The sequence below is a fragment of the Pagrus major genome, chromosome 21, assembly GCF_040436345.1.
Source record: "Pagrus major chromosome 21, Pma_NU_1.0".
Lineage (NCBI taxonomy): Eukaryota > Metazoa > Chordata > Actinopteri > Spariformes > Sparidae > Pagrus > Pagrus major.
Genome location: NC_133235.1, coordinates 30,537,839 through 30,606,558, shown reverse-complemented (window position 1 = coordinate 30,606,558; position 68,720 = coordinate 30,537,839). Strand labels below are relative to the sequence as shown.

The window sequence follows — 68,720 nt, the reverse complement described above, 5'->3', positions numbered from 1 at the left end:
TTCATCAGTCTAAAAACCTTTAATATATTAATCCAGGAACTTTTTTTTGAGGACTTTTCAAGTGAAGAGACGAATTAAAGAACCTCTGTGATTTAATGATGAATGGATTCGGACCGGGTCAGTGAGTGCAGACTGTCGATCTGGTGACTGTTTCAAGATGTGAAGCTGTTCAGTTTGATTGATGAGGTGAATCTGTGATGAACTGGACGAGTTCAGGACGTCTGAATCAGAATGAATCTGATCAGATTAAAGGAACAGTCCCACATTTATCCTCGTCCAGCTGTTCAGTCTGTCCTGGTCATGTGTTGTTGAAGACAGAGTATAAACATTAATGTTATTTAAAGACTTGTTGTCCAGCTGCATGTTGTCTGCAGAGGCTGTCGTTTATTTATTCTGTATTTTATAACTCAACATAAATGATAAACAGCTGAACGATCAATCTGAGACATTTATTAAATCCTGATCATTAGCTAATGTTAGCAGACCGTAAAGAGGACACTGTGGGTCCGTTATTCAGAACTGGATACTGGATCCAAAGACTGCATCTGTTCGGTCCAGTGAGAACTGCTCGCTTAGCGCACACTCAGGTGTTGCCATGGAGACAGAGTTACTGCTTGCAAAAAACTAAAAACAAATGAAAATATGAAGTTATGGTCTCTTTTGTCTTTGTCTCCTGTGGGTGACCGCAGTGTAAGAAGGATAACGCTCAACGAGCACCATTATCAGGAAGTAATGGACGCCATGTTATGAAGGCTAACACGCTGCTAACTGTGAACAAATGCTGTCCAATCATACTAAGTTAAGCACGTTAGCTGCTTAGCATAGCATATTTAATTACAGGAGAAATTTATCTTAAGTTTTTATGTTGTTCAATTAAAACAACAAACATTTCTGAACATTCACACGTCTGAAAGAGCTTCAACATGCTACGCTAACCTCTAACATGCTAGGTTAACCTCTAACATGCTAGGCTAACCTCTAACATGCTAGGTTAACCTCTAACATGCTAGGTTAACCTCTAACATGCTAGGTTAACCTCTAACATGCTAGGCTAACATACCCTAATGTTGTCAGGAGGGACAGAATGAGCAGATATTAAACATGTTAAAACTGAACGACTGAAAGTTTCTGCTTTTGTTTTTATTCATTTTATTGTGAAATATGACCTGATAGAAGAGTCTGAGCTGAGTCTGAGCTGAGTCTGAGCCGGGTCTGAGCTGAGTCTGAGCTGAGTCTGAGCCGGGTCTGAGCTGAGTCTGAGCTGAGTCTGAGCTGAGTCTGAGCCAGGTCTGAGCTGAGTCTGAGCTGAGTCTGAGCTGAGTCTGAGCCAGGTCTGAGCTGAGTCTGAGCCGGGTCTGAGTCGGGTCTGAGCTGAGTCTGAGCCAGGTCTGAGCTGAGTCTGAGCCAGGTCTGAACTGAGTCTGAGCCAGGTCTGAGCCGGGTCTGAGCTGAGTCTGAGCCAGGTCTGAGCCAGGTCTGAGCTGAGTCTGAGCCAGGTCTGAGCTGAGTCTGAGCCGGGTCTGAGCTGAGTCTGAGCCAGGTCTGAGCTGAGTCTGAGCCGGGTCTGAGCTGAGTCTGAGCCAGGTCTGAGCTGAGTCTGAGCTGAGTCTGAGCCGGGTCTGAGCTGAGTCTGAGCCAGGTCTGAACTGAGTCTGAGCCGGGTCTGAGCTGAGTCTGAGCCAGGTCTGAGCTGAGTCTGAGCCGGGTCTGAGCCGGGTCTGAGCTGAGTCTGAGCCAGGTCTGAGCTGAGTCTGAGCCGGGTCTGAGTCGGGTCTGAGCTGAGTCTGAGCTGAGTCTGAGCCGGGTCTGAGCCGGGTCTGAGCTGAGTCTGAGCCAGGTCTGAGCTGAGTCTGAGCCGGGTCTGAGCCGGGTCTGAGCTGAGTCTGAGCCGGGTCTGAGTCGGGTCTGAGCCAGGTCTGAGCTGAGTCTGAGCCAGGCTCGGGCGGACCAGCACCGCCTCCAGTTGGGAGGAAACCACCATCAACAATAAACACCTGAGGAGAAACTCCCCGCTGGTCTTCTGTCTTTAATCCTTCATCCAATCAGATGAGTTTATACAGCAACATGATGTCACAGGACTACAGATGCATGATGGGAAATACTTTGAGGGCAGAAATAATATTCGAAGGTCTCATCGAGGTTTTTCCTCCCAAACTGACGGACTTGACTTTAAAGGTGCAGTTCGTCAGAATTACAGATGAAAACATGAAAAGAATAAAACATCTGATGGCGTCTGTGTTGTGTTGCCCAGGTGTCGACTCAGAGTGCTAACAGGCTAGCCCGGGCTCGTCCTGATCCAAAGCTCCTTTGCTAACTGAGCTAACTAGCTTACAGTGGCTACAGTTAGCAGCAGTTAGCGGTTACTATGGTGATGTGCTGCCCCGTTTGTTAGGAGTAGAATTCGACGGGCGGCACCTTTAATATTCAGAATATAACCTTTGAAACGATCTTCGTCTTTTACACATTTAACAACATCAGAAAATATGAACTACTATTATTATAGATTATAGATTCAGAGCTATAGAGGCCTGTCAATCATTTTACCAGTGTCCAATCCTGTGGTTTGAATGTGGCTGGTGGGCGGGACGTTTGAATCCTGCCTCTTAAATTCATGTTTGTGGCAGATAAACAAACACTTTTAGAAAAGTTTCATAAATGAGTTTTTCAATATATATTCCGTCCATCAATGCTTCCATTGATTCCTCCATTAAATCTGCTGACGCTGTTAATTATCTCTTCAAGTAGCAGCTGAAAACATTAACGAGAAGCTTAATGACACCTGAACTCATCATTCATGGTGACACACACACACGCACACGCACACACACACACACACACACACACACGGTTGATGAACTTCTTTCCTCTACTAATAAATAATTTAGTATCGATCATCCCGACCAGCAGGTGGCGGTGGTGAGGCGGACAGTAACACACACACACACACACACACACACACACACACACACACACACACACACACACACACACACACACACTCTGAGGGTCCTGACAGCTGATTTGGATCAAAGTTCGTGAACACACAGTTTGTGATAATCTGAAGAAATGTATTTAATTGATTTATTGATCGATTAAATATCAATAATTGTATCAATTACACACACACACACACACACACACACACACACACACACACACCTGTCCCGGGCCGGAGGACAGGTGTGTCAGGATGTCTGGGTGAGGGAGCGGTGAGTGGTGGAGGCCGGAGCCGGAGGCCGGAGCCGGAGGCCGGAGCCGGAGGCCGGAGCCGGAGGCCGGAGCCGGAGGCCGGAGCCGGAGGCCGGTGTGTCCTCAGCGGGCAGCGGCAGGATGCGGCTGCTGTCAGCGGCTCCTCCGCCGCCTCCTGCCGCTGATGAGCACCGCGACAGGCCGGCAGGAGCCCTGAGCAGCCGGCGGACCTGATGACTCCCTGCGCGCTTTGCTTCGTCCTGTCGGAGTCCGGAGCAGCCGGGCCGCCGCTCTCCGCCGCCTCCCCCCGGCCGCTGGCCGGCGGGTCCCCGGGCCCGCGCCCTCCGTCTCCCCGCCGGTTCGGCATCTGGACCCGGACCAGGTTGAAGGCAGGAGCCTGTCGCAGAATGTTCTGCTCGGCCTGAATGTGTCTGAATAAACAGTGTGAGTGCATGTGAGGAGGCTCGGGCGGGCTCGGCTGCCGCTGTAGCCGCTGTCTCTGGTTTCATCCTCCGCCTTTGTGCTCATGTTGTCCCGGAGTTCCTCCCCCTGCGGCGCTGGGCGGAGTTTCATACCGGACTAGACGCTCCTTTTGTCGGATTCGTTTCGACCTGACTCCCCGGGGTTTACGGCTGAAAAAAACACACTTTGAAAGTCCCGAAATAATCCAAAAGATCACAGCGGTGTTCGGTAGTGACCCGGGTCTCTGTCTGCACCTGAAGGTGAGTAGTTGGTTGTGATTTTAAACAGATTTCTGGGGTTTTCTGGTCGTTTGTCCCCGAGTCACCCGAACATTCATGGCGGCTTCGCAGTGGAGGCTTCTGGGGCAGCAGCCAGGCATCCAGCCCGCTCAGCACCGAAATCATCGGATTGGGCCGATTATCGGTGAAATGAGCGGCAGCAGACGGTCGTGTCGTTATTTTAACATCTTTATTTCCACAATCAAACACGCAGATGTCGAACAATTTCTCCATTTCAGCAGTTTTGCTAAATGAGAGGTGGTCCTGGCACGTGTGGACCGGAACCTGCTGCGAAGCTTCTCGGTTTATTTCTTCTTTTTATTTTCACACTTTTAATCGCAGATTTCACATTTAACCAAAAAAGGTGAGCGTGAGCGAGCAGCCCTGTGCGTGCCAGCGGAAGCTACGTGGTGACTCCTGCCGGAGGACGGACGCCATTACCGGGCAGCCGCAGCCCGACGGCCGCTGCTCGTCCCCGAAAACATTCGCGCTGTTCGGCTCCGTTCAGAACTCCATTTAGAAATCATACGACTGTCAGACACCGCGGCAGACAGTCATTAGTCTCACAGGTCAAATGTTTTGGTGATTTCGGCAAAAAATCACCGAGCGACTCTTCATTTGATTAAACTCCTGATTTACAGTCCGTCCAGGCTGCTGCCCGCCGCCCTGCGTGCTTTCTGTGCGCAGCAGCTTTTCTCATGTACTCTGTAAAACTCAAATCAGTGAGACTTGATGTGGTGGGTGTCAGCCGAACTGAGGACACAATCATACACACTCCGCAACCCGTCTTACATGAGCTTTGTGTGTACATACACGCACTTCTGATTAAAGTGACTGATTTATCAATGCAGTTTGGTGCAGGTTGTCTTTGGATCCAGCCTGTCCTCTGACTGACCTGTAACTGTTAAATACTGTGAGCTCAGTAACAGCAGCCGCCTGAATACTGCAGTACAAGTACTCAAATAAAACTGTAATCCTGAGTCAGAAGTACTCAGATACTGTAGTAAAACTAGAAATACCGCCGTGTAGAATTACTCAGTTACAAAGTCCTGCATTCAAAATGTACTTTATCTTGTGTCCATTACTTTAATGACTGTAAACTGCAGCAGTGAAATCTGTAATAACACAAAGTAACTAAAGCTGCCCCACAAATGTAACTGAGTAAAAGTACCACTGGAGTTTAAAGGGACAGAAAATACTCAAGTAAAGTAAAAGTACCTCAAAGCACAGTACTCTAATAAATGTACTTAGTTACTTTCCAGCACTGCTCATCAAACTGAACTGATCGTCTCCATGGCAACTGAGCTTACTCTAACCTGTGAAGACCATGTGACACAGCTCAGTGTGTGTGTGTGTGTGTGTGTGTGTGCGTGTGTGTGTGTGTGTGTGTGTGTGTGTGTGTCTGTGTGTGTGTGTGTGTGTGTGTGTGTGTGTGTGTGTGTGTGTGTGTCTGTCTGTGTGTGTGTGTGTCTGTGTGTGTGTGTCTGTCTGTGTGCAGAGGAGGAGGGGGCGGAGTCGTCTCCGTCAGCAGCTGCAGGATGAACGGCAGCAGCAGCGTCTCCAGAGCTCAGAGTGCCAGCAGGGTCAAGAGTGAGCCAGGTAACACACACCTGCTGTGACCTCATCGACACCTCACACACTCACCTGGCAGGTGTAGGTCTCCTCCCTCTGTGTGCCTTGTCTCAGATGGTTGGTTGGTTCGAGGTCCAATCAGCTGTTGACATTCAGACCAAATGTTGCTGCTGTGACCTGCAACTATGAACCAACCAATGAGAACACAGCAGGATGTGATGCAGACACAGTGTACATGTTTCCTGTTCTGATGTTCATGATGCCTGATTTACTTTCAAAATAAAAGCACGGTCAGGTCAATGTGTTTGCTCACTTCCTGTTTCATCACAGAGCTGCAGACAGTCTGATCTCTACCTGTCTGACTCTCTGATCTCTACCTGTCTGACCCTCTGATCTCTACCTGTCTGACCCTCTGATCTCTACCTGTCTGACCCTCTGATCTCTACCTGTCTGACCCTCTGATCTCTACCTGTCTGACTCTCTGATCTCTACCTGTCTGACCCTCTGATCTCTACCTGTCTGACTCTCTGATCTCTTGATCTCTACCTGTCTGACCCCCTGATCTCTACCTGTCTGACCCCCTGATCTCTACCTGTCTGACCCCCTGATCTCTACCTGTCTGACTCTCTGATCTCTTGATCTCTACCTGTCTGACCCTCTGATCTCTACCTGTCTGACCCCCTGATCTCTACCTGTCTGACCCCCTGATCTCTACCTGTCTGACCCTCTGATCTCTACCTGTCTGACCCCCTGATCTCTACCTGTCTGACCCCCTGATCTCTACCTGTCTGACCCTCTGATCTCTACCTGTCCGACCCTCTGATCTCTACCTGTCTGACCCTCTGAATCTACCTGTCTGACCCCCTGATCTCTACCTGTCTGACCCCCTGATCTCTACCTGTCTGACCCCCTGATCTCTACCTGTCTGACCCTCTGATCTCTACCTGTCTGACCCTCTGATCTCTACCTGTCTGACCCCCTGATCTCTACCTGTCCGACCCTCTGATCTCTACCTGTCCGACCCTCTGATCTCTACCTGTCTGACCCTCTGAATCTACCTGTCTGACCCTCAGACGAGTGGAGTAAGGAGGACTGTCTGACTCTGCTGGAGAGGATTCGCAGTCTGCTGCCGGACGGAGACGGGATGAAGTATAAAACCACGGAGTCGCACTTCGACTGGGACAAAATCTGTTTCGGCAGCTTCACTGGAGATATGTGCCGCCAGAAGTGGCAGAAAGTCTCGTCTGAGGTACGAACCGTTACCACGGTGACAGAGTTTTAGTTACTGTTACCAAATATCATGAAAGACATCCCATAATTCCCACTTATAGCAAGGCCTGAAGTTTGAAGTTGTAAAGTTGAGCTGAAGAGTTTGAATCACATGACTGACGTCAGGAAACGTCTTCGTGATCTGGTTCTCTTTGGTTCTCTTTGGTTCTGTTTGGTTCCGTTTGGTTCCGTTTGGTTCCGTTTGGTTCTGTTTGGTTCTGTTTAAACCTGTTAATTAATTAAAAAGGGCTTTTTTCCATGAATTAGCTGTAAATCTTAAAGGTCCCATATTATGAAAAACTCACTTTTTCTGGGATTTGGGTTATTTTGGGTCTATGGTGCTGCCACTCGCATAAACACTTTGAAAAAAGACCATCCGTGCTTTTTTGAGTGAGATACAGATTTCTGACGGTGTCTTGCCTGCAGTTTCCAGATGAGCGAGTCAAATTCGGCTTCGGTCACCGACGTCATTGACCGATCATTTGAATAATCCCACCCACCAGGTACAGCAGTACCGTCTCGGAGATCCACCATTACGCTATCGAAAGCACCACGTCAAAGCACAATGAGAAGTGTTCTGTTGTTGGTTCTGTCCCGGCTACAGAAGGACAGAAGAGACAGTGGTTGCGTTTCATTGTTAACGACAACGTGCCGGCTACGGTTCCTGTAAGTCTGTTTGTGTGTGCTAACCACTTCACATCGGACTGCTTCAGTAACGAGGGTCAGTACAAAGTGGGCTTTGCCTCGATACCGACCCTCGTAAAAGGATCAGTCCAAACCATACGGGACCCAGCAGCTGCACCCGAGCCACAGGTGAGTGTCGCCACGTGTTGACAGTATTTACAGTTGCCTACGAGTATGGCGAGGTCAGCTTGAAATTGGCTAACTAGTTAGCTCCGCTTCGGTCCGCTATGCAACGGCGTTTGGAGCGAGTTTAATGTTAATAATAAAAAGGGAGCTTGGTTGTCACAGTGAAAAGTCTGGAAACGTGCAGACTGGAGACAGAGACTATGCGAACAGTGTCCAAGAGTTTGGAGACTGTTGGAGACAAACGCAGCTTTCGCTAGCTGTTTTTAGATGCTACCTGTTGCAGGTCAGTGGGGGATGGGAGCCGGCTGGTTGTGTTGGGGATCCTGCTGCAGCCGCAGAGTCTGTTTCTTCAGGAGCCTCCTTCTGGGTCCGACTCTGGGTCAAACTGGTGCGGTTGAACGGCAGCGTCTCTGCGAGTCACAGCGGTACATCCACCGTAAACATTAGCGCATGCTACCGCTAGCATAGAGCCACGCCCCCTCCCTGAGAGGGGCGTGGCGCAGCACGGAGCTCATTAGCATTAAAGGCGCAGGCACAGAAACAGCTGCTCTCAGCAGAGCCACTTTCAGACAGAAAGTCCAGGACCAGGACGGGTTTGGGGCAATACACTTCCAATACAGTGATGTTGGACCTCTGACAGCTGTGTGAAATTGAAGAAAAACAGATAATATGGGACCTTTAATAACACCACAACTCATCATTCATTCTTAAATACTTCACATTCATGTGCAGGTCCAGGAGGAAGTCATGAAGCCTTCAACTTTACTCCAAATTAAGGTTCAGATTTTCAAATTAAAAGACAAGTGAAGCCTCTGTGACCACACACTGATGTAGACTGAGATGTTTAAGTGTTTTCAGGAGAGTTCAGACTTAATAAACTCTTAATAAAGATTTTCATCTAAATGAATATCTTACGGTTATTTTTGAAGGTTTAGTTTTGTTAAAACTAAAGTCACGATTTCGATTTTAAACCGAAATCGATCGAAATTAATTCACAATCTCGAACTTCGAATTAAAAAATGGATGGTCGATGCTGCCACGTCACGTCCGGTCGGCTTGCCGAGGGGAAACACGTGTTGAAGTGCTGCAGTCAGCCTCCTCTAGCTTAGCTGCTAGCTAAGCCAGTAGCTATTAGCTACAGCCAGTCAAAGATAGCATGGTGTTACACCACTCCGGTTCGGCTCCCGGACCGTGGTCGGGCAGCACAGGGGAGGTGATTTCCTCCAGGGCCGAAGTTTCTGTTTACCTTCGGGGTGAACCCGCTTTCACGTGTGAAGCTGGTGGGGAAATAACACCAGGGAGCTTTGCTGTATGTTGAGGAGCCGTCGCCTTTATTCAGCCAGGCTGCAGCCTGTACTGTTCACTTTGCTGCTGCTGCTGCTTTCCTTCTCCTTCCTCTCCCATTCATTCACTGTCCGCAGTACGCACGCTCCCTCTCTCGCCCACTCACACCTGACGCACCTTGTGTCCAGCTGTTGGAAATAGTTTAAGACACTTCATTGTTCAGAGGAGACTGTGGACATGGCTGTTTAATTTGTTTGTTTGTTTCGTTGTGAACTTGAATCATCTTCTGTGAAGAAGACTGCAGTTACAGAAGAGAAACTAGATGGCAGGTTATTTTGTTTAAGTTTCCAGTTGACTGAAGATATAAGTTATTGTTACATTATGTTGTTAATAAAGGTTTTAAATTTGACAATGTAGTGTGGTACATTGCTAACAAAGGTCAGATATTATATTACATAAAAGTCTAGTCTAAAAATGGCACAGCAACCTGCGCTTTAAAAAAAATACATGTAAAAATCGAGAATCGAATCGAATCGAGGATGTGGAGAATCGTGACACCCCTAGTTAAAACATGAAGTCATCTTACGACACAACCAACCATCTGAGCATCGTCTCTGTTATTGATCATCAATCACGTGTTTGTGTTTCAGGTCCGTAAGTACAGAACGATGACGGAGCTCATCGTAGACGCCACGGAGTTCGTAAAGAATCCGTACAAAGGCAAGAAACTGAAGGTGAGAACCACCGAGCTGAACCAGCTGCTGCCGGTCTGCCGGGCTGGTCCTATCGTGAAGTGTTTATAGAGAGCTGAAGCCCCGCCCCTTCCTGTTCCCTCATGGACCTTATTGATCAAAGCTTTGTCTGTAGTGATGAAGAGAGACAGATGATGTTGTCAGTTTGTTGTATTAAAGTTTGCTGTGACGTCACTAACGCCGCCGCCGGCTGTGACGTCACTAACGCCGCCGCCGGCTGTGACATCACTAACGCCGCCGCCGCCGGCTGTGACGTCACTAACGCCGCCGCCGCCGGCTGTGACGTCACTATCAGACTGTCTGATGACAAACTGACAATCGTGTGTGATTCAGACAGGATCAGTACATCACCTGTCTCTCTTCATCACTACAGACAAAGCTCTGATCAATAAGGTCCATGAGGGAACAGGAAGGGGCGGGGCTTCAGCTCTCTGTAGATGTAGACGCTGACTCGACCTCTCTTGTTCAGACTCATCCAGATTTCCCAAAGAAGCCTCTGACCCCATACTTCCGCTTCTTCATGGAGAAACGAGCCAAATACGCCAAAATCCACCCGGAGATGAGCAACCTGGACCTGACCAAGATCCTGTCCAAGAAGTACAAGGAGCTGCCCGACAAGAAGAAGGTTCGCCCAAACTCTGCAGCTGATTGGCTGAAAACAGAATGTTTGGATCACGATGTGACTCAGTGTTGCTGCTGACGACTCGTGTTGTTTTTTAAATGAACCCATTTGTTTTGAATAATAACAGAATATGACCTTTATTCAATTGATGCAGCAAAAGTACATCACAGAGTTTCAACGAGAGAAAGAAGAGTTTGAGAAGAACATGGCTCGATTCAAGTACGTCCACCTGACAACAGCTCACTGATACACTAAAGCTAAAGCTAATGTTAGCTAACTGACTGTCAGCTGTAACACTAGACCATATGCTGAAATTTACTGTGTTAGTCTTTAACATGTAGCGTTAGTCTTTAACACATAGCGTTAGCCTTAACATGTAGCATTAGTCTTTAGAACATGGTGTTAGCCTTAACATGTAGCGTTAGTCTTTAGAACGTGGTGTTAGCCTTAACATGTAGCGTTAGTCTTTAGAACGTGGTGTTAGCCTTAACATGTAGCGTTAGTCTTTAGAACGTGGTGTTAGCCTTAACATGTAGCGTTAGTCTTTAACACATAGCATTAATCTTTAACATGTAGCGTTAGTCTTTAGAACGTAGCGTTAATCTTTAACATGTAGCGTTAGTCTTTAGAACGTAGCGTTAGTCTTTAACATGTAGCGTTAGTCTTTAACATGTAGCGTTAGTCTTTAGAACGTAGCGTTAGTCTTTAGAACGTAGCGTTAATCTTTAACATGTAGCGTTAGTCTTTAGGAAGTAGCGTTAGTCTTTAGAACGTAGCGTTAGTCTTTAACATGTAGCGTTAGTCTTTAGAACGTAGCGTTAGTCTTTAGAACGTAGCATTAGTCTTTAGAACGTAGCGTTAATCTTTTACATGTAGCGTTAGTCTTTAGAACGTAGCGTTAGTCTTTAACATGTAGCGTTTATCTTTAACATGTAGCGTTAGTCTTTAGAACGTAGCGTTAGTCTTTAACATGTAGCGTTTATCTTTAACATGTAGCGTTAGTCTTTAGAACGTAGCGTTAGTCTTTAACATGTAGCGTTAGTCTTTAGAACGTAGCGTTAGTCTTTAGAACGTAGCGTTAATCTTTTACATGTAGCGTTAGTCTTTAGAACGTAGCGTTAGTCTTTAGAACGTAGCGTTAGTCTTTAACATGTAGCGTTAGTCTTTAGAACGTAGCGTTAGTCTTTAGAACGTAGCGTTAATCTTTTACATGTAGCGTTAGTCTTTAGAACGTAGCGTTAGCTTTTAACATGTAGCGTTAGTCTTTAACATGTAGCGTTAGTCTTTAGAACGTAGCGTTTATCTTTAACGTGTAGCGTTTATCTTTAACGTGTAGCGTTAGTCTTTAGAACGTAGCGTTAGTCTTTAACATGTAGCGTTAGTCTTAAGAACATAGCGTTAATCTTTAACATGTAGCGTTAGTCTTTAACATGTAGCGTTAGTCTTTAGAACGTAGCGTTAATCTTTAACGTGTAGCGTTTATCTTTAACGTGTAGCGTTAGTCTTTAGAACGTAGCGTTAGTCTTTAGAACGTAGCGTTAATCTTTTACATGTAGCGTTAGTCTTTAGAACGTAGCGTTAGTCTTTAGAACGTAGCGTTAGTCTTTAACATGTAGCGTTAGTCTTTAGAACGTAGCGTTAGTCTTTAGAACGTAGCGTTAATCTTTTACATGTAGCGTTAGTCTTTAGAACGTAGCGTTAGCTTTTAACATGTAGCGTTAGTCTTTAACATGTAGCGTTAGTCTTTAGAACGTAGCGTTTATCTTTAACGTGTAGCGTTTATCTTTAACGTGTAGCGTTAGTCTTTAGAACGTAGCGTTAGTCTTTAACATGTAGCGTTAGTCTTAAGAACATAGCGTTAATCTTTAACATGTAGCGTTAGTCTTTAGAACATAGCGTTAATCTTTAACATGTAGCGTTAGTCTTTTACATGTAGCGTTAGTCTTTAGAACGTAGCGTTAATCTTTTACATGTAGCGTTAGTCTTTAGAACGTAGCGTTAGTCTTTAACATGTAGCGTTTATCTTTAACGTGTAGCGTTAGTCTTTAGAACGTAGCGTTAGTCTTTAACATGTAGCGTTAGTCTTTAGAACATAGCGTTAATCTTTAACATGTAGCGTTAGTCTTTAACATGTAGCGTTAGCCTTTAGCACATGGTGTTAGCTTTTAACATGTAGCGTTAGTCTTTAGAACGTAGCGTTAGTCTTTAGAACGTAGCGTTAATCTTTAACATGTAGCGTTAGTCTTTAACATGTAGTGTTAGCCTTTAGCACATGGTGTTAGCTTTTAACATGTAGCGTTAGTCTTTAACATGTAGTGTTAGCCTTTAGCACATGGTGTTAGCCTTTAACATGTAGTATTAGCCTTTAGCACGTGGTGTTAGCGTGACTAACATCAGCTGACCTGCAGGGAGGATCATCCCGAGCTGATCGAAGAGAGGAAGAAGTCGGACCTGCCGGAGAAACCGAAGACTCCTCAACAGCTGTGGTACAACCACGAGAAGAAGGCCTACATGAAGCTTCACCCCGAGGTACACACACACACACACACACACACACACACACACACTGTATACTGTCTGTACAGGCTCAGTCATTTTGCTGTTTTGTGTCTCAGGTGAGTCAGAAGGAGCTGAAGGAGGCTCTGAGGAGACAGTGGTCCCAACTGTCAGACAAGAGGAGACTCAAGTGGATCAGCAAGGCCCTGGAGCTCCAGAAGGACTATGAGGTACCTGAACCTGACTGAACCAGACTCTGACAGTCCATATTCAGGACTGAGTGTTCATACTGTGTGTGTGTGTGTGTGTGTGTGTGTGCGTGCGTGCGTGTGCAGGGCAGTATGAGAGCGTATCATGAAGCTCATCCAGACGTGAACTCTGATGATCACGTCCGGTCCGTCCTCACCAAAGCAGAGAGACAGCTGAAGGACAAGTTTGACGGACGACCGACGAAACCTCCACCGTGAGTCCTAATGAGCACTCAGCTAACGAGGACCTGACAGCGCTAATGAGCTAAATGCTAACATACTTATAAAGTAGATACTAATCAGTTGATGTCCTAGATACTAGTGAGGTGCTGCACAACATACTAGCAAGATGATGAACAAGAACATGTGTGTGGCTAACAGCTGTGTTTCGTCTAGTAACGGCTACTCTCTGTACTGTGCGGAGCTGATGGTGAACATGAAGGACGTCCCCAGCACTGAGCGGATGGTTCTCTGCAGTAAACAGTGGAAGATGATGACGCAGAAGGAGAAGGACATGTTTCAGAAACGCTGCGAGCAGGTTGGTGCCGACACGCTGACATCACAGCAGGAAGCATCTCTTCTCAAAGCTGCTCTCAGCTCACCACTCTGTCTCCTGTGTGTCTCATCAGAGGAAGAAGCAGTACGACATCGACCTGCAGAGGTTCCTGGAGGTGCGTATACATCAGCTGACCCCCGCAACCAGAAACAGCTGTTTATCTTCTGTCACTTCACCTCACAGACCATCAGAACACACTTCGTTCAAACTCAGCAGGAACTGAAGCGTGTTCGTTTCTCTTCTGCTCCAACTTTAATTCACCCACAAGTTTGATGTGGACGTCAGTCCGGTGTCCGGCTGGACGTCAGTCAGGTGTCCGGCTGGACGTCAGTCAGGTGTCCGGCTGGACGTCAGTCAGGTGTCCGGCTGGACGTCAGTCAGGTGTCCGGCTGGACGTCAGTCAGGTGTCCGGCTGGACGTCAGTCAGGTGTCCGGCTGAACGTCAATGCTGAACCGCTGTCTTCATGAGGCTGGGTTGTGTTTCAGAGTCTTCCAGAGGAGGAACGAGACCGTGTCATGACGGAGGAGAAACTGGGCGGGGCCAGATCAGGAGGGGGTGTGGCCTCCAGCCCTCACAGAGCCAGGTCTCCTTCTGTCAAGGTGCGTGTGTGTCCTCAGCAGTGTGATCATCACAGATGCTCTCTGACTTCACCTTCACAGGTGTTCTGATGTTGGTTTGGTTCTGTCCCAGGAACAGTGTCGGGAGGCGGAGCCAGAGCAGTGGGTACCTGCCAGTCTGCCAAAAGAGAGACGGGACGGGAAGAAGACGGCGAAGCTTCCAGAGACGCCAAAAACAGCGGAGGAGATGTGGCAGCACAGCGTGATCGGAGACTACCTGGCCAAATACAGAGTGAGCTTCATGTCTTTATTTGCTGTTTATAGCTGTTGCTATGGCAATCAGGGAGGCCGTGAAGGATTGAAGTGTAATGTACTAAGAGAAAGTCTCGTCTCTGACGGGCTGTGGAGCTCACATGGAGACGTCAGGATTGTTTGACTTGAACGCTGCTGCATTGTCTCGTGTCCTCTGACCCTGCTGGTCATGTGACTCGTCCCTCAGAGCGACCGCAGGAAGGCTCAGGCCGGGATGGAGGCGGCCTGGAAGTCGATGGAGAAGAAGGAGAAGATTCCCTGGATCAAGAAGGCAGCGGAGGACCAGAAGCGTTACGAGGTTCAGTACCAGCCTGTGGTCAGTGAGCCACGCCCCCTCCAACTGACTCCGCCCACTACCTGCTGAGGCTGCAGCCACTCCAGAAAAAAACAAAGCTTTTCCCTCTTTAATCACTCATTACATATTAATGTTCTGTAACCACGTCCCTGTGGACATGTCCTCAGTGTCTCTGTGTGACTGTGGTGTGACAGTGGACATGTCCTCAGTGTCTGTGTGACTGGTGTGACAGTGGACATGTCCTCAGTGTCTCTGTGTGACTGTGGTGTGACAGTGGACATGTCCTCAGTGTCTCTGAGTACTGACAGTGGACATGTCCTCAGTGTCTCTGTGTGACTGTGGTGTGACAGTGGACATGTCCTCAGTGTCTCTGTGTGACTGTGGTGTGACAGTGGACATGTCCTCAGTGTCTCTGTGTGACTGTGGTGTGACAGTGGACATGTCCTCAGTGTCTCTGTGTCCTGCAGAGGGAGCTGTTGGAGATGAGGACTCCGCCTGCAGCTCAGAGTCACAGGAAGCCCAAGTTTGACGGAGAACCAAAGAAGCCTCCAGTGTGAGTCCTGGCCGCCGGAGCTGTTTTCTGAGGGGGTTGTTGGGGGGCGGGCGGTGATGATCTGAGTTGGTGTGTAACACGCAGTTATAAGAGAACCAGGATGGAGGAACACGGCATCTTTATTGTTAAGAAAATGAAACTTTGATAACTAATCAGGCCATTTAAGGAACATAACAGCATGGCTGTACCCTTGTGTCTGCGCTCCTGACTCCGCCCTTCTCTCAGTTGACCTACTGATGAAGATTTTAAGCAGGGTGGAGACGTCGCTTTCCTCCATAAGGTCACTGTGAGCGTTCATAGCGGTCAGTGTGTTAGTCTCTCCTGCGTGTTGCGCAGCCAGGTTTCAGCCTGCGCAAGGCTGAGAAAGAGCGCTCGGATGCCGCCACAGATATGGGCAGGGCCAGACAGCTTCGTGAGCTTCTCCACCTGCGACAGCATGGAGCGGGTTTGGAGCTGCAAGGTTTGCAGGATGGACACAACATCCTGGATGGTGCTAACTTCTCGTCCCCTACGCACATCCCTCAGTATGTCCGGCTCAAGGCTCAGCCGCTCTCGTGTAGACGGGGTCAGTTCCGGGGAACCCGCATCCACTCGCTTCCCCTCAGCCGCCTCAAGAACTGCCTGCTCTCGCCCTGCGGCTACGCGGAGTCCCTCCTGATCGAAACGCCGCTCCGCCGCGGAGCGCACCAGGTCCAGGTGCAGCCTGACTCCTATGCCAGATGCCCAGGCTACCGTATGTAGTCGGGCAGGCTGCGTATCACAGCAGAAGCAGGGATCTCTGCATGAATCTTATGACACAGATAAATGTAAGTCCGACAAGTTGAGTTTAAATTCAGATTCTTTATTTTTTAAAGCGTAGTGCAGCGGGTCGGGAGGCTGATGGGGCGCCCCTAGTTCCGACGTCTATGGTGTGAGTGTCGGACTGAGCAGCACCGTCCGCTGTGAGCGGGTCACGTGACTGTTGCCATGGTGATGGTGATACTGAAGTATTGATCAGGTTATCAATGTGTTGATCAGACCTGTACGTTCTGATTATTGGTCATTATTGATCTGCATATTAACTTGCTGATCAACCCTCACAGACTCAGGCAGCTGGTGGCTAAAATATCTGAGGTTCTTAAATGTTTGATAACAGATGATTTCATAACTGGTCAGCGGTGTCACACACGTCCCGCTTGGACCTTCAGGGCCTCCGTTGTGAATGTGATTACATCATCACATTCTGCAGCAGTGATCCTAGTTTCTTCCTCTGGTTGCAGCCGAGCTACTTTAGTTGTTGATGCTCGGTGGATGGGTTCTGTCTCTGTTCTGGTGGAACTGTTCGGACTCGTCTACACGGTCAGTAAATGAAACGCAGGCTGGAGGATAATATTCTAATAGATGTCTGTAAGTTGAGACAAACATTAATGTGGAAGTCTGAAACATCCGAGTTCATCTGTTAAAATCAAAAACTAAACTTCAGGTTCTGCTGAGTCAGATGATGTATGACACCTGATGCCTGACCGGTCCTGGTCTTTGAGGGTTCATTGATTGATTGATTGATTGGTTGTTTGGTTGACGATCAAAAGACTGCAGCCGATATTATCTTCACAGTTTAGAAACAGGAGCCAAAAAAAGACTTTGAAGACTTAAAAACCAAAGAAAACCTGAAAACCAGTCGAAATCCACACGCGCGAAGACTGAAGTGTAAAATTAAAATAAGAAAAAAGAAGGACAGAGGTCAAAGGTTAAAGTCTGTAACGTGACGGTCCAACAGGAGCGGCTATCAGATGTTCTCCCAGGAGCTGCTGACCAACGGAGAGCTGAACCACTTCAGCCTGAAGGAGCGCATGGTGGAGATCGGCAAGAGGTGGCACAAACTGAGCCAGAGTCAGAAAGACAAGTACAAGAAGCTGGTGGAGGAGCAGCAGGTGGAGTACAAGGCCGAGCTGGAGGCCTGGGTCAAGGTAACAAACAGCCTTCATCACAGTCACATCAGTCAAACTCATTTATTTCATTTTCTCATCAGTCAGTGATTTCATAATTCATGATTTCATAATTCATGATTTCGTATCTTAAATCTGTCTGATCAAGTCGTGTTTCTGTGTTGATGAGAATTCAGGAAAAAATCCAAATAAATGAATTTATTAAAGAAATAACATTTTAGATCCTTTTTCTTGTTAATTGATGTCAATGAACACACCGACTGTAAACTTGTTGTTAACGAGGAACATTAAAGAGTAACTAAACCCCCTCCAAATGTATTTGAGTATGAAGTAGTGTTGTTGATTGATTCTGGTCCAACTCTTGACATTTTAGTCAAAGTATTTCAGTTTGGCGTATTTTGTTGTAAAAATGTAAGAGTGACTGCCCTCTATGGGTTGAAACCCGGCTATTACAATCGAACTTTGCTATTGGCTGAGATGGAGGCGTGTCTTCACTGCTCCTGGAGCCCTGCTCAGAGTCCAGGCATTTTTTGAATTTCCAGCCTAGATGCACCTCAGCCAAAACCTAGGGGTTCAGTTACTCTTTAAATCACATTCTCTAAGCAGTTTTCTCTCTAAAACAGTTTGTTTAATGTGACTTTTGATCCAGTTTGATTTGCTGCTTCGGTCAGGACAGAAAAATGAACTGGAGCTGATAAATTGTCTGATTGTTTCTTCCCTGCAGTCCCTGTCTCCTCAGGATCGAGCCGTCTATAAAGAGTTCTCGTCCTCGGTGAGTCTCTGCAGTCTTTGTTTTAATTAACATCATTTATTATAAACATTTAGTCCTGATGTGTCTTTTTGGAACGCAGTGATCCGATTCATGAATTAAATTTAACAGCTGAACTGTCGCTAATCCGCCACAAACAAGCTAACATAACATTAACAGGCTAAGCTAACATGAAGGACATCGAGCTAACATTAGCAAGGTGAAACAACACCAGCTATCAGGACTCAAAACGGTAGTAGGGTCAAATTAGCTAATATGGCATAGCGTTAGCATAGCTAAGCTGTCGTTCATGAGTCATCAAAAATATTTGAATATAAACAAACACAAAATGATTTTTTGTCATGACCATGAGACCAACTTTTATTTCCTGTCTTTAAGCTAACGTAGCGTTAGCAGTGTGATTCAGCAGCGATGTTTCCGTGTGTTCACCTGTTTGTTTGTTTGTTGTGTTTTCCATCAGAAACGTCGCAGCACCACTAAAGTCCGCAGCAGTCCCGGAACTAAAGTCCGCGTGACGGCCAAGGGGAAGGCTGCTAGTTCAAGAGCCGCCGCGCAGACGGTCGGCGTGGCCAAGAGGGCCATGGCGTACCGAGCCAAGGTAACACAACAACAACACACAACAACACATAACGACAACACACAACAACACACGACAACAACAACACACAATGACAACACACAACAACAACACACAACGACAACACACAACAACACAGCCATAAGACAAGTTTTTACTGTGTTCAAATATAAACAAATCTGAGTAAAATATTATCAGCCAAGTTAAAAATTAAACATCAGAAATGAAACGTGAACAGTAAATATCATAAATATCAATATAGACGGGATCACAGCTGAACATTTATTTGTGTGTTAAAGGTTTTTGATGATGATATTTGACGTGATGTCCCTTTATTGAACTAGAGCTGTAGATGAGAGCTGTGGTGAAACAACAAACCGAACAATACACTTTATCAAACCTTATAGCAGAACTTGTGTATTAAGCCCTCAGTGAGGTCTGTCAGGCTATGTTGTGACGCAGCGTCCGTCCGTCTGTCTTTCAGCAGGACATGTCCGACTCAGACGAGGAGGAGGAGAAGAGCGACTCGTCTGACTCTGATGAAGACGATGAGACGTCAGGATCCACAGACAGCGACGACGAGGACGACGAGGTGAGAAACACTCTGTGATCAAATGTTTCATTTCAATCATTTTAAATCAGTCATTTGTTAAAGTAGTTTCATTATTGTCTCCGACGTTTGATTCATATTATCAGTTAATAAACTTTATAGATTATAATTGATTAAATTAAACTAATCTAAACTTGTTAAATTAAACAAATAGAAGAAATCGGAGCTGAACTGAAGCATTAACGTCTTTCAGCTATAAACGTGATGACATCGTTCATTATTCCATTAAAATCCTGTTGAATTTATCTGTAAGTATTATTATTATAAATGTTAACTTTAATGTTCAGGTTCGACCTGATTACATCATCTTACACAAGCCAGAATCACCATGGCAACCACTGAGCAACAAAATGTGTGTGACTTTCACTTCATGAAGCCACTTCCTGTTTTGTGATTTCGTCAGAACGACGATGACGAAGAGGATGACGAGGACGATGAAGATCAGAGCTCCTCTGAAGAATCCAGTGACTCAGACTCGGACTAGCTCCGCCCCCTCCACCTCATTGAAGAGGACAGGCTGTGCAGGCCACGCCTCCTCGCACGCTGATCATCCCGGCGGACCAATGAGAAGTGGTGACACCATACTGCGGTCGCGCTGGCCCCTCCCACCTCCCCTCTGAAGGGGGCGGAGCCTGACGGAGTGTTTTGTTACGTTTGTTTCCGTTTTTATCGAGTGTTTGTTGGTTTTTATCTGACGGACGTTTTAGACGGGCGGAGATGTTTGTTTTATTTTTTGGCGCGATGGCGGTGGGCGGGGTTTGTACAGAGTTGACAGGCAGGGGGAAGGGGTGGAGCCTATTGTTTGCTATTAGTTACCGCTGAGGGAGGGGTCAGTGTTCAGCCTCCAATCAGCTGCCTGCCTGAGAAAATTATTAACAAATAATAAATGCACTTTTTCTCATTTCTGTTGTCTGACTTGATTTGTCACTAAACACACCGTGACATCACAGCTACAGGCGACAGTGTGACATCACAGCTACAGCGACATCAGTGTGACATCACAGCTACAGGTGACATCAGTGACATCACAGCTACAGGTGACATCAGTGACATCACAGCTACAGGTGACATCAGTGACATCACAGCTACAGGCGACAGTGTGACATCACAGCTACAGTTGACATCAGTGTGACATCACAGCTACAGGCGACATCAGTGTGACATCACAGCTACAGGCGACATCAGTGTGACATCACAGCTACCGTTGACATCAGTGACATCACAGCTCCAGGTGACATCAGTGTGACATCACAGCTACAGTTGACATCAGTGTGACATCACAGCTACAGGCGACATCAGTGACATCACAGCTACAGGCGACATCAGTGTGACATCACAGCTACAGGCGACATCAGTGACATCACAGCTACAGGCGACATCAGTGTGACATCACTGCTACAGGTGACATCAGTGACATCACAGCTACAGGTGACATCAGTATGACATCACAGCTACAGGTGACATCAGTGACATCACAGCTACAGGCGACATCAGTGTGACATCACTGCTACAGGTGACATCAGTGACATCACAGCTACAGGTGACATCAGTGACATCACAGCTACAGGTGACATCAGTGACATCACAGCTACAGTTGACATCAGTGTGACATCACAGCTACAGGTGACATCAGTGTGACATCACAGCTACAGGCGACATCAGTGTGACATCACAGCTACAGTTGACATCAGTGTGACATCACAGCTACAGTTGACATCAGTGTGACATCACAGCTACAGGCGACATCAGTGTGACATCACAGCTACAGGCGACATCAGTGTGACATCACAGCTACAGGTGACATCAGTGACATCACAGCTACAGGCGACATCAGTGTGACATCACAGCTACAGGTGACATCAGTGTGACATCATGACTGACAGTTGTCTGTATTTACCCTGAGGACAGCCACAGGTCCTTCATGTGTTCTTTAATCTGAGTAATTGAACCCCTTCCATCAAAGTGCTTTAATTTGAAAAGCCCTTGTGAACACAGGAAGTAGTAAAAGGACCTGACTGGTTCTTACCTGTGACTGTCCACCTGTGGAGTGAAAATAAAAACGAGCGTCAGACGAGTGGAGTTTGGTTTCAGTTTTATAGACATTTGAATGAATAGATTTATATAAACAAGCTTCTCAGTCCGTCCGTCACCGATACACAAATAAATAATCTGACCTTTGACCCCAACATTTATCACCCACACATCATCATCGTCCTCCAGGCCTTTGGCACACACACCACGTTACTGTGGCAACAATCCTTTCACTCAGAACTACAGTACCCATCAACCCCTGCTCTCACCACAGAAAAACTCTTTAACTCCATCGTCCGGTTTTATAAAACATTGACGCCCAAAAGAACTAAGTCCACACATGCATCATCATCATCATCATTACCAAACGTTATAAAAAGATATGTTTGTTCATCCACACAGCGACCAATCAGATCACAGCAACATGATGACACATTAAAAGACCAGCTGGGTGTTCTCTCTGGCGACCACGTTCCAATATAAACCACTGTCACACCTGATGGTGCGTTCAAGGACACTCCAAACATTTTTAACATGGGGAACTTTAAATGTACATGTTTACAGATTGTTTGTGTTTATGTTTTTAGTTTTGAACAGCTCTGATTTACTGAAAGTACCTGAACAACACACGACGGAAGAATGAGATTCATTTATGAATTATGTTTTTCTTTAAATACACTGAAAATTGAACAGGGTTTGGTTGGTGACTGGTGGAGTTCTGCTAAGTGACTTTGGATTTATTTCTCTGCAGCAGGTTTAATATTTATTTTGTAGAAACAAACAGAAAAGAGATCAATCTGAAACATATTTATCTGATTTGGAAAATGGGCAGAAATCAGCGAACAGGTCCTTTAAAAGCTGATGAGTCTGAGTTGACCTCCTCGTTAATGTTTACAGCTGCAGCTACACTTTATTTTCATCCTTCATCTGTTGATGATGAACTGCTCACTCACTGCTTTATAAAAATGTTCATAAAAAGTGTCGTCTTGTTTTCAAACTGGCAGCAGACGAGTTATTGATTAGCTGATTAATTAACTGATTCAATGATTAAATAACTGGTCGCTGCAGCTGTGATCTGAATAAACAAGACATTAACGTGAGGAAGTCGTCGCTCTTTTCCTCACTCATGTTTGACTTCTGACCCCAATCCAACCCCAGAACCAGGACACACACACACACACACACACACACACACACACACACACACACACACACACAAACAAACACACAGTCTCTCTCTCTCTCACACTCACACTCACACTCACACACACACACACACACACACACAGAGCGTCATAGTGGGACGTCCAGCAGCTTCTTGTGCAGGTACTGCTTCACCTCCTCGATGCCGTTCAGCTTCTCCAGCTCGTGGTACGGCAGCTGAGAGGGGACAACAAGGACAACAGGTCACATGACGTGAACACACAGACAGACATTCTCCACTCTCTGATCTACATCACTGAACAGGTGTAGTAACTGTAGGAAGGAGACCCTGAACTCATCAGCCTCCACAGTCTTTCTGAAAGCAGGCGAGTCACCGCCTGCTGGTCATCAGACATAAAGTGTGTGTTGCAGCTCACCTGCAGGATGACGTATCCCAGCAGCCTCAGGTGTCGGTCCCTCATGGCTCGGGAACCAACCAGAACCTCACAGTTGTGGCAGTAGTGCCACTTATCATTGACGGACATGATGACCCTGCAGAGGACAGATCAACCAATAGTCATCAATATGTGATGTGACGTCACTGTGGTGACATCGTGACCAGGTTCTGTTAGTGGACCCTGTATGATCAGGTTCTGGACTCACCTCCTGATCTTCCTCTGGTCTGTAGGGGGGCTCTCTGCATCGGGTCTGTTGGGGGGATGGAGCTGTGGAGGTGACGCTGCCCCTCTGTCAGCCCCGCCCCCCTCAGAATACGTCACATCCTCGTAGAACCCAGGAAGCTCGCAGTCCGTCCCCTGGCCCCCCGCACTCCCCTCGTCCTCCAGGATCTTCCCGATGGAGAACTGGAAGAGTGAGTCTGAGGCGGTGGTCCCTGTGGGCCCTGGGGCCCCGGGCTGGGCCAGGCCGTCAGAGGGGGGGCTGCTGAGCGTGGAGCTGTCCTGGCTCTCCAGAGAGTGCTCCTTGGCCAGACTGGAGTAGTAGTCCGCCGCAGGGACGTAGTAGGGGCCGTAATCCAAGGGGCCGCCATTAGTCCCAGCCCGCGGGGGCCCAGAGGCCACTGTGGCCCCCACCGTGCTGCGGATGTGGTGGGGCAGGAAGGACCGGGGCTCCATGGACCCCCCCATGACCTCACCCACCTGACACGGCTGCTCCGCCCCCTCCTCCAGTGCCACAAATGGAGAGAACTTCTGGAACTCTGAGGTCACCACGGTTACCGCGGCGTCAGCTGGCTTGGTCGCAACGGCAACGCAGGACGGAGGAACAATGCTGAGAGCCAGACCAGATCCAGTCCTGATGGGAAGAACCCGACCAGAACTGTCCATCCACAGCACAAAGTCTGGAGACCAACAGATGGTAATCAGATTACAGCAGTCAGTGTGTAGTAGTCTGTGTGTAGTACTCTGCGTGTAGTACCTGTGTAGTACCCCGGGGGCAGTACTTCATCCTGTTTGTAGTTCTGCTCTCCCACCAGCTGTCTCAGAGCCTCGGCCACCAGACCTTTATAACTGACAGGACACAAACGGATCAGAACCAGTTTCAACAGGCCTGGCTCAAGTCCAGCACCGTCACTCACCTGAAGAACCAGTTCAAACAAATCAGAACTGGCTCGTAATAATAAAGAAGTGTCTCCAACTCAACAACTCACTAAACTGACACATTTGTTAAGGGAGTCTGGGGACAAAGAAGTCGCCTATACTGGTTACTGTTTAGTGTATCTGTAAAATGTGACATGTTTAGATCAATAAAATGTTTCTTCTTTCATAAATTGAGTGTAAATGGTGAAATCAGTGTAAACAGTGTGTTCAAACAGCTGCTAAATGTTGGCAGGTAAGACTTTAGCACTTTAGACACAGAAGCAGACAGGCTGGTGCAGCCATGCTGCCACAAACTGACACTTTTTACAAGGAAACACACAACTTACTGTTTTCATTTAATGCTGAATTTACAAGAAGGAGACAATGATTTAGAATTTGTCGTAGCCGTTTCACAAAGTTTGCTCAGTTTCTCCTCATGAAACAACTTTTAAAATCACTACATTTGATAAAGGAGTCTGGTGACTACCTGTACTTGCGGTTGACCTCATCAGCAGTCAGAGCGTGGTCAAACATCAGGACCTTGTGGGCGTCTTGCAGTCTTGGTCCGGTGTAGTCGCGGTATTCGAGTTCCACAGCAGCGTCGAGCAGAGAGAGGTACCGCCGGACGATCAGAGCGTACGGACTGTCTGTGGACAAAATACCAGAAACAGAATATTTCCTGCAGCCTCTGATAAAACCTGCGGTCTGTACTGGTGGAGCTGTGTTCACGTACTGGTGACGTTGCTGATGAAGGCGGAGGAGAAGACACGGTGCAGCACCAGCCCGGGGAAATGTCCCAGCTGGAACAGAGACATGAGGATGTTGACGGTGGCGAGCGGCGAGCTGAGTGCCTTCAGCTCCACCACCTCCTCCAACCGAGAGAAGAACTGCTGCTCATTGGAGGGACGGTAGCTCATCCTGCTGAACGGGAACACCAGCTTCTGGATCACCTGAGGACACACACACACACACCTGCAAAGTCCTGTACACACACACAGAAAACCACAAGAGCACCTGTAGACCCACACCTTACTGTCCAGGTACTCGGCCTTCTTCACCAGGAAGTCTGCGATGGTGTCGAGCAGCCGCGTCTCTCTGAGGCGATGGCGAGCGATGTATTTGGCGATAAGAGCCATCGTGTACGGAGTGATGCTGTCCACCTTCTTTGGCAGCTCCTCTGTCAGAGAGCAGGTCACATGATCAGCTGGTCACACGATGAGTACACCTGTGATTCTTCCTGTGTGTCATGTGATCAGACTGTACCTGCCAGGCTGCTGATGAACCTCTCCTGTCTGTTCTGGTAGAACAGGTGAGAACTGAAGATCAGCTCCAGACTCTTGTTGCTTGCCTCTCGAGCGCACGCCGCCAACATCTCATCCAGCAGAGCCATCTCCTGGTCACGAACACCACTGACACTCGCCAGGGTGTGTTTGACCAGACGGAGGATCTTCCTAAGAGATGATGAAGACACAAAGGTCCTAAATATGCAGAAACAAAACCTGTTTAACGAGTTTCACTCTGATAAACCAGCGAGGGCAGGGCTCTGCTCTGTGTGTGTGTTTGACTGAGGGCAGGGCTCTGCTCTGTGTGTGTGTTTGACTGAGGGCAGGGCTCTGCTCTGTGTGTGATTGACTGAGGGCAGGGCTCTGCTCTGTGTGTGATTGAGGACAAGACTGAGCTGCGCACACACACTTAAATACTGCACACAGACTGATCTCCTGTTTTTACACACCTGTTGGCGAGCAGCTGTTCAGGGTTTGAAGGTGTGTTGTTACTGTTGGTTGTGGCAGCATTAGTGCCCCCTGCAGCAGCAGCAGCTTCTTGCGGCTGCAGTGAGCGCCACTTGAGTCTGTAGTATGACAGCAGCAGGAAGAGCGTCTGAGGGTGGCGCTCTCTCTCCAGGTTCTTCTCCAGGCCAGCCAGGCAGGCCTCGGTCAAAGGGTGCTGACTGCCCGGGTGGAGTTTCATGCTGGAGCTGAACACCATGGACACATCCTTCTGGTTAAACTGGTTCAGTCTGGACTGAGACTCCGCCTCTAGCACCTGTACCACCTGAGAGTCACTGGCAAGACCTGCAGAGAGCAGACACATCATCACACCAGAACACCTGAGACCACTACAAAACGTTTCATACATGTCTGCTGACATCAGGATGACTCACCAAGCGCAGCTACGGCGTACAGACAGTTGACAATGCTGAAGTTGTCGAACTTGGCGCAGTCGTTGACAATGGCGTTACACAGCGTCTGAAAGTCCTGATGCTCCAGAATCTGACGAGCGTCTCCGCCTTCTGCTGCTGCTGCTGCTGCTCCTCCTCCCACGACGTCTGTGTCCGAGTCGCCCCCCCCTCCTCGCGGTGGGCCCGTGGCCTGTAGCAGCTGCCCGATTTTCTGCAGGGCGACGGGGTAGTGGTTGTGGGAGATCTTGGCAGGGTTCTGGGTGACCCAGCGCAGCACCTCGTCAGGACGCCGTGAGCGCTCGATCAGACGCTTCATAGTGAAGAACGTGTCGTAGCTCATCTTCTCGTGGATGAAGTTCCACGTCTTCTTCTTACTGCCAGCTGCAGATGCCCCTCCGGCTGCTGTCCCGCCTCCGTACACGTGGAAGTGGGAGTGGTGCTGGTAGTGTGGGGGGAGCGGGGGCGGGGCCAGGTGGGCGGGCTGCGGGTGGGGGTGAGGGTGGGGGTGGTAGTGGTGGTGGTGGTAGTGTGCTCCTCGGTGGGCGTCAGGGCGGCCCTGGTACAGGGGGTAGGCTGGGGGAGGCGGGGCTGGGTGAGGGTGGTGGGGGAGGTGAGGGTGGGGCGCCTCGAGCATGGCGAGACCCGCCCTCCGCCCCTGTTTGACCCCACCTCCTCCACCTCCACCTCCCCCTCCTCCTCCTCCTCCTCCTCCTCCTCCTGCAGTACTGTAGAGGCGGGTGGCGTACATGGCAACAGAGCGAGCAACGGGGTGGGGGGGGAAGGGAGGGCGGCTCAGGAGGCGCCACCCAGTGGACAAACACAGCATAGTCCAACAGCCGGGACGCCTGGAGGAGACAACATGACGCTCCTGCAGAAGGAGAGGAGAGGAGAGGAGAGGAGAGGAGAGGAGAGGAGAAAGGAGAAAGGAGAGGAGGGGAGAGGAGAGGAGAGGAGAGGAGAGGAGAGGAGAGGAGAGGAGAGGAGAAAGGAGAAAGAAGAAAGGAGAAAGGAGAAGAGGGGAGAGGAGGGGAGAGGAGAGGAGAAAGGAGAGGAGAGGAGAGGAGGGGAGAAAGGAGAGGAGAGGAGAGGAGGGGAGAGGAGAGGAGAGGAGAGGAGAGGAGAGGAGAGGAGAGGAGGAGAGGAGAGGAGGGGAGAGGAGGAGAGGAGAGGAGAGGAGGGGAGAGGAGTGTGATGAATAAAAAGATTCTGACCCACAATCCTTTGCTCCTTGAAGCTTGAAGTCCTTGGACTGAAGCTGTGATGATTCAGGAGCCACAGGGTCAAAGTTCACAGCTGTCATGATGCAGGAGTACTAAACATACTACATGCATCAGTCTGTACTGTAGGTCGGTCTGTAAGTCGGTCTGTAGGTCAGACTGTAATGTAGGTCAGACTGTACTGTAGGTCGGTCTGTAAGTCGGTCTGTAGGTCAGACTGTAATGTAGGTCAGACTGTACTGTAGGTCGGTCTGTAAGTCGGTCTGTAGGTCAGACTGTAATGTAGGTCAGACTACTGTAGGTCGGTCTGTACTGTAGGTCGGTCTGTACTGTAGGTCGGACTGTACTGTAGGTCGGTCTGTAGGTCAGACTACTGTAGGTCGGTCTGTAGGTCAAACTGTACTGTAGGTCGGTCTGTAAGTCGGTCTGTAGGTCAGACTGTACTGTAGGTCGGTCTGTAGGTCGGTCTGTAGGTCAAACTGTACTGTAGGTCGGTCTGTAAGTCGGTCTGTAGGTCAGACTGTAATGTAGGTCAGACTGTACTGTAGGTCGGTCTGTAATGTAGGTCGGTCTGTAAGTCGGTCTGTAGGTCAGACTGTAATGTAGGTCAGACTGTACTGTAGGTCAGACTGTACTGTAGGTCAGACTGTACTGTAGGTCAGTCTGTACTGTATGTCAGACTGTACTGTAGGTCGGACTGTACTGTCGGTCAGACTGTAGGTCAGACCGTAATGTAGGTCAGACTGTAGGTCAGACTACTGTAGGTTGGTCTGTACTGTAGGTTGGTCTGTACTGTAGGTCAGACTGTAGGTCAGACTACTGTAGGTTGGTCTGTACTGTAGGTCAGACTGTAGGTCGGTCTGTACTGTAGGTCAGACTGTAGGTCAGGCTGTACTGTAGGTTGGTCTGTACTGTAGGTCAGACTGTAGGTCAGGCTGTACTGTAGGTTGGTCTGTACTGTAGGTCAGACTACTGTAGGTCGGTCTGTACTGTAGGTTGGTCTATACTGTAGGTCAGACTGTAGGTCAGACTACTGTAGGTTGGTCTGTACTGTAGGTCAGACTGTAGGTCGGTCTGTACTGTAGGTCAGACTGTAGGTCAGACTACTGTAGGTTGGTCTGTACTGTAGGTCAGACTGTAGGTCGGTCTGTACTGTAGGTCAGACTGTAGGTCAGGCTGTACTGTAGGTTGGTCTGTACTGTAGGTCAGACTGTAGGTCAGACTACTGTAGGTTGGTCTGTACTGTAGGTCAGACTGTAGGTCAGACTACTGTAGGTTGGTCTATACTGTAGGTCAGACTGTAGGTCAGGCTGTACTGTAGGTTGGTCTGTACTGTAGGTCAGGCTGTACTGTAGGTTGGTCTGTAGGTCAGACCGTAATGTAGGTCGGTCTGTAGGTCAGACCGTAATGTAGGTCGGTCTGTACTGTAGATCAGTCTGTACTGCCGGTCAGACTGTAATGTAGGTCAGTCTGTACTGTAGGGTGGTCTGTACTGTAGGTCAGACTGTAGGTCAGACTACTGTAGGTTGGTCTGTACTGTAGGTCAGACTGTAGGTCAGTCTGTACTGTAGGTCAGACTGTAGGTCAGACTGTACTGTAGGTCAGTCTGTACTGTAGGTCGGTCTGTACTGTAGGGTGGTCTGTACTGTAGGTCAGTCATCATCATGACGCGTACCATCATCATGACGCGTACCATCATCATGACGCGTACCATCATCATGACGCGTACCGTCATCTTCATGACACGTACCGCCACGCCACTTTTGGATCCGCAGCGCTGCTTGGTTCAGTGTGAACAAACAAAGGTGGAGAAATGGCGAGCCTTGGCTGCGCTGATAATGCGGAGTCTCTGTGTGAAAAGGGCTATTGTCACACACCAGCAACTAGTCGGGTCCACTGGGACACCTTACTCACTGCTGCTGGGTTTACTGGTTTACTGGTTTATTGGTTTAACTGGTACACACTCTGCTGTCAGATGTGACTGAAAGCCCGGCCTCACTGTGAGGTCACCTGTATTCAGTTTAAATGACGTCAGAGTCATAGTGAGCAGCTGCACACCTGTTCACCTGTCAGCTGCACTCAGCTCAGGCCCACATGCTAACGGTAGCATCCAGCCGGCTAGTTGGCCGGTTCACCCTCCTGCTGTGGTGTCAGCGCCGTCACAGACACGTCACTACATAAGTCAACACCATGTGATGATGTCAAGAATCATTTGACGTATCTGACGTGTTTTTTTTTGGCTGTCAGAGGAGCTGACAGGCGACAGTTAGCCGGGCTATTAGCAGCCATGTCGGCTAATTCAATCAAACGGTTTAAAGACATGAAGCTAACTGAGGTTACTTACTACACAGGTACATTACATGACAGCATGCTAGCCGAGACTCCAAGCTAATCTGCGTTAAACTGTAAAATAAGATAAACTAGCTGTCAGCCAGCTGATCTGTTAGCATGTTAGCATCCGTCTGTCCTTAACCCGGTTATTAGCCGGGTATTTAGCCCGGTTGTATCCCGGGTTAGACGGGCTATCTGTGGCTGACAGTGACGCTGTGTTTACCTCATAGCTCAGAAACACCTGCAGCTCCGCTCCGCTGAGAAACCTGAGGCCGCAGACAGTGCGGGTTCACCGGGGAAACAGTCAGCGGTCAGCCGTCTCATTCCTCCACACAGCCCGCAGACGCCATCCTCATCTACCCGGCATGCATCTGGAGGAGAGGCACACAGCGCCCCCTGTCTGCTGCTCCACACCTGCGACCATCACATTAACATGATCTGATCAGGACTGCAGATCAATACTATCTTTATTATTGATCAGGAACTAAATAACACTTTGACTGCTGTGTTCCTGCACCTCCTGCTCCTCCTGCTCCTCCTGCACCTCCTGCTCCTCCTGCTCCTCCTGCTCCTCCTGCACCTCCTGCACCTCCTGCTCCTCCTGCACCTCCTGCACCTCCTGCTCCTCCTGCACCTCCTGCTCCTCCTGCTCCTCCTGCTCCTCCTGCTCCTTGTACTCCTACAGATCAAGTTGTTTTGGATCATGTGATGCTTGTGTTGCGTTTGTCCACAGGAGACACCAGAATTAACGAGAATGACAGCTCCTGCAGTAGCTGCAAGTAAAAGTACTGGTAGCACAGTGTAAACGTACTGCAGATGATCAGTGTTGTAGGTGAAAGTAGCCTGTGTGAGAATAATCAGGGCAGTCACACTGCAGGTCCTCAGCCCAGGCTCAGAGCTGAGCCTGGGGTAACTGGGTCAGCCCTGGGCCGGCTGTGAAAAGCCCTTTAAAGTCCGAAAAGTAAATGCGACTGTTTCACTGATGTCAGATAAATGTATAGGAGTAAAAAGTGCAGTATTTCCCTCTGAGATGGAGTAGAAGTAGATCATTTTATGGTTATAATGTTTATACTTTAAAATTTATTTTGTTTTTATAATAACCCTTTATTCTTTTTAATTTATATCTTATATAGATTTATATTTACATTTTACTGTTATTATTTTATATTATATTTTATTAGCACTTTTTAAAATCAACTTTTACGTGTAATATTTCATTTGATCTTTGTTGTTATTTGTTTTGCTTTTTTATCTTTAGTTATGTAAAATATTCATTTTAATACAATTGGTGTGCATTAGTCTCTGAACCCGTTTTTGTGAAATATCCCATGTTTTTTTCAATCACTTGGAAAGCACTCTGAATTGATTGAGAGGAGCTGTATAAATAAAGTTGATTGATTGAGAGGAGCTGTATAAATAAAGTTTGATTGATTGAGAGGAGCTGTATAAATAAAGTTTGATTGATTGAGAGGAGCTGTATAAATAAAGTTGGATTGATTGAGAGGAGCTGTATAAATAAAGTTTGATTGATTGAGAGGAGCTGTATAAATAAAGTTGGATTGATTGAGAGGAGCTGTATAAATAAAGTTGGATTGATTGAGAGGAGCTGTATAAATAAAGTTTGATTGATTGAGAGGAGCTGTATAAATAAAGTTTGATTGATTGAGAGGAGCTGTATAAATAAAGTTTGATTGATTGAGAGGAGCTGTATAAATAAAGTTTGATTGATTGAGAGGAGCTGTATAAATAAAGTTTGATTGATTGAGAGGAGCTGTATAAATAAAGTTGGATTGATTGAGAGGAGCTGTATAAATAAAGTTGGATTGATTGAGAGGAGCTGTATAAATAAAGTTTGATTGATTGAGAGGAGCTGTATAAATAAAGTTTGATTGATTGAGAGGAGCTGTATAAATAAAGTTGGATTGATTGAGAGGAGCTGTATAAATAAAGTTTGATTAGGCTCGTTCTAGTTGAGCCAGGCCTGCGCAGAATCGATCACCGGCGACCACCGCGCAATGCATGCCGGTTAGATTTGTGTCCGACTTGATCCCGACTTGCTCTGACGTCATGCACGCGCCGGCAACGATAACCTCACGAGATCAAGGCGGCCGCAGTCTTTAGATCAAGGCGCCGCAGTTGCTCTCCACCGACTGCAAGACCGCAGGGCATGATGGGAAACGCCTGGCTGTCGCCTGATCAGAGAGCTGATTGGCTCTTAGGACTACAAACACTACGTTTTGTCGAAAATCCTAATTTTGTGTGTAATTGTTATTAATGCTGGATTATATGAATCTCATGCTGTGCAATGAAGGTTTAATCTGTTAACAAACATATTTTGTGTGGTTGATAATAATAGTAATTATAATAATAAAGGTTATTTATATAACACTTAGTAAAACGAGCATGCATTGCGCGGTGGTCGCCGGTGATCGATTCTGCGCAGGCGCAGCTCATCTCGACCGAGCCTATAATAAACTGTGACCGAAGTAATTCAGCCTCCATCCTGCTGAGGGCGCTGCTGAGCCCAGTGACGTCTACCGTGCTGAACCACAGAAGAAGAGCTGGAGGAAAGATGGCGGAGCGGCGTGATTACGGAACAGAGATATTGAACTTGAGTTGCGTGTAGAGGCCGTTCCTGCTGTTTTCTGCCGGGCGTGTCGGTGTGGCTCCGCTGTGAGGATGGCTCACCGCTACCTGCGGCTGTCAGCCGGCTGCAGGAACATGTTCCGGCCGCTGCTGCCCTCCAGCGCTCCGGCCAAGCTGGTAGGTGCTCAACATGCTAATATGCTAATGGTGCTAACAGGGACAGCGGCCAAAACAAGCTTTGAGCACTGACCCCGCTGAGCCGCTGACGGGTCTGAGCGGCAGGCCCGTCCTTGTGTTTGACCACCTGTGTGTGACGTCAGCTACACTCACCTGTGTGACGCTGCTGCTGCTCTTGATGTCATTGACTGATATAACGTTTAGTACTCACTCATTAAGAAACTGTCTGACATCCTACAACTCCTCAGTCTTCAGTTAAAGACCCGACCAGGCCTCACGAGCCACCTCAGTCTCTAAAGTTCGTTTGTACGGAAACACTGTTGATCTCTTAATTTAACCGATAGACGAGGTGTCCTCCGGTGTGTGTGTGTGTGTGTGTGTGTGTGTGTGTGTGTGTGTGTGTGTGTGTTGTTAGTCTGTTCTGACACGTCACATTTTACAGATACACTAAACAGTAACCAGTATAGGCGACTTCTTTGTCCCCAGACTCCCTTAACAAATGTGTCAGTTTAGTGAGTTGTTGAGTTGGAGACACTTTATAAACTGTGTGAAACTCTGTCTCTGACTGATTCTGACTTATTTGTTCCTTCTTGTAAATTCAGCAAATGTTCTACATGAACTTCTTTCTGTCTTTGAGTAGAAACATGGAGTCTGTTTGTCTCAGTGATGGACGGGTTTGTTTCATACAGAGCAGGAAGTGACATCACTTCACAGCTGGTCACTCAGACGCAGGTTAATGCAGCTGTGAAGTGACGGACTGAGAGCTGAACACTGTGATCACATTAGAACCCTGATCGGGCCTCAGGGAGGCGTGAGGTCATGAGGAGAACCTCTTCAGCCACCAACCAAACTGTTTTATTTATTCATTTATTTTGTCTCCTCTGATGCAGGTCATGTCCTGCTGCTGGAGAACAATACTTGTCTTCATTCTGAAGAAGTATTTCAGTCGTAGTAAAAGCCGACATGTAATCAGCAGGTTCTTCTGATGTCATCATAAAGCCCACAGGTCCATAACTGTTGTAGCTGCAGTCGTGTTGGTCAGTCTTCTAGTTTAATCTCAGTGTCTGATTGAATAACTCGTTAGCTGCAGCTCTGATTTCACTGGACGCGTGATGATGTTTTATTAAATTGTAATTTTACTTTGTTGATCTACTTCCTGTCTGTCGATCACTCCTTCTGTGAATAAAGTTTTTTATTGAATCAAGTTTGCTGATTGGCTGATCACTGAAGACTTGTGTCTTGCCGGTCAGGTGATGTGTTCCAGCACGGTGGAACAGGTAGACAGTGGGCGGAGCCTGCTGAGTGACCTGCTGGGAGCATACAGGAGACTGAGCTCCAGGCCGCCTAAAGGTACACGTGTGTGTGTGTGTGTGTGTGTGCGTGCATGCGTGCATGCGTGTGTGTGTGTGTGATGGTTAACAAGTTAAAACATTTTGTTTTCTATTTTCAGGTTTTGAGAAATATTTTCCAGAAAATCAGAAAACTCCAAAAAACACTGAAGCTAAGGCAGCGAATAATGGTAAAAACTGCTGTCTCCTAACGTGCTGTCTTCTAACATCTACTGTCTTCTGACATCTACTGTCCTCTAACATCTACTGTCCTTTAACATCTACTGTCTCCTAATATCTACTGACTGAATCTGTTGAAGTCTTCTGTTATTTATCTGCTTGATGAATTATTTTCTGCTCTGTTCTCAGAAGCCAAACCTGCCAACACTCATAAAGCCTCTGGAGGAGGAGGAGGAGGAGGAGGAGGAGGAGGAGGAAAACGAGGAGGCCGTAGGGAGGAGTCACACTGGTACAGCCGTCTGCAGAAGGTCAGTGTGGGTGGGGAAGCAGATCAGTTCAGCTCTCACCTGTGCTCACCTGGTCTGACAGGTGTGGATCTGACCTCAGGTTGTGTTTGTTTCAGGGTGATGTTCCCTGGGATGATAAAGAGTTTCGGTTGTTAGTTCTGAGCGCAGCGACATTCTGGACAACCTGCACCTATTTCTTCTTCTTCAGGGATGTAGGACGAGAGGTCACCTGGAAGGACTTTGTCAACAACTACCTGTCCAAAGGAGTGGTGAGGACGGTACCTTTTTATTGTGATGTCATCAACCAGATCCTGTCATCACCTTGACACCATTAATCTGATCCTCATCATGTGTATCTCATAATGTGACTCTACTGTCTCATAGTGTGACTCTACTCTCTCATAGTGTGACTCTACTGTCTCATAGTGTGACTCTACTGTCTCATAGTGTGACTCTACTGTCTCATAGTGTGACTCTACTCTCTCATAGTGTGACTCTACTGTCTCATAGTGTGACTCTACTCTCTCATAGTGTGACTCTACTGTCTCATAGTGTGACTCTATTCTCTCATAGTGTGACTCTACTGTCTCCTGTGTGACTCTACTGTCTCATAGTGTGACTCTACTGTCTCATAGTGTGACTCTACTGTCTCATAGTGTGACTCTACTGTCTCATAGTGTGACTCTATTCTCTCATAGTGTGACTCTACTCTCTCATAATGTGACTCTACTCTCTCATAGTGTGACTCTACTGTCTCATAGTGTGACTCTACTGTCTCATAGTGTGACTCTACTGTCTCATAGTGTGACTCTACTGTCTCATAGTGTGACTCTACTCTCTCATAGTGTGACTCTACTGTCTCATAGTGTGACTCTACTCTCTCATAGTGTGACTCTACTGTCACCTGTGTGACTCTACTCTCTCATAGTGTGACTCTACTGTCTTATAGTGTGACTCTACTGTCTCATAGTGTGACTCTACTGTCTCATAGTGTGACTCTACTGTCTCCTGTGTGACTCTACTGTCTCATAGTGTGACTCTACTCTCTCCTGTGTGACTCTACTGTCTCCTGTGTGACTCTACTGTCTCATAGTGTGACTCTACTGTCTCATAGTGTGACTCTACTGTCTCATAATGTGACTCTACTCTCTCATAGTGTGACTCTACTCTCTCATAGTGTGACTCTACTCTCTCATAATGTGACTCTACTCTCTCATAGTGTGACTCTACTGTCTCCTGTGTGACTCTACTCTCTCATAGTGTGACTCTACTGTCTCATAATGTGACTCTACTCTCTCATAGTGTGACTCTACTCTCTCATAGTGTGACTCTACTGTCTCATAGTGTGACTCTATTCTCTCATAGTGTGACTCTACTCTCTCATAATGTGACTCTACTCTCTCATAGTGTGACTCTACTGTCTCATAGTGTGACTCTACTGTCTCATAGTGTGACTCTACTGTCTCATAGTGTGACTCTACTGTCTCATAGTGTGACTCTACTCTCTCATAGTGTGACTCTACTCTCTCATAGTGTGACTCTACTGTCTCATAGTGTGACTCTACTCTCTCATAGTGTGACTCTACTGTCACCTGTGTGACTCTACTCTCTCATAGTGTGACTCTACTGTCTTATAGTGTGACTCTACTGTCTCATAGTGTGACTCTACTGTCTCATAGTGTGACTCTACTGTCTCCTGTGTGACTCTACTGTCTCATAGTGTGACTCTACTCTCTCCTGTGTGACTCTACTGTCTCCTGTGTGACTCTACTGTCTCATAGTGTGACTCTACTGTCTCATAATGTGACTCTACTCTCTCATAGTGTGACTCTACTCTCTCATAGTGTGACTCTACTCTCTCATAATGTGACTCTACTCTCTCATAGTGTGACTCTACTGTCTCCTGTGTGACTCTACTCTCTCATAGTGTGACTCTACTCTCTCATAATGTGACTCTACTCTCTCATAGTGTGACTCTACTCTCTCATAGTGTGACTCTACTCTCTCATAGTGTGACTCTACTCTCTCATAGTGTGACTCTACTGTCTCCTGTGTGACTCTACTCTCTCATAGTGTGACTCTACTCTCTCATAGTGTGACTCTACTGTCTCATAGTGTGACTCTACTGTCTCATAGTGTGACTCTACTGTCTCCTGTGTGACTCTACTGTCTCATAGTGTGACTCTACTCTCTCATAGTGTGACTCTACTCTCTCATAATGTGACTCTACTCTCTCATAGTGTGACTCTACTCTCTCATAATGTGACTCTACTCTCTCATAGTGTGACTCTACTGTCTCCTGTGTGACTCTACTCTCTCATAGTGTGACTCTACTGTCTCATAATGTGACTCTACTCTCTCATAGTGTGACTCTACTCTCTCATAATGTGACTCTACTCTCTCATAGTGTGACTCTACTCTCTCATAGTGTGACTCTACTCTCTCATAGTGTGACTCTACTGTCTCATAGTGTGACTCTACTGTCTCATAGTGTGACTCTACTGTCTCATAGTGTGACTCTACTCTCTCATAGTGTGACTCTACTGTCTCATAGTGTGACTCTACTGTCTCATAGTGTGACTCTACTGTCTCCTGTGTGACTCTACTCTCTCATAGTGTGACTCTACTCTCTCATAGTGTGACTCTACTGTCTCATAGTGTGACTCTACTCTCTCATAGTGTGACTCTACTCTCTCATAGTGTGACTCTACTGTCTCATAATGTGACTCTACTGTCTTATAGTGTGACTCTACTGTCTCCTGTGTGACTCTACTGTCTCCTGTGTGACTCTACTGTCTCCTGTGTGACTCTACTCTCTCATAGTGTGACTCTACTGTCTCATAATGTGACTCTACTGTCTCATAATGTGACTCTACTCTCTCATAGTGTGACTCTACTCTCTCATAGTGTGACTCTACTCTCTCATAGTGTGACTCTACTCTCTCATAGTGTGACTCTACTCTCTCATAGTGTGACTCTACTCTCTCATAGTGTGACTCTACTCTCTCATAGTGTGACTCTACTGTCACCTGTGTGACTCTACTCTCTCATAGTGTGACTCTACTGTCTTATAGTGTGACTCTACTGTCTCATAGTGTGACTCTACTGTCTCATAGTGTGACTCTACTGTCTCCTGTGTGACTCTACTGTCTCATAGTGTGACTCTACTCTCTCCTGTGTGACTCTACTGTCTCCTGTGTGACTCTACTCTCTCCTGTGTGACTCTACTGTCTCCTGTGTGACTCTACTGTCTCATAGTGTGACTCTACTGTCTCATAATGTGACTCTACTCTCTCATAGTGTGACTCTACTGTCTCATAATGTGACTCTACTCTCTCATAGTGTGACTCTACTCTCTCATAGTGTGACTCTACTCTCTCATAATGTGACTCTACTCTCTCATAGTGTGACTCTACTGTCTCCTGTGTGACTCTACTCTCTCATAGTGTGACTCTACTGTCTCATAATGTGACTCTACTCTCTCATAGTGTGACTCTACTCTCTCATAGTGTGACTCTACTCTCTCATAGTGTGACTCTACTGTCTCATAGTGTGACTCTACTGTCTCCTGTGTGACTCTACTCTCTCATAGTGTGACTCTACTCTCTCATAGTGTGACTCTACTCTCTCATAGTGTGACTCTACTCTCTCATAGTGTGACTCTACTGTCTCCTGTGTGACTCTACTCTCTCATAGTGTGACTCTACTCTCTCATAGTGTGACTCTACTGTCTCATAGTGTGACTCTACTGTCTCATAGTGTGACTCTACTGTCTCCTGTGTGACTCTACTGTCTCATAGTGTGACTCTACTCTCTCATAGTGTGACTCTACTCTCTCATAATGTGACTCTACTCTCTCATAGTGTGACTCTACTCTCTCATAATGTGACTCTACTCTCTCATAGTGTGACTCTACTGTCTCCTGTGTGACTCTACTCTCTCATAGTGTGACTCTACTGTCTCATAATTGTGACTCTACTCTCTCATAGTGTGACTCTACTCTCTCATAATGTGACTCTACTCTCTCATAGTGTGACTCTACTCTCTCATAGTGTGACTCTACTCTCTCATAGTGTGACTCTACTGTCTCATAGTGTGACTCTACTGTCTCAAGTGTGACTCTACTGTCTCATAGTGTGACTCTACTCTCTCATAGTGTGACTCCACTGTCTCATAGTGTGACTCTACTGTCTCATAGTGTGACTCTACTGTCTCCTGTGTGACTCTACTGTCTCCTGTGTGACTCTACTGTCTCCTGTGTGACTCTACTCTCTCATAGTGTGACTCTACTCTCTCATAGTGTGACTCTACTCTCTCATAGTGTGACTCTACTGTCTTATAGTGTGACTCTACTGTCTCCTGTGTGACTCTACTCTCTCCTGTGTGACTCTACTGTCTCCTGTGTGACTCTACTCTCTCATAGTGTGACTCTACTGTCTCATAATGTGACTCTACTGTCTCATAATGTGACTCTACTCTCTCATAGTGTGACTCTACTCTCTCATAGTGTGACTCTACTCTCTCATAGTGTGACTCTACTCTCTCATAGTGTGACTCTACTCTCTCATAGTGTGACTCTACTGTCTCCTGTGTGACTCTACTGTCTCATAGTGTGACTCTACTCTCTCATAGTGTGACTCTACTGTCTCATAGTGTGACTCTACTCTCTCATAGTGTGACTCTACTGTCTCATAGTGTGACTCTACTGTCTCATAATGTGACTCTACTGTCTCATAGTGTGACTCTACTGTCTCCTGTGTGACTCTACTGTCTCATAGTGTGACTCTACTCTCTCATAGTGTGACTCTACTCTCTCATAGTGTGACTCTACTCTCTCATAGTGTGACTCTACTCTCTCATAGTGTGACTCTACTCTCTCATAGTGTGACTCTACTCTCTCATAGTGTGACTCTACTGTCACCTGTGTGACTCTACTCTCTCATAGTGTGACTCTACTGTCTTATAGTGTGACTCTACTGTCTCATAGTGTGACTCTACTGTCTCATAGTGTGACTCTACTGTCTCCTGTGTGACTCTACTGTCTCATAGTGTGACTCTACTCTCTCCTGTGTGACTCTACTGTCTCCTGTGTGACTCTACTGTCTCATAGTGTGACTCTACTGTCTCATAATGTGACTCTACTCTCTCATAGTGTGACTCTACTCTCTCATAGTGTGACTCTACTCTCTCATAATGTGACTCTACTCTCTCATAGTGTGACTCTACTGTCTCCTGTGTGACTCTACTCTCTCATAGTGTGACTCTACTGTCTCATAATGTGACTCTACTCTCTCATAGTGTGACTCTACTCTCTCATAGTGTGACTCTACTCTCTCATAGTGTGACTCTACTGTCTCATAGTGTGACTCTACTGTCTCCTGTGTGACTCTACTCTCTCATAGTTTGACTCTACTCTCTCATAGTGTGACTCTACTCTCTCATAGTGTGACTCTACTGTCTCCTGTGTGACTCTACTCTCTCATAGTGTGACTCTACTCTTTCATAGTGTGACTCTACTGTCTCATAGTGTGACTCTACTGTCTCATAGTGTGACTCTACTGTCTCCTGTGTGACTCTACTCTCTCATAGTGTGACTCTACTCTCTCATAGTGTGACTCTACTGTCTCATAGTGTGACTCTACTCTCTCATAGTGTGACTCTACTCTCTCATAATGTGACTCTACTCTCTCATAGTGTGACTCTACTCTCTCATAATGTGACTCTACTCTCTCATAGTGTGACTCTACTGTCTCCTGTGTGACTCTACTCTCTCATAATGTGACTCTACTCTCTCATAGTGTGACTCTACTGTCTCATAGTGTGACTCTACTGTCTCCTGTGTGACTCTACTCTCTCATAGTGTGACTCTACTCTCTCATAATGTGACTCTACTCTCTCATAGTGTGACTCTACTCTCTCATAATGTGACTCTACTCTCTCATAGTGTGACTCTACTGTCTCATAGTGTGACTCTACTGTCTCCTGTGTGACTCTACTCTCTCATAATGTGACTCTACTCTCTCATAGTGTGACTCTACTGTCTCCTGTGTGACTCTACTCTCTCATAATGTGACTCTACTGTCTCATAGTGTGACTCTACTGTCTCATAGTGTGACTCTACTGTCTCCTGTGTGACTCTACTCTCTCATAGTGTGACTCTACTCTCTCATAATGTGACTCTACTCTCTCATAGTGTGACTCTACTCTCTCATAATGTGACTCTACTCTCTCATAGTGTGACTCTACTGTCTCATAGTGTGACTCTACTGTCTCCTGTGTGACTCTACTGTCTCATAGTGTGACTCTACTCTCTCATAGTGTGACTCTACTGTCTCATAGTGTGACTCTACTCTCTCATAGTGTGACTCTACTCTCTCATAGTGTGACTCTACTGTCTCATAATGTGACTCTACTGTCTTATAGTGTGACTCTACTGTCTCATAGTGTGACTCTACTGTCTCCTGTGTGACTCTACTCTCTCCTGTGTGACTCTACTGTCTCCTGTGTGACTCTACTCTCTCATAGTGTGACTCTACTGTCTCATAATGTGACTCTACTGTCTCATAATGTGACTCTACTGTCTCATAATGTGACTCTACTCTCTCATAGTGTGACTCTACTCTCTCATAGTGTGACTCTACTCTCTCATAGTGTGACTCTACTCTCTCATAGTGTGACTCTACTCTCTCATAGTGTGACTCTACTGTCTCCTGTGTGACTCTACTGTCTCATAGTGTGACTCTACTCTCTCATAGTGTGACTCTACTGTCTCATAGTGTGACTCTACTGTCTCATAGTGTGACTCTACTGTCTCATAGTGTGACTCTACTGTCTCATAGTGTGACTCTACTGTCTCATAGTGTGACTCTACTCTCTCATAGTGTGACTCTACTGTCTCATAGTGTGACTCTACTCTCTCATAGTGTGACTCTACTCTCTCATAGTGTGACTCTACTCTCTCATAGTGTGACTCTACTCTCTCATAGTGTGACTCTACTCTCTCATAGTGTGACTCTACTCTCTCCTGTGTGACTCTACTCTCTCATAGTGTGACTCTACTCTCTCCTGTGTGACTCTACTGTCTCCTCTGTGACTCTACTGTCTCATAGTGTGACTCTACTGTCTCATAGTGTGACTCTACTGTCTTATAGTGTGACTCTACTGTCTCCTGTGTGACTCTACTGTCTCATAGTGTGACTCTACTGTCTTATAATGTGACTCTACTCTCTCCTGTGTGACTCTACTGTCTCATAATGTGACTACTCTCTCCTGTGTGACTCTACTGTCTCATAATGTGACTCTACTGTCTCATAGTGTGACTCTACTGTCTCATAATGTGACTCTACTGTCTCATAGTGTGACTCTACTGTCTCATAGTGTGACTCTACTGTCTTATAATGTGACTCTACTGTCTCATAATGTGACTCTACTGTCTTATAGTGTGACTCTACTCTCTCCTGTGTGACTCTACTCTCTCATAGTGTGACTCTACTGTCTCCTGTGTGACTCTACTGTCTCCTGTGTGACTCTGCTGTCTCCTGTGTGACTCTACTGTCTCATAGTGTGACTCTACTGTCTCATAATGTGACTCTACTGTCTTATAGTGTGACTCTACTGTCTTATAATGTGACTCTACTCTCTCCTGTGTGACTCTACTGTCTCATAATGTGACTCTACTGTCTCATAGTGTGACTCTACTGTCTCATAATGTGACTCTACTGTCTCCTGTTTGACTCTACTGTCTCCTGTGTGACTCTACTGTCTCATAGTGTGACTCTACTGTCTCCTGTGTGACTCTACTGTCTCATAATGTGACTCTACTGTCTCATAATGTGACTCTACTGTCTCATAGTGTGACTCTACTGTCTCATAGTGTGACTCTACTGTCTCCTGTGTGACTCTACTGTCTCCTGTGTGACTCTACTGTCTCCTGTGTGACTCTACTGTCTCATAGTGTGACTCTACTCTCTCCTGTGTGACTCTACTGTCTCATAATGTGACTCTACTGTCTCATAGTGTGACTCTACTGTCTCATAGTGTGACTCTACTGTCTCCTGTGTGACTCTACTGTCTCCTGTGTGACTCTACTGTCTCCTGTGTGACTCTACTGTCTCATAGTGTGACTCTACTGTCTCCTGTGTGACTCTACTGTCTCCTGTGTGACTCTACTGTCTCATAGTGTGACTCTACTTTATGTGTAAACATATATTTAGTTAATATTTGATTGCATGTGCTGAAGATACTAGCATATGTAACAAGACTCCTGCAGTTTGACAGTTTGTGTTTTATCCTACAGGTGGAGCGGTTAGAGGTCGTCAACAAGCGGTACGTTAAAGTGGTTTTCTCGCCTGGGAAGACGCCGTTGGATGGGGTGAGTGACACTTCATTTTACTGTCTGATTCAAATCAATCTTTTAATTAAATATCAAAGTTTTTATGTGTTTTAATTTACAGCTCTTGTCATTTAAACATGTAGTAAAGTTAATACTTCCTTTTAAAGTCTTTTATTTTTACTTTATTTATTTGATGCTCAAATCTATAATCTGGTAAGAGCAATAATATGAATACATCTGTCTCCCAGGATCCTCTGTGTCTTTATGAAGTGGTTAACAAATTAATTATTATATTCTTCCAACAAATAAATCAATTAAAATCAAAGCACATACATAATGTATCTGACCCTAAAGCCCCGGCTGCATGTCGAGGTACCCTTGAGCAAGATACTGAACCCCAAATTGCTCCTAACTAATCAAAGATAGTATTTACAGTTAATACAGTGAACACACAGAGTTCAGCTGCTCTTCACTCAGCAGTCAGTCAGCAGTATTTGCTCCAGTGTTTCTCAGCTCGGACGGTGAGATCAGAAATTGTTGACGCCTCTGTATGGTGATCTGTTTGATTGATCCACCTCCGACATTGTAACATTTTCTATAGTGACGGTTTAATGTACTGAAGGCAGTTCTTTAAAAGGGCAGCAGGAGACTGAGTGTGTTTGTTGGTGTGTTATGTGTTGCAGTACGTGTGGTTCAACATCGGCAGTGTGGACACGTTTGAGAGGAACCTGGAGACGGCTCAGTATGAGCTCGGCATCGAGGGAGAGAACAGACTGCCGGTGGTTTATTCCACCGAGAGTGACGGGTGAGCAGCAACATGATAAACTGGTTCACATAGATATGAATATCTGATATATTGTAAATGTAACGTTCATCTGTCCTCTCCAGCACCTTCCTGCTGAGCATGCTCCCCACAGTGCTCATCATTGGCTTCTTGCTGTTCATGGTGCGGCGGGGCCCGGCAGGGGCGGGGCGGCCCGGCCGAGGGATGGGAGGATTGTTCAGCGTCAGCGAGACAACGGCAAAGATCCTGAAAGACGAGATCGATGTAAAGTTCAAAGACGTGGCTGGCTGCGAGGAGGCCAAGCTGGAGATCATGGAGTTCGTCAATTTCCTGAAGAACCCCAAACAGTACCAGGACCTGGGCGCAAAAATCCCCAAGGTGAGGGAGGGGTGCGGGGTCCACCACCAGGTATGGGAGGGCCATGAAAATCTTGACAGGTCTTCAGTATGTATCAGTATGTGTGTTTTGTGTTTATTGTGTGTGTAGGGAGCCATCTTGACGGGACCTCCAGGAACAGGAAAGACTCTTCTGGCCAAAGCGACGGCCGGTGAGGCCAACGTACCGTTCATCACCGTCAACGGCTCTGAGTTCCTGGAGATGTTCGTGGGCGTCGGCCCCGCCAGAGTGAGACACACACACACACACACACACACACACAGCAAGTGTAACTGTCTGAGGCCAAACCAAGAGTGTCTCAGACCTCGACGTCTTCCTGATGTCACTTCCTGTACAGGTCAGAGATCTGTTCGTCATGGCGAGGAAGAACGCTCCCTGTATACTGTTCATCGACGAGATCGACGCCGTGGGACGTAAACGAGGACGAGGAAACTTTGGAGGACAGAGTGAGCAGGAGAACACACTGAACCAGCTGCTGGTGGAGATGGACGGTGAGTGACGGGAATTATGGGTAAAAAGCCATCGGGTCCTGTCTGAGAGGGTTAAATCCACATTGAGAGCTTCACCTGAAGAGAAACATGTTCAACACAGAAACAAATGTTCAGACATTAACACTGAAATCCCCTTAATTAACCCTTAACTCCATCAGAAAACATGGTCAGCAGTGTCCTGAGACCAGGACCAGAGAGCCTTCACTTGTAAAAACCCTTAAAACACCACGTTTCCATATATGTGGTTGGCCCACAGTACGGGGTTTTTAAGTGTTCATGATAACGTCACATGAACACTTTGGTTTTGGGGGATTTCAGAGGTTTTTAAGATGCAGGACAGCATCAAAACATTCCATCTTTTTCACCTAAAAATGTAAGGTAGAAATCAAAGAGGATTTAAAGATAAAAATTACTTTTGTTTTATTTGAGCAGCCGTTAAATCTTTCAGATTATCTGTTACAGATACCTCAATATGTTTAATTAACCCTTAAATACCCATTAAATACCTCAATAACAGCATCATCAACTGATGCATCATTAAAGGAGCTGTTCAGCAGCACCAGAAGGTTTCAATCTTTATTGATCATCAGTCAAACAGTGAAGTGACAGGAAGTGGGAGGTCTCACTCCTCTCTGTTCTTTAGGGTTCAACACGGCGACCAACGTTGTGGTTCTAGCAGGAACCAACAGACCGGACATCCTGGATCCGGCTCTGATGAGACCTGGACGCTTTGACAGACAGATTTACATCGGTGAGAATCTGCGGTTTGATCCTGCAGATGCTTCTTTATCATTGGTTATGTGAGAACAGTGAAGGGCTGGTTAATGATCTGTGTGTGTGTGTTAAGGTCACAATGTGAAGACATTTGAATCTCACCTAATGAGGAAACATGAACATATCTGTCTGTATTTTATAGTAACACATCAGAGATGCAGACAAGAAGCTCACAGTGAACATGTGTCACAGCAGTATAATCAAACATGATGATCAGTGTAAATAGACTCTGTCTGCCGTCTCAGGTCCTCCTGATATCAAAGGTCGAGCGTCCATCTTTAAAGTCCACCTGCGTCCTCTGAAGTTGGACGCTGACCTGGACAAAGACTCTCTGGCGAGGAAGATGGCCGCCCTCACACCTGGATTCTCAGGTAAACTTGCTGATGGACATTCTTTCCATCACACAGCTGGAACCTTGCTCACTCTCAGAGCTTCTTCTCCCTGTTTTATGTCTGCCAGGCGCCGACATTGCTAATGTTTGTAACGAGGCAGCTCTGATCGCCGCTCGCCATCTTTCAGACGCCATCAACCAGAAACACTTTGAACAGGCCATCGAGAGAGTCATCGGAGGTGAGTTTCCACCTGACTGAGGGATCCATGTTTGAGTGTTACTGAGACTGAGCGCTTCCTGTTTGTGTTGGAGGTCTGGAGAAGAAGACTCAGGTCCTGCAGCCGGACGAGAAGAAGACGGTGGCGTATCACGAGGCGGGTCACGCCATCGCTGGGTGGTTCCTGGAGCACGCCGATCCTCTGCTGAAGGTGACGTTCTGCTCTCAGTCTGTTAGAGGCAACCATCACGGATCAGCAGGAAATCTTCTGCTCCATGTTGATATGAGAACACCTCCTCCCACAGCGCTGTCTGTCATATAGCTTCACTGGGTCTCACTTTCTAAACACTACAGTCCCCATGAGCCTCAGCTGCTGTGTGCAGCAGAGGTGGAATAACAACTCTGTGATTGGCTGTTTGGATGTGAAATGCACCCTGGGAGTCATAGTTGAGTTTTTATCAGAGAATCAGATCTTTTCTGACTCAGTTGTTCATTTTTTGGTTTCATAATTGATAATACAGAGATATCCAGTCAGCTGTTACAGAGCGTGGTGCTGTCGTTGTGACCTGTGCAGGTGTCCATCATCCCCAGAGGGAAGGGTCTGGGTTACGCTCAGTACCTGCCCAAAGAGCAGTACCTGTACACCAAAGAGCAGCTGCTGGACCGCATGTGTATGACTCTGGGAGGCCGAGTCTCCGAGGAGATCTTCTTCGGACGCATCACCACAGGAGCTCAGGATGACCTCCGAAAGGTCACCCAGAGTGCCTACGCACAGGTCAGAGGTCACACAGGTCACACAGGTCACACAGGTCACAGGTCACACAGGTGAGCAGAGACATACAGTCTGACAACAGCAGTTAACATGTTTCTCTTCATGAGTTTGAATGTAAAACTGTTTGTCAGCTCACAGATGTTAACATCAGTGTAACAGAAATGTCAGAACATCTCAGTATTCTGTTTGTCCTTCTGCTCTGCTGTCGGGTCGACGTTCTAAAGTTTACTGTAAACATGAGAGATTTTTAATAGAATGAAGGAAAAGTATTTAAAATCTGTTCAAACACTGACGGCTGATTTGAAAATGATGAGCCGGCGTTGAACCGAAACATGAAGGGTTTTGTTGCAGCGGGGTGTTTCCTGTTCCTGACTGAGCTCTTGGTTCCTGTGTTCTGCTGCAGATCGTTCAGTTTGGGATGAATCCGAAGGTGGGTCAGGTGTCCTTCGACCTCCCACGGCAGGGTGAGATGGTTCTGGAGAAACCGTACAGCGAAGCTACGGCTCGTCTCATCGATACCGAGGTCCGAGTTCTGATCAGTGAGGCGTACCAGAGAACCCACCGCCTGCTGAGCGACAAGAAGGCGGAGGTGGAGAAGGTACCGGCCATCTTCTAGATCATCACTGAGAACCTCTCCAGACAAGGCGGTTCAGGATATAGAACCAGTTTTAGATTTCCTCATAAAGTAGAACTACTTCTTAATGATAGAACTCCAAAGAACCTATCGAACGCTGTGTTCTCTTAAGGTCACTTACTCAGGAATTCTGTAACACAGTGCTCACTTCTGTGGGTTCTAGAAACAACTTGGAGAACACCACTAGCAGGGGTTCTACAAAGCAGGGTTCTAGGTCATTCACTGAGCACTTATAGAATGTTCTCCAACTGCTGTTCTAATCTACATCTTTAACAAACCCTCTCCTTTATTAACTAGAACCAGCTCAGACTCATAGAACCCTGACATTCAGTTTCAGAACGTTTCTGTGGTGAGAATGCCACAAAGCTCACGATGTTGAATGAGATGAGTATTGTTTCTCTCAGGAGAAATCTGTCCGGGCGTTTGAGAGAACACAGCTGACGTAGCGGCTTATTATCAAAATACTGAAATGTTCTAGTGGGAGAACATTGGGTCTCATCGAGTTCTAGAACATTTCTGAGCTGAAAATAAGAAAAATGTTCCAAACTAGAACCCGTTCTCAAAGTAGAACCAGCTCTGATTCACAGAACCTTGTCGTTCTAGGTCATTCAAAACACAGACAAGCTTCACACTGAGTTCTGACTTTGTTCCTTCCTGCAGGTGGCGCTGCGGCTGCTGGAGAAGGAGGTTCTGGATAAGAGCGACATGGTGGAGCTGCTGGGCAAACGTCCGTTTGCAGAGAAGTCCACATACGAGGAGTTTGTGGAGGGAACCGGAGGCGTGGACGAGGACACAACACTGCCAGAGGGTCTGAAGGACTGGAACCAGGAGAGGAAGGACAAGGAGGAGAGCCCGGACGAGCAGGTGGCACGTCAGATCTCTGGAGGAATGCCCTTCTAGAACCCTCTGATGGACAGATGAACACCCAAACACCGACCTGTTTCTTTCATCTAAAATATCGTCTGTCTGGAGTTCTGCATCACAGTCACTCACCAGGTCTAGAACCTTCTCAATGACTTCCAGAACAAACATCAAGGTTGGAAGTGTGGGTTCTACAACTACCCTGAACCCACACAACCCTACAGAACCTTCCTTATCTAGAGTTCTGCTATCACCTCTCTTCATCTTCGGAGTCTAGAAATGCTCCTCAAAACGTTCTCCAAGAGTTCTAGAAGTTCTGACCTTATGGAACCTTTGCACTGAGTTACATGGAGGGAACTCTGCACAGGAATGTTCTAGAATTGTAACAGCTGTTGTAGAACCGGCATTAATGCTGACTCCTGTGTGCGGTTCTAGAACACCTCCTTATGAACTGTTCTGTTCATGGGACCTTAAACAATGCTGACTGTAGAACCCTAAATTAATTCTTCAGAGCTCTTTCACTAACCTTGGTCACATATCTGTGCTGGGAACTCTGTAATTAACTCCTGCAACAGATCTAGAACCGTTCTCTCTGTGTTCCACAAAAAACTTCTCATAACTACAACCAGTCCTGACTTATAGAGTATTTCTCTACATAGAACTCTAGAGATCAGTTGTAGAACTAGGGATCTCCACTCCACAGAATGTTCCCCACCTTGAGGGCTCAAATCTAAAACTCCTAAGTGTTCTATAGAACCAGCTCAGACTCGTAGAACCCGGTCATTGAGTTCCTGAACATTTCTGTGCTGAGAACTCATCATTCACAGAACACACACTCGCTTCTGCATGTTCAGTCTGTAACAACACGTCTTCTCTTGATCAGCCTAACCCTGACCCTGCTTCTCTCAGGGTTCTACAGTGAACATATTTGCCAAACGATTGCTTCGCTTGCGAACTGTGACCATTGAAGAACATGCAGAACTCCTGTAAAAGGATCTGTGAGGAGCAGCTGGTTCCTCATCTTGGCTGAACTGTCGGACTCGGACTCGATGGACAGAACAATGACTGAGCGTCACATCAGTTGTTCTCCTGAGAACCCTCCGCTCTCAGCAGAAATCTCTGCTGGTGGACGAATCATCATCACGTATTTATGGACAGTTATTGATCTGAGCTGAATGAGATGACAGCGCTCCATCGACATCATCAACACAATCGTCACCATGGTAACCATGCTGTAGCTTGAGTGTGAACTTAAGTGTTAGCTTAAAGCTAACAGAGAAGACACACAGCTCCAGGAGAGGAATGCTAACATCAAAGCTAATATTAGCATGTGGAGCTGCAGTCTGTGCTGATCAGTTTTCGATTAGGTATTGATCAGTTATTGCTAGCTTCCTGTGTTACGTGTGCAGCTGAGTGTCTGCTGTCACTGTAGACAACAAATATGATGTGAAATAATAATAATGATGTGTAAATGTTTCATTACTCAGATGTTTTAAAAAAGTCGGAAAACTGAACATCAATAAATATATAATTTATCAATCATTAAAAAAAACTCGGTGTTTCTTCAACGAAAGCTTTATTTTAAACCAAGTTTATTATCATTTAGGAGAAAGTAATTCGTATTTTAATCTGTTTAGATGATTATACTTCATCTGTACATGTTTTATTCATATGATAGCGCCTACAAGTCTTTTATTTTGAAAGCGCGTGTTAGAGGATGTGACGTAGGGCGGAAGTGTTGCTGTTTGTTGTGGCAGCAGAGACACAAACCTCAGCAGCATCAGACAGTTTGTGACCCAGCGGAGGAGCAGAGAAGAAGAAGAAGAAGAAGCGGAGGAGGTGGAGGAGGAGGAGGAGGAGGAGGAGGAGGAGGGAGCCGAGCTGAGCTGCTGTATGGCGGTGACAGTTTCCGCGGTAACTCTGCTTCCTGTTTATCTGCGATCACAGACACATGCTAAGCTAATGCTAACAGGAGGAGCCGCGCTGACGTGAAGCTGTTTCCTCTGACTGCAGTTACACTGAAGCTATTAACACACCACAAACACACTCAGACTCAAATCATTGGGGGTGAGTGATACGTTTATTGAAGGTGATGGTATGGTGAGTTGCAGCTAAGCTAAGCTAATCAGCTCAGGTAGGACGGTAGGGGTAGCTGAGAAGCTAAGCTAGCTGAGGCTCTGTGTGTGCAGGTGAATGGAACACCTGGACAGAGGAGCAGGAGGTTCAGTCTGTTTGATGTATTGATCAAAAACTGATTGATTAGGGGAGGTTTGAAAGGATCCTGGAAATCCTTGAAACCGCCTGAATTTAAATGAAGTGTGTCAAGGTTTAAAATGTTTGGCCTCTGGGTGAACAGCCAGTCTACCTGCAGACAGGTGACACCTGTAATCCTGCTTGTTTACAGTATACGCTCTGTAGAAACATGTCATTCAGCACTGACCTCAGGGGCTGGAAAACCTTGAATATGTACCTTGAAAAAGTGCTTGAATGTGCGTGTGGCTGCAGACACTTTGAAGGATCAGCAGAACTCAATATGGAAACATGACTGAGGTCATCATTTGTGAGCCAATAAGAGAGCTCCGTCCAACATCAACAATCCTCCACTAGAAGTAGAGTGTATACCTCTGCCACTGTCCCCTTTAGTTCAGTCCAGTATCTGGTCTGTGTCCGTGTGACTGCTGAAGACCCTCCACCAGATCCACATTATTATTTGGATCCCCGTCATGTCGTTCTCACTCAGACAGCTGATGTTCTTCATCAGATCCGTGTGTTGTTCTCACCTCACTGTGATTAAGAAGGAGAGAAACACTTCCTGGATCTGTCTCTTGATCTGGATCCGCAGCAGAGGTTAACGGTCCGTTCTGGACCGAGACCCGTCCCCCGTCACAGAGTGTGACCTGCTGACTCTGTCCACAGGGAGGGCCGCCTCTCATCATGGAGAACGGACAGAGCACCACCACCAAGCTGGGCCTGCCACCGCTCACCCCCAACCAGCAGGAGGCGCTGCAGAAGGTCTCAGACACACACACACACACAGGTGAACAGTCTATAGTGTGTATCTGTGTTTGTATCAGAGCTGTGATTGGCTGATCGCTGTCTGCAGGCGAAGAAGTACGCCATGGAGCAGAGCATCAAGAGTGTTCTGGTCAAACAGACGCTGGTTCAGCAGCAGCAGCTCACCAGCCTGCAGGTACCACACACACACACAGACACACACACACACACACACACACACACACACACACACACACACACACACACACACACACACACACACACCTGTCTGTTGATGACTTCAAAGTTTGCTTCAGAGGATGTGTTGTGTGACGAGGAGGACTCATGACTTCATGTGTCTCTGTGTGTCTGTCTTTATGTCTCTGTGTGTCTCTCTGTCTCTGTGTGTTTCTGTGACTCTGTGTGTCTGTGTCTGTCTGTGTCTCTCTGTGTGTCTCTGTCTCTGTGTTTCTGTGTGTCTCTCTGTGTCTGTGTCTCTCTGTGTTTCTGTGTGTCTCTGTCTCTCTGTGTGTCTCTGTCTCTCTGTGTGTCTTTGTCTCTGCCTTTGACTCTGTGTGTCTCTGTCTCTGTGTTTCTGTGTGTCTCTGTGTGTCTCTGTCTCTCTGTGTCTCTGTGTCTCTCTGTGTCTCTGTGTGTCTCTGTCTCTCTGTGTCTCTGTGTCACTCTGTCTCTGTGTCTCTGTCTCTCTGTGTCTCTGTGCCTTTGTCTCTCTGTGTCTCTGTCTCTCTGTGTTTCTGTCTGTCTCTGTGTGTCTGTCTCTCTGTGTCTCTGTGCCTTTGTCTCTCTGTGTCTCTGTGTGTCTCTGTCTCTCTGTGTCTCTGTGTGTCTCTGTCTCTCTGTGTTTCTTTGTGTCTCTGTGTCTCTGTGCCTTTGTCTCTGTGTGTCTCTGTGTGTCTCTGTCTCTCTGTGTGTCTCTGTCTCTCTGTGTCTCTGTGTGTCTCTGTCTCTCTGTGTCTCTGTGTGTCTCTGTCTCTCTCTGTCTCTGTGTGTTTCTGTTTGTCTCTGTCTCTGAGTGTCTCTGTGTGTCTCTCTGTCTCTGTGTGTCTCTCTGTCTCTGTGTGTCTCTGTGTGTCTCTCTGTCTCTTGTGTGCCTTTGTCTCTGTGTGTCTCTGTGTCTCTGTGTCTCTGTCTCTCTGTGTTTCTGTGTGTGTCTCTCTGTGTCTCTGTGTGTCTCTGTCTCTCTGTGTTTCTGTGTGTCTCTGTGTCTCTGTGCCTTTGTCTCTGTGTGTCTCTGTCTCTCTGTGTTTCTGTGTCTCTATGTGTCTCTATGTGTCTCTGTCTCTCTGTGTTTCTGTGTTTCTGTGTGTCTCTGTCTCTGTGTGTCTCTGTCTCTGTGTGTTTCTGTGTGTCTCTGTCTCTCTGTGTCTCTGTGTGTCTCTGTCTCTCTCTGTCTCTCTGTGTTTCTGTGTCTCTGTCTCTCTGTGTTTCTGTGTCTCTGTCTCTCTGTGTTTCTGTGTCTCTGTCTCTCTGTGTCTCTGTGTGTCTCTCAGATGGCGTCTCTCTCGATGGGTCTGGGGGACGCTCTCTCTCCTCTCCAGTCAGTAAGTCAGAAAACGTCTTTATTTGAAATCTTCTGATTTCTAATTCTAAGGAGGTCAACATGTCCTGATTCAGTCCAGGTCCAGAATGGTCCAGGTCCTGGACCTGGTCCTGGTCCTGGTCCTGGACCTGGACCTGGTTCAGGTCCTGGTCCTGGACCTGGACCTGGTCGTCCCCAGGTGTGTTGTTGTGGTTTGATTTCCTGTGTGTGTGTGCTCAGGTAGCTGCTCAGCGTCAGAGAGCTCTGGCCATCATGTGTCGAGTTTACGTGGGCTCCATCTACTATGAGCTGGGAGAGGACACCATCAGACAGGCCTTCGCTCCGTTTGGACCAATCAAAAGCATCGACATGTCCTGGGACTCTGTCACCATGAAGCACAAGGTCACACACACACACATACTGTCTTCTATATGTCCGTCCATGCATGCTGCTTTCAGGACTTTACACAGACTTACCCTGGTGTTAAAGTCAGGCTCAGCCATCATCTCCTCCTGATGATATAAAGTCAGGCTCAGCCATCATCTCCTCCTGATGATATAAAGTCAGGCTCAGCCATCATCTCCTCCTGATGATATAAAGTCAGGCTCAGCCATCATCTCCTCCTGATGATATAAAGTCAGGCTCAGCCATCATCTCCTCCTGATGATATAAAGTCAGGCTCAGCCATCATCTCCTCCTGATGATATAAAGTCAGGCTCAGCCATCATCTCCTCCTGATGATATAAAGTCAGGCTCAGCCATCATCTCCTCCTGATGATATAAAGTCAGGCTCAGTCATCATCTCCTCCTGATGATATAAAGTCAGGCTCAGCCATCATCTCCTCCTGATGATATAAAGTCAGGTGAAGTCTCGTAGTCCACAGAACATTTCTGGAGCTTCACAGTAAAACAGAGTTGCAGCGTTCTGCTGAACAGCTGAAGCAGCTGGAGATGATTTAAACATCAGACGTCTCCACGCAGCTCGTCTGCTGTGATCACAGCTCGTCGATCACAGTCTGCAGGAGAGAAGATTTACAGCCTCTGTGTGCAGTTGAGCTCGTGCACGCTAACACTTTTAGCTTGTAGCTTAGCAGCTACAGTGAAGATTTCAGCTTAATAAAGGGTGTAAATAATGTCTTGTCATTAACCCATGGGTCTGTGTGTGCGTGTGCACGTGTGTGTGTCTGCAGGGTTTTGCCTTCGTCGAGTACGAGATGCCTGAAGCAGCCCAGCTGGCTCTGGAGCAGATGAACTCTGTCGTTCTTGGAGGCAGAAACATTAAGGTGAGTCCAGGTGAAGCGTCGCTCAGCAGCACACACACACCCTGTGTGATGTGGCCTCTTCACACAGCTGCACACGCAGGACGGAGCTGTTCATGAGCTGCATCATGACATCATCACGGCTCCCGACCTTTACTGGTTAGAACTGAAGACAAGAAGTCCAGATCACCACCAGGAGACCTTTTCACAGGTCTGTGTGTGTACGTGTCTAACACGTTTGGTTTGTTCCTTCCTGCTTGTCTTGCAGGTTGGGAGGCCCAGTAACATCGGCCAAGCTCAGCCAATCATCGACCAGCTGGCAGAGGAAGCGCGTGCCTTTAACAGGATCTACGTGGCATCTGTCCACCCTGACCTCTCCGACGATGACATCAAGAGCGTCTTCGAGGCCTTCGGGAAGATCAAGTCTTGCATGTTGGCCCGAGAGCCGACGACCGGCCGGCACAAAAGCTACGGCTTCATCGGTGAGCGCAGCTGGCTAATATTAAAAGAACACCAAGCTAACGTCGCAAAAATGATCCAGAATGTTTCACGTGTGCTCCTCCAATCAAAAACACACAATCAGTTCAGTCAATCAAACAACGTGCACGAAGAATGTAGACCAACGAGCGACGCCAAGAATTAATTTGACGGCAATTTAAAGATAAAAAACGTTGAACTGAGCCAACATGGAGGTCAGAGTTCACTGCGTGTTGTTGCATGAACTGACACTAGAACTGAAACCAGTCGTCGATTAATAGAAAATTAATTTGCAACTGTTTTCAAACCAAGCGTCTCTGGTTCCAGTCTCTCTGATATTCATAATATTTTCTGTTTTTCTGTCTCGTAAACTGAATCTGAGTCGTGTGAAGACGTTAGAGATCATCAGGATGACAAAGATGTGACACAGTGTAGAGAACAAGTCAAACCATTAACTGCTGGAATGTCTCGGTGCTGTTTGGAGCATCTTGAGTATTTCAACAGTTTAACAGACGAGTCGGAGCTCCGTCCGTCATTTTAACTTTCAGGCCGCATCACAGACAGACGTCGTCTCCGTTGTTGCTCTGAGACATTCTTGGTGTTTGAGCTCTGAGTGCAGCAGCGAGACTCAGACTGTGTGAAGGTCGTCACAGTGTGATGAACGTTTGAGCCTTCGGGGGGCGCTGCTGAGGCTGTGTGGACTGCACTGATGGTGAAGCTAACTGTCGCTGATGGTTTTGTCTCCAGAGTACGAGAAGGCTCAGTCCTCTCAGGATGCCGTGGCCTCCATGAACCTGTTTGACCTGGGCGGTCAGTACCTGCGGGTGGGGAAGGCCGTGACTCCGCCCGTCCCCCTCCTCACGCCCACAGCTCCAGGAGGTCTCCCGGCCGCGGCCGCTGTGGCTGCCGCCGCCGCCACTGCTAAGATCACTGCTCAGGTGAGTCCTGAAGCCCCACCCACCGGCCACAGGAGAGACACAGACAGGAAGTACTGCAGTATTACTGGGGTACCACCGAGCACTGAAGTACTTCTACATATAATACTACAGTACTGGATGTACTTTTCCTAAAGTATTCTGTGCAGTTTTTTATGTAGTAGTGTTCATATTTATGGCAGCTTTTGATACGGTATGTTAGGTAGTGGTTCATGTACCTGTACTACTGTTTTCCACAGAAGTGTATACCTGAGTATTTTAGGTATTTTCACTAGTATTTAATATATTTTGTGTAGTAATGTATATATTTATCACAGTACTTGTATATTTATGACAGTAGTATGTATAATTTTCACAGTACTTGTATATTTTGGACAGTAGTGTGTATAATTTTCACAGTACTTGTATATTTTGGACAGTAGTGTGTATATTTTCCACAGTACTTGTATATTTTGGACAGTAGTGTGTATAATTTTCACAGTAATGTATATTTTGGACAGTACTTGTATATTTTGGACAGTACTTGTATATTTTCCACAGTACTTGTATATTTTCCACAGTACTTGTATATTTTCCACAGTACTTGTATATTTTCCACAGTATGAATTGTATTCTGTGCGGTGATGTGTTCAGGAGGCGGTGGGAACGTCGGTGCTTGGAGCTCTGGCCGGACCGACGCTCCTCTCTCAGCAGCTGGGAGGACTTCCTCAGGCTGTCATGGCTGCTCAGGCTCCAGGTGTCATCACAGGTAGGAACACCTACAGCCCCGCCCACACACACAAACCCCAACCCACACTAACTAGACACCCTGCTGTCCAATCATATTACAGATCTCCTGCCATGTCAGTGTGCAGGTGTTTATACACCTGTCCTATTCACCTGTCCTCAGTCCTCACACCTGTAGACTGTCACCTGTCCTCAGTCCTCACACCTGTAGACTGTCACCTGTCCTCAGTCCTCACACCTGTAGACTGTCCCCTGTCCTCAGTCCTCACACCTGTAGACTGTCACCTGTCCTCAGTCCTCACACCTGTAGACTGTCACCTGTCCTCAGTCCTCACACCTGTAGACTGTCCTCAGTCCTCACACCTGTAGACTGTCCCCTGTCCTCAGTCCTCACACCTGTAGACTGTCCTCAGTCCTCACACCTGTAGACTGTCCTCAGTCCTCACACCTGTAGACTGTCCTCAGTCCTCAGTCCTCACACCTGTAGACTGTCCCCTGTCCTCAGTCCTCACACCTGTAGACTGTCCTCAGTCCTCACACCTGTAGACTGTCACCTGTCCTCAGTCCTCACACCTGTAGACTGTCCCCTGTCCTCAGTCCTCACACCTGTAGACTGTCCCCTGTCCTCAGTCCTCACACCTGTAGTTTTAACCACTTGAGTTATTTTGTAAATGTTTCATTTGACACCTGTGAGTTGTTTCCTGACTCAGGACAAACATTAATCTTTTCATTTTTATTTGTTTCATCTGATTTGGTTCTCTGGTCGTCTGTGCTCAGAACAAACTCCTGAAGTCCTGACGGATTATATTTTCTTTAATGTTGTGCAAACCAGATTCTACAGAACAGATAAAACAATGTGAGAATCAAAAAATGTGTGATGCGTTGACAGGAGTGTGTGATGCGTTGACAGGAGTGTGTGATGCGTTGACAGGAGTGTGTGATGTGTTGACAGGAGTGTGTGATGCGTTGACAGAAGTGTGTGATGCGTTGACAGGAGTGTGTGATGCGTTGACAGGAGTGTGTGATGCGTTGACAGGAGTGTGTGATGCGTTGACAGGAGTGTGTGATGCGTTGACAGGAGTGTGTGATGCGTTGACAGGAGTGTGTGATGCGTTGAGGCGCCTCAGCAGCGCCCCCTTCAGTCAGACGTCCCACTTATTGTCTGTGTTACTTCGTCTGAAGCGTCTCCACTAATACATTTTCTCTTTTATTGTCTTTTCTCTCTCTGTTTTTTCTCCCCCCCGACCCCAACATTTGCATCAACAGTGACCTCTTAGCCCCTCCCCTTTGTCACACACTGACCAACCAGTGAAGAGGACTGTTTCTAGTCCCTCCCTCTAAACATAGCCCCTCATTCTTATTGACCAGTGAGTCTCAGATCAGATTCAGTCATGTTGTACAGCACACCTTCATGAGCGGTGGGTGGGCGGGGTCACATTTGACATCATCAGTCAGGTGGGTTTGTTTGTTCATCCTGCTCCGATATTCTTTAAGTCCAAACCTTACCCCCTGTTTACCACTGCAGGGCTGGTGATGTAGTGCAGTGGGCGGAGTCAGAAGCATATGCTGTGTTTCAATAGTAGTTCCCCTCCATCTTTGCTATTACGTAACAAGTACACGTCACCTGGAGAGCAGAGGGAAGGTGATGCAGGTGCAGGCTTAGTGCTGTAACCTGCTGCAAAGCATTGTGGGTGATCTTCATCTCTAGAGTGGAGTGACAGTTCGAGAGTCGACATTAAGCTCACTTCCATTTTTCAGACAAACAGACTCGTCTGATGGCAGCAGGGAAAAAGTTAATGGGGAATGTTGAACGACTAATCGAATGCAGCAGTAAAGTCAGTTTGCAGATTTAACTCCACCCGTCTCCTGAGCAGGGCAGTGCAGGCTTGTTAAACCAGTACACCCAGTGTAATCTGTGGTTGGTAGAAGATGCCGGGGGTCGCTCCCAGTCCGGTGGAGAAGCTGCCTTCCAGGAGGAGGTTCTTCTTCTCCAGCAGCCTGGGGCAGCTTCCTGCGGCTGGACCGCCGCCGCCCATCTGACCGTCCTGTACCTCCTGCTTCCTGTCTGTTTCAGGTGTGACCCCGGCTCGACCCGGCCTCCCTCAGGTGGGTCTGGTAAACCCGGTGCTGGCAACACCAGCACCGGGGGCCACTTTTGGCTCTGAGGTGAAGAGGAAAGAGAAGGAGGTGGAGGAGCGTCAGCAGGAGGAGCAGCAGGATGGAGCCATGGAGCCACTCAGTGAGCAGGAGCACATGTGCATCAGCGGCAGCAGCGCCAGGCACATGGTGATGAGGAAACTGCTCCGGAAACAGGAGGTACGAGTTGAAGTCCTGCCCCCACGAGTACGGAACTAACAACCAGCTGCTGGAGTTAGACTCTAACCTCCAGGAGGATGGTTCAACTCCCCCCGCTGGAGTTAGACTCTAACCTCCAGGAGGATGGTTCAACTCCCCCCGCTGGAGTTAGACTCTAACCTCCAGGAGGATGGTTCAACTCCCCCCGCTGGAGTTAGACTCTAACCTCCAGGAGGATGGTTCAACTCCCCCCGCTGGAGTTAGACTCTAACCTCCAGGAGGATGGTTCAACTCCCCCAGCTGGAGTTAGACTCTAACCTCCAGGAGGACGGTTCAACTCCCCCCGCTGGAGTTGGAACATCACGTCTAGGGGAGGGTACAACTTTATAGAATTGGAAGGAAACTAATCGGAGTCCGGTCGTGCAGGTGCAGCGGCCTGAGCTTTCATTAGACACGAGCAAAGATCAGATTTAAGACTTTGTTCTCACCTTATTTTGTGTCAACAGTGTTATGAAATATAAAATGTGATTATAATTTTGATAAATACACTGAAACGATTTACCCTCTCTGTCAGTCAACCGTGATGGTCCTGAGGAACATGGTCGGTCCTGACGACATCGATGACGACTTGGAGGGCGAGGTCACCGAGGAGTGTGGGAAGTTTGGCCGGGTGAAGCGTGTCATCATCTACCAGGAGCGTCAGGGCGAGGAGGACGACGCTGACGTCATTGTCAAAATCTTTGTGGAGTTTTCAGAAGTGGCCGAGATGAACCGAGCCATCCAGGCGCTCAACAACCGCTGGTTCGGAGGACGCAAGGTGGTCGCAGAGGTTTATGACCAGGAACGCTTCAACAACAGTGACCTGTCGGCGTAGAACACACACACACATAAACACTGATGAACACATATACACACTCAGAGCGTAGAATAGTAGCCTTTTTCTAACCTGTCACTTTTTTATCTGTTTGTCTTCTTCACTTTGTCTCCGTACAGGATTTAAAGGACCATCCCGCTGTTTCTCATGTTTTAACTACAAATCACACAGTTTACATTCCTGCTGATCGTTTTTATGTTATTTGAATGTGTTCTGCACATTAATCGGCTCTCTGCCTCGTCAAGAGTCTGCTCAGCACACACATACATAAAATACACTGGCAATACTGAAGAGCTTCAACACGAGTTAGCATAAGTTTGCATTAGCACAGTTTCATGTTTCCTGTTACAACAGGCAGCTATGGAGGGACTTGTTGAAGATATTGATTGACATTTACATCAGCCAATGGCACCAAATGCCAATGGCACCCCCCCGCCATGGAGACTGTGGTTGGACGGAGCACCACAGCCTCAGAGAGGTCAGAGGTCAGTGTGACGACTGTATACAGTACCGAGGTGATTGTCTTCATGTTTGTGGCTCCTGGCACCCCGGGCCTGAGTCAACTAATAGGACAGCTAACTAGCAAACAGTAGCTAGATTAGCAGCAGTTTAGCATCAAAGCTAGCGACAGCTGTCCGTCAGGAAACTTATTAAATCACCTCAGTGCTGAAACTGTCCTCCGTCGTTCTCAGAGGCTGCTGGTTAGCAGCAGTTAGCGGTTACTATAGCAACAAGTAAAGCACCAGTCCAGAGTGGAAGCAGAGCAGCCGCAGGACATCAGGAAATACTTTCTCCATAAAATATGACCCAGTTTCATCTAATTCAGTCAATAAAGTTCTAAAGTTGTGTTTTTGTACAGAAATCTGTGTGGCTGAGAAACACTTCTTGTTTTTATACGTCCATGGCAGCGTCAGAATATAAAGAAAGTGTTTATTGGATGAAAAATGAGTGCACAGGATGAGTCATCAACATTTTTTATTGTTTTCCAGGAAACTACAAAATGTAAAATACCAGTAATAGTACCAAGAATTCCGACAACACAACTGTTTTCCACTGTTGGCCTGACACTGACGTACAGGTGAGACGTGATTAAAACACTGAAACACTGTTTTTGACTTCATGGGAGCTTTAATCCAGGGACCTGATGAGCAGACTGCAGGACCAACGCGGGGTTACTGGAGGCCCAGCAGAGTCATCAGACCCCTGACTGTTTGAAGACTGCTGTTGCTGCGTTCGGGGACACTCTGACGTCTCAGCTTTGAGTTGTGTAATACGTTCAGCAGGAGTGAAGCAGGTTTGAGCTGAAACATGAAGCCAGCTGTGGTCCAGGTGTTCCTTTACCTGTTTAGATCCAGACAGTAGAAACATCAGGATGCTCATCCTCTACTTCTGTTTATGAATTGACTGATGTTCCTGAACGCACCACACCATCATCCAGACTCAAAGCGACTTCAGTCTGTCCTCCATGTTTTCGTGACATTCTCTGAACACCGTTTCAGTGTTTGGATTCTCTGAGACGCTTCACAGCTGATGGTGCGTTCAGGTGTCACACTCAGAAATATGTGAATAAAACTGTTCTTTTTTCAGAAAGACTGTGTTTTTATTTATTCATCCTGAGCTGTTCTGTGATTGGCTGACAGTTGGTTCTAGGCCATGACAAAAATGAACATAAGCAATTTATTATAATTAACAAAAACTAAACAATAAATAGCGGTGAGTATGTGTATGTCAGTGGTGTCGGTGGAGCAAAACAATAAACAAAACCAAGAAGGTGCAGGCGATGAGAGGAGAGCAAGAGAACCAGCCCAGTTAGAGGCTGGACTCTCATATCCACCGAGACCAGGTGCTCCAGATCAGGCTGCCGCTGCAGGCCTCCTCCTCTGGTGACCTCAGAGAGAGACAATCTGCACAAACACTCAGCCAGTAGCAGAATCAGTCACACCAGTCAGTCAGACCAGAGTGTCCATCATCCAAACCAACTGAGAACTTGTTGATGACCGATCATTCAGGTTGAACAAAATAATCACAAACTTTGCCGCTGAGTTGTCGACACAGTTTTTCTTTGTCAGCTTCACACAAAATCAAACAGCATTAACGAGCAAAGATCAGGAGATGGAGGAGAAATGAGCAGAACCAGAGCGACCATTACGTCATCAGCTCCCAGCTCAGCAGCTCACAGATGTTCAGTCTGTACCAGCCGGGACTCAAACTCACAACCTCTGACAACGATAAACCTGCCAGGTGAGACAGACAGTCACCATGGTTACATGAAGAGGCAGTTTGTCTTATTTGTTCAACACAGACAAAGAGACGTTCATGGACCAACAGGAGGAATTCGAGACACGAGAACTTTCACAACAAAACATCCTCCATTGGATCAGAACTGAAGATTTATTAAGAGAAAATTTACAGAAAAAACATTTGAAGTAGTTTAACAGCTTTTAATAAAACGGTGACCGAGTTGATCGTTCCTCACAGCTTAATAAGAACTATAATTATAATAAGAACAATAATACTGAGAAGGACATTGGCATTTGGAAGACGCTGTGCAGCAGGATGAGGTTGTGATCTTATAATTATAACAGTTTGTTACTGAAGCTCTGGAAAAGCCACAATGAACAAATTCAACAAAGACGTGGAAAAGAAAGAAAAGGTCGTGATGTCACACACCAGGCACCAATCACAGTTTAAGATTTGAAGAAGAATCCAACTGTTTGCTTTGCGTCAGTCAGATGAGACCAGAGCAGGTGATCAGTGTCGAGCTGTGAGTTTGTTGCCACCTGCTGGTTATATTTAATATGACAGCTCACAGGAAGTACTCAGATCAGTAGATTCATCACTGCTGTGGTGAGATGTCATTTGACAGAGTGACTGAAGAGGCTTCTAGTGTGTGCCACCTGCAGGTGCAGGTGAAATTACAGGTGATATCCACCTGGAGACACTGAGCAGGACGTCAGTAAACTTTATGGAGTTACGTGAACACTGAGCTGCAAAGTGTCTGAATGAAAAACATAAAAACATGTTTGCTCTGTGATTACGGGCTAATTCATGTAGAATAACGACCTCGTGCACTTTAAGTTGATCTTTATGTTCAATCCTTTAAATCGTTACAAATACAAATTATTATTATATATCTAATGTTCAGATCAGACTTTAAGGGGAGACTCTGCTTCTGATCTTGTGGTTATAATTTTGTTCTTTGGCCAAAATGTGCCAGTTTTTTGCAGCCTCAGACCCTTATTGTGAAAGCCAGACACCAAAGCGGAAGTGACAGGCCGTGTCTTTTATTGTGAAGGCAGAGCCTCCTGTGTGTGTACGGCGGCTCGGAGGGTCACTCCGCGCCGCTCCGCCGCTCCTGCTGACGATGGGAGACGTTCTCTGCGAAGAGCTCGAGGATTTAGTTCACTTCTCAGTGCACGACCTGCCGACACGAGGCTATGTCGTCATGGAGGAGATCCGACGTCAGGGGAAACTCTGCGATGTCACGCTCAAGGTAAAGGTGACGACGCTCGAGGCTGGAGTTAGCCTGCTAGCCTGCTAACAGCCCGTCCGTAGGAAGCTAGCTGAGGCAGCCGAGCTAACAGTGTGGATGCTAACAACAGAAGCTAACGGCGGATTATTAAGAGAAGCTAACAGCCAGTTCAGACGAGCCCGTGACGTCACTGGCTGTTAGCATTGACAGGGTCATTAAAGCTAACACGGCTAACCTTTGACCTGCCGCACACCGGAAACACCTGAGAGCAGCGCAGCAGGTTGTTGATTGGCTGTCCTGTAGTCATGGTGATCACTGAGGCGACGGCTGCAGGTGTTTCCGGTGTTTTAAAGGACAGGTGTGTGTGTGTGTGTGTGTGTGTGTGTGTGTGTGTGTGTGTGTGTGTGTGTGTGTGAGTGAGTGAGTGAGTGAGTGAGTGAGTGAGTGTGTGTGTGTGTGTGTGTGTGTGTGTGTGTGTGTGTGAGTGTGAGTGAGTGAGTGAGTGAGTGAGTGAGTGAGTGAGTGAGTGTGTGTGTGTGTGTGTGTGTGTGTGAGTGAGTGTGTGAGTGTGTGAGTGAGTGAGTGAGTGAGTGTGTGAGTGTGTGTGTGTGTGTGTGCGTGAGTGAGTGAGTGAGTGAGTGAGTGAGCGTGAGTGAGTGAGTGAGCGTGTGTGAGTGAGTGAGTGAGTGAGTGTGTGTGTGTGTGTGAGTGAGTGAGTGAGTGAGTGTGTGTGTGTGTGTGAGTGAGTGAGTGAGTGAGTGTGTGAGTGTGTGACAGAGAGACGCAAACTCTTGTGATAAACTGAAGCTTGATGGTGATTGGCTGCTGGTTGAACACAGTGAGCCTCCATCACACCGCCATGTTTGTTGACATTGTGTGATGTCACAGCGTTCAGGAAGTTAACCTGTAATATATATATAATGTATGTTTGATTACTTTTAAACTAAACTTTGAAGAATATCAATATTCAGTGTGATTGATCCCACAGTGAACACGTGAGGACACTGAAGCCACAAACTGTTTTTGTCCTTTTAAAAGATGAAGGTGACGGTGTGTGTGTGTGTGTGTGTGTGTGTGTGTGTGTGTGTGTGTGTGTACTGTGAGGTAATGATCCTCCTGAGGAGGCGGGGCTATGATGTCACTGCAGCGTTCAGTGAGAGAGCTCACCTGGTGCAGGTGTATCAGTACTGCAGGTACACAGACTGGTAACACACATCTGATTTATATCTGAGAATCACCTGTGAAGGAAGGTCAATAAATGTAATTTACTCGAGTACTCTACTTAATTACTTATCTTGAGTGTTTCCATTTTCCCTTCCTTTATATTCCACTACATTTATTTGATAACTTTAGTTACTAGTTACTTTGCAGATTGAGATGGTTTAGTGTTGATTGGCTGTTATTACCAGTGAGGTGTAACCAATCAGATGGTGTTGCGGGCGGGACTTTGATGAGAGCACAGAGTGGAAATCAATAAATTAATATTTATCAATATATTGTATTGATATTTTTGACTACACTAATGTGACACAACATCACCGGGAGTCTGGTGTGATGCTCTACATATGTTTCTAAACAGTCTCTGTTAAATAGCAGTGATCTCGTCCTCCGATCACAGCGTCAACACACGATTCATATCAGTCCGATCAGTTATCAGCTGATAATGAAATTACAGCTGATAGCACAAAGCCAAAGTGTTTTTATTGACTTAACAAGCAGAGCATCTACTGCACACACTCAGATAGGAGGTGGTGGAAGGAAATCCACCAAGAAACACTGAGAAGGAGGAGAAGGAGCAGCTGTGGACACACTCAGACAACACGACTGTAACTTCAGCATGTTTCAGTGAGGAGAGGACCGTCTACGAGTTTTAACAGAACAAATGTGTTCCGAGCTGAGGAGTAATAAATCTAATAAATAGTAAGATGTTGTGAAATAGCAATATTTAATAACAAATATCCTCTTTGTGTCACATATACCTTCCTCTCAGTACATTTCTTTGAGATAATAAGATGTCATGTTGAGGCCAGAGTGAAATCTGTAGCCAAATTATTTTCATTAATTGATCAATATTTAATCAATTTAAGTCTGAACACAACTCGACATCTTGATCTCAGAATTCTGCTCAAGTATTTGTTCTCAAGTGTTCATAAGAATCAAACATCAATGTAAATGTGAAGGTGATTAATCATTTTAATCAATGTAAACGTCCTTACACACTCACAGGAAGTGATCGCTGAGTGATGTCAGATTTCTCTTACTGATACAGGATGTGTCTGATTGTTAGGAGACAGCAGGCGGTCCTTGAAGTTTGTTTCATGTGGAGTTAAAGGACACTTGGTTTCCAACAACACAGCAGCTGCTGTCATAATCATTCTTTATCATCCAGTCATCATGTGTGGGGGTTAGGTTTGGCCTTCACTGTCAGGCCTCATTAATGCACCTGTGATCAGTGACATCATGTCGAGCTACTGCAGCACGCTAATCCTCTGAGTGACCCACCGTTACACCTGCTGAATCAGCAGCTAATAAAGCCAGCACCGTACAGGTGAGCTGCCACTGTGCAGGTGAGTCCGGTCTGTAGAGGCCATGTACAGGTTTACAGGTTTCTTGTCCTCTCTGCAGGTTGGAGATCATAAGTTCAGCGCTCACCGGATCGTTCTGGCGGCCTCCATCCCGTATTTTCATGCCATGTTTACCAACGACATGGTGGAATGTAAACAGGATGAGATCCTGATGCAGGGCATGGACCCCAGGTAACCAAAGACCAGGACAGGTACCCACCTGCCAGTCTCACCAGTCTGACTCCAGTCTAACCAATCCAGTCTAACCAGTGTGACTCCAGTCTAACCAATCCAGTCTAATCAGTCCCTGTCTCCCTGCAGTGCTCTGGAGGCTCTGATAAACTTTGCGTACAGCGGCCATGTTGCCATCGACCAGCAGAACGTTCAGTCTCTTCTGATTGGCTCGAGCTTCCTGCAGCTGCAGAACGTGAAAGACGCCTGCTGCTCATTCCTGCAGGAGAGGTGAGTGAGACGCCACCGCTCTGATCTGAACTCACACAATTAGGCCTGTCACGATAACAAATTTTGCTGGACGATAAATTGTCCTAGAAATTATTGCGATAAACGATAATATTGTCGCTTTGAGACCATTTTTCAACTAATATAATGATAATGGCATAATAACGCAAGTACACCCTTTCAAAGATCAATAAACCTTTATTTCTAAAGAATATTTAACATTGGAATGTGAAAAAGACATTTTAAATATCCAAAATAAATAAAGATGGAGGCTGTGGCCAAAGCAATTGAGCCATGGCCAGCCAGGGTTCCTTACTGCAGCAACAATGTTAGCACCATTGTCTGTAGTGATGCGGAGGCGTGACGGTCCACGTGATGATGATGACGTATGTGTTTTTTTTCAAGGTGTTTCCCCGGTGTCCTCCTGTTAATCTAAACATGTACCAGCTGTCTGTTTATAATCATATGGATGCTGTTATAATGTGTTGTAATTGAGATCCTGACCCACCAAACATCCTGGAAAGTGACAAAGTTACGTTTTTCTATAATTTACATAATTACATAATCGCCATCAGTAAACTGGACGCTGTCTGACTGTTTCACTCGCGGGGTTCACTAAGTTCACTGAGTCTCGTCGGGAGGGCTGACCGTCACCATGACAACAGTAACTGACCGTCACCATGACAACAGTAACTGACCGTTGCGCGACAGACACTTGGTGAGTTAAAGTTTTTTGCCGGGGACAGACGCTGTTTTTCGGGCAGAAATGTGACGAAGAGTCGGTCGGACCGACAGGCTGACAGACACTTCTCCACGAATAACTGCGGTATTTTTTTCCTCACATAAGTTGCCAAAGACACGACCAGTTACTACGTTCCTGTTGTTTGGTCCTGTAACGTTGCTTTGTGGGACATTTATTTTTATTTTGTTGAGTGAAGGATCTGTAGAGTTATCAGACACCAACACCATCAGATCGACACGCCCTCGCTCCGCGCCGCCGGCTCGGTTCGCCTCTGATACCTCCGGAGGCGCAGCGAAATTTCACCCCTCACTGCATCTGAAACGTTCACACAAAGGCGGATGCGGAGAATTGGCGCAGTATCCCCGCATGCAAACGGCTGCGTGAATGGGGCTAGTGACTGACAAGAGGGTTCTAGTGAGAGACACGAGGAAAACAAACAAGCATGCAAATGGAAATTATCGAGGCCGGCAAAATTATCGAGCTCATTTTAATTTATCGTATGATTAATTGATTTATTGATTATCGTGACAGGCCTACACACAATCAATGGACCAATGAAATCAAATATTGAAATGTATTAATTAGTGACCTCTCTGTCCGTCTGCTGGTGTTCAGGTTACATCCGAAGAACTGTCTGGGTGTGCGTCAGTTTGCAGAGACCATGATGTGCACAACTCTGTACGACTCGGCCAACAGCTTCCTCCATCAGCACTTTGTGGAGGTTTCTGTGTCCGAGGAGTTCCTGGGTCTGAGGACAGAGGAGGTGCTGGAGCTGGTGGGCTGTGACGAACTCAACATTAAAGCAGAGGAGCAGGTGAGACAACTCACCTGAAACCACTAAAAGATTAACCTGTTGAATGTGTTGTACCTGTGCAGGTGTTACAGGTTGTTGAACGTGTTGTACCTGTGCAGGTCTTTGAGGCGGTGCTGGCCTGGGTTCATCATGACCAGGACCAGAGGGAGTCTCTGCTGCCGGAGTTGCTGTCAAAGATCAGACTTCCTCTGTGTCGACCTCAGTTTCTGTCAGACCGAGTCCAGCAGGACGAACTGGTACGCTGCTGCCATAAATGCAGGTAAAAAAAATATAAAAGAACTGACTCTCTGACTCTCTGACTCTGTCTCTCTGACTCTGACTCTGTCTCTCTGTCTCTCTGACTCTGTCTCTCTGACTCTGACACTCTGACTCTCTGACTCTGACACTCTGACACACTGACTCTGTCACTCTGACTCTCTGACTCTCTGACTCTGTCACTCTGTCTCTGACTCTGACTCTGTCACTCTGACTCTCTGACACTCTGACTCTCTGACTCTGTCTGTCTGACTCTTTCACTCTGTCTCTCTGTCTCTCTGACTCTCTGACTCTGTCACTCTGTCTCTTTGACTCTGACTCTCTGACTCTGTCTCTCTGACTCTGACTCTGTCTGTCTGACTCTGACTCTGACACTCTGACTCTCTGACTCTTTGACTCTGACTCTCTGACTCTGTCTCTCTGACTCTGACTCTGTCTGTCTGACTCTGACTCTCTGACACTCTGACTCTGTCACTCTGACTCTGACTCTGACACTCTGACTCTGTCACTCTGACTCTGACTCTCTGACTCTTTGACTCTGTCTCTCTGACTCTTTGACTCTGTCTCTCTGACTCTTTGACTCTGTCTCTCTGTCTCTCTGACTCTGACACTCTGACTCTCTGACTCTGACACTCTGACACACTGACTCTGTCACTCTGACTCTCTGACTCTGTCTGTCTGACTCTTTCACTCTGTCTCTCTGTCTCTCTGACTCTGACACTCTGACTCTTTGACTCTGACTCTCTGACTCTGTCTCTCTGATTCTGTCTCTCTGACTCTGTCTCTCTGACTCTGTCTCTCTGATTCTGTCTCTCTGACTCTGACACTCTGACTCTGTCTCTCTGATTCTGTCTCTCTGACTCTGACACTCTGTCTCTCTGACTCTTTGACTCTGACTCTCTGACTCTGTCTCTCTGACTCTGTCTCTCTCTCTCTGACTCTGACTCTGTCACTCTGACTCTGACTCTGTCACTCTGACTCTCTGACTCTGACACTCTGACCCTGACTCTCTGACTCTGTCTCTCTGACTCTGACTCTGACTCTGTCTCTCTGACTCTGACACTCTGTCTCTCTGACTCTGACACTCTGACTCTGACTCTCAGACTCTGTCTCTCTGACTCTGACACTGACACACTGTCTCTCTGACTCTGCCTCTGACACTCTGTCTCTCTGACTCTGACACTCTGTCTCTCTGACTCTGACTTTGTCTCTCTGACTCTGACACTCTGTCTCTCTGACTCTGACACTCTGACCCTGACTCTCTGACTCTGTCTCTCTGACTCTGACTCTGACTCTGTCTCTCTGACTCTGACACTCTGTCTCTCTGACTCTGACTCTGACACTCTGTCTCTCTGACTCTGACACTGACACACTGTCTCTCTGACTCTGCCTCTGACACTCTGTCTCTCTGACTCTGACACTCTGACTCTCTGACTCTGACACTCTGACTCTGACTCTCTGACTCTGTCTCTCTGACTCTGCTGTGTTTCCTGTTTCCTGTCAGGGATCTGGTGGATGAAGCCAAAGATTT

The 68,720-nt window shown here is 46.9% G+C and overlaps 6 protein-coding genes across 17 annotated transcripts in view; 5 read left to right on the top strand and 1 right to left on the bottom strand.

Moving 5' to 3' along the window:
• The window catches only part of asap1a (ArfGAP with SH3 domain, ankyrin repeat and PH domain 1a), a 34,416-nt gene extending 33,769 nt beyond the window's left edge, over positions 1-647 (top strand). The window contains exon 28 of the mRNA XM_073491706.1: positions 1-647. This exon is cut by the window's left edge and continues 1,679 nt beyond it. The gene's annotated coding sequence lies outside the window, so the exon portion shown is untranslated.
• A 3,113-nt stretch (positions 648-3,760) lies between these two features.
• On the top strand, positions 3,761-20,038 carry ubtfl (upstream binding transcription factor, like). 5 transcript variants are annotated; one of them, XM_073490937.1, is made up of 20 exons: positions 3,761-3,911; positions 5,428-5,528; positions 6,575-6,750; positions 9,515-9,598; positions 10,086-10,241; positions 10,393-10,457; positions 12,647-12,767; positions 12,854-12,964; positions 13,070-13,197; positions 13,379-13,520; positions 13,612-13,653; positions 14,025-14,138; positions 14,236-14,388; positions 14,596-14,706; positions 15,171-15,256; positions 17,013-17,202; positions 17,906-17,953; positions 18,411-18,548; positions 19,012-19,119; positions 19,541-20,038. In XM_073490937.1, exons 2-20 carry the CDS (start codon positions 5,468-5,470, stop codon positions 19,619-19,621), a joined length of 2,115 nt encoding a protein of 704 aa, XP_073347038.1. In that variant the 5' UTR covers positions 3,761-3,911; positions 5,428-5,467; the 3' UTR covers positions 19,622-20,038. The 5 variants fall into 5 exon arrangements, with proteins under 5 accessions (XP_073347038.1, XP_073347036.1, XP_073347037.1 ...); XM_073490935.1 differs by having other exon boundaries at positions 14,596-14,724; XM_073490936.1 differs by having other exon boundaries at positions 3,823-3,911; positions 14,230-14,388.
• Positions 20,039-21,212: 1,174 nt separating this feature from the next.
• Positions 21,213-26,719, bottom strand: fastk (Fas-activated serine/threonine kinase). The gene is made up of 10 exons (XM_073491705.1): positions 26,068-26,719; positions 25,639-25,978; positions 25,170-25,357; positions 24,935-25,083; positions 24,640-24,856; positions 24,394-24,553; positions 23,746-23,837; positions 22,975-23,668; positions 22,749-22,863; positions 21,213-22,548 (listed from the first exon to the last, which is right to left on the bottom strand). Exons 1-10 carry the CDS (start codon positions 26,717-26,719, stop codon positions 22,462-22,464), a joined length of 2,694 nt encoding a protein of 897 aa, XP_073347806.1. The 3' UTR covers positions 21,213-22,461.
• Positions 26,720-32,194: 5,475 nt separating this feature from the next.
• afg3l2 (AFG3-like AAA ATPase 2) lies at positions 32,195-49,335 on the top strand. Of its 2 annotated transcripts, none has more exons than XM_073490893.1 (17): positions 32,195-32,396; positions 33,647-33,746; positions 33,847-33,915; positions 34,094-34,212; positions 34,308-34,460; positions 42,488-42,562; positions 43,207-43,328; positions 43,412-43,685; positions 43,794-43,931; positions 44,041-44,194; positions 44,838-44,945; positions 45,214-45,339; positions 45,428-45,538; positions 45,612-45,727; positions 46,091-46,291; positions 46,692-46,886; positions 47,583-49,335. In XM_073490893.1, the coding sequence occupies exons 1-17, from the start codon at positions 32,313-32,315 to the stop codon at positions 47,820-47,822; spliced, it is 2,385 nt and encodes a 794-aa protein (XP_073346994.1). In that variant the 5' UTR covers positions 32,195-32,312; the 3' UTR covers positions 47,823-49,335. The 2 variants fall into 2 exon arrangements, with proteins under 2 accessions (XP_073346994.1, XP_073346995.1); XM_073490894.1 differs by having other exon boundaries at positions 32,222-32,396; positions 34,097-34,212; positions 47,583-47,913.
• Positions 49,336-49,515: 180 nt separating this feature from the next.
• puf60a (poly-U binding splicing factor a) lies at positions 49,516-60,473 on the top strand. 2 transcript variants are annotated; one of them, XR_012180608.1, is made up of 12 exons: positions 49,665-49,697; positions 50,700-50,795; positions 50,887-50,973; positions 52,289-52,339; positions 52,558-52,719; positions 53,508-53,600; positions 53,845-54,058; positions 54,801-54,991; positions 55,622-55,736; positions 57,789-58,030; positions 58,584-59,368; positions 59,873-60,473. XR_012180608.1 is itself a non-coding variant. In XM_073491116.1 (11 exons), the coding sequence occupies exons 1-11, from the start codon at positions 49,677-49,679 to the stop codon at positions 58,881-58,883; spliced, it is 1,572 nt and encodes a 523-aa protein (XP_073347217.1). In that variant the 5' UTR covers positions 49,516-49,676; the 3' UTR covers positions 58,884-60,473. The 2 variants fall into 2 exon arrangements, 1 of the variants encoding a protein (XP_073347217.1); XM_073491116.1 differs by having other exon boundaries at positions 49,516-49,697; positions 58,584-60,473.
• A 1,734-nt stretch (positions 60,474-62,207) lies between these two features.
• Positions 62,208-68,720, top strand: part of klhl18 (kelch-like family member 18) — an 11,027-nt gene continuing 4,514 nt past the window's right edge. The window contains exons 1-7 of one of the 6 annotated variants that reach the window (XM_073491259.1): positions 62,310-62,376; positions 64,643-64,903; positions 64,981-65,111; positions 65,241-65,381; positions 66,736-66,934; positions 67,033-67,193; positions 68,694-68,720. The exon at positions 68,694-68,720 is cut by the window's right edge and continues 110 nt beyond it. In XM_073491259.1, coding sequence (XP_073347360.1) covers positions 65,047-65,111; positions 65,241-65,381; positions 66,736-66,934; positions 67,033-67,193; positions 68,694-68,720 — 593 coding nt within the window. In that variant the 5' untranslated portion in view covers positions 62,310-62,376; positions 64,643-64,903; positions 64,981-65,046. Of the gene's footprint in view, positions 62,377-63,090; positions 64,904-64,980; positions 65,112-65,240; positions 65,382-66,735; positions 66,935-67,032; positions 67,194-68,693 lie in introns of those variants that run through there. The other 5 variants (XM_073491257.1, XM_073491260.1, XM_073491258.1 and 2 more) reach the window with 5 other exon arrangements.

What these genes read in the sequence shown, in the direction of transcription:
- ubtfl (XM_073490933.1), top strand. Translation starts at nt 5,468, where the DNA reads ATGAACGGCAGCAGCAGCGTCTCCAGAGCTCAGAGTGCCAGCAGGGTC. An exon ending in AGCTGGAGGCCTGGGTCAAG is followed by an intron (nt 17,203 to 17,905) that starts GTAACAAACAGC and finishes TCTTCCCTGCAG; the next exon opens with TCCCTGTCTCCTCAGGATCG. An exon ending in ATAAAGAGTTCTCGTCCTCG is followed by an intron (nt 17,954 to 18,410) that starts GTGAGTCTCTGC and finishes GTTTTCCATCAG; the next exon opens with AAACGTCGCAGCACCACTAA.
- fastk (XM_073491705.1), bottom strand. Translation starts at nt 26,719, where the DNA reads ATGCTCGAGGCGCCCCACCCTCACCTCCCCCACCACCCTCACCCAGCC. An exon ending in GTTCATCAGCAGCCTGGCAG is followed by an intron (nt 25,084 to 25,169) that starts GTACAGTCTGAT and finishes GCTCTCTGACAG; the next exon opens with AGGAGCTGCCAAAGAAGGTG. An exon ending in TGGGATACGTCATCCTGCAG is followed by an intron (nt 22,549 to 22,748) that starts GTGAGCTGCAAC and finishes GTCCCCTCTCAG; the next exon opens with CTGCCGTACCACGAGCTGGA.
- afg3l2 (XM_073490893.1), top strand. Translation starts at nt 32,313, where the DNA reads ATGGCTCACCGCTACCTGCGGCTGTCAGCCGGCTGCAGGAACATGTTC. An exon ending in GAGCTCCAGGCCGCCTAAAG is followed by an intron (nt 33,747 to 33,846) that starts GTACACGTGTGT and finishes TTCTATTTTCAG; the next exon opens with GTTTTGAGAAATATTTTCCA. An exon ending in ACGCCGATCCTCTGCTGAAG is followed by an intron (nt 45,728 to 46,090) that starts GTGACGTTCTGC and finishes TGACCTGTGCAG; the next exon opens with GTGTCCATCATCCCCAGAGG.
- puf60a (XM_073491116.1), top strand. Translation starts at nt 49,677, where the DNA reads ATGGCGGTGACAGTTTCCGCG. An exon ending in AGCAGCTCACCAGCCTGCAG is followed by an intron (nt 50,974 to 52,288) that starts GTACCACACACA and finishes TGTGTCTCTCAG; the next exon opens with ATGGCGTCTCTCTCGATGGG. An exon ending in TTGGAGGCAGAAACATTAAG is followed by an intron (nt 53,601 to 53,844) that starts GTGAGTCCAGGT and finishes CTTGTCTTGCAG; the next exon opens with GTTGGGAGGCCCAGTAACAT.